We start from the raw sequence: 71,739 nt of genomic DNA, 5'->3' as shown, positions 1-71,739 counted from the left end.
TCTGTACAGTTCTTCTGTGTATTCTTGCCACCTCTTCTTAATATTTTCTGCTTCTGTTAGGTCCATACCATTTCTGTCCTTTTTGAGCCCATCATTGCATGAAGTGTTCCCTTGGTATCTCTAATTTTCTTGAAGAGATCTCTAGTCTTTCCCATTCTGTTGTTTTCCTCTATTTCTTTGCATTGATCGCTGAGGAAGGCTTTCTTATCTCTCCTTGCTATTCTTTGGAAATCTGTATTCAAATGAGTATATCTTTCCTTTTCTCCTTTGCCTTTAGCTTCTCTTCTTTTCACAGCTATTTGTAAGGCCTCCTCAGACAACCACTTTGCCTTTTTGCATTTCTCTTTCTGGGGATGGTCTTTATCCCTGTCTCCTGTACAATGGCATGAACCTCCATCCACAGTTCTTCAGGTACTCTGAAGTATGCACTTGTCCAACAGCAAAAGAATCTGCTCCACTGCAGGGGCCTCAGGAGACATAGGTTCGAACCCTGGGTCAGGAAGATCCCCCGGAGAAGGGCATGGCAACCTACTCCTGGAGAATCCACTGACAGAGGAGCCTGGTGGGCTACAGTCCTTAGGGTCACAAAGAGTCAGACACGACTGAAGCGACTTAGCAAGCACGCATGCATGTGCCTGTTAAAGGGCAGCTATTTATCTTTCCTTTGGCCTGTCATTCCCTTAATAAATTAAGACTTATACTTCACCTGACATTTCAAAAGGACAGTCAAGACCTGATCTTTGGGATATTCATAGATTCAGTTCACAATGATCCCATCCACACCTTTTCCAAGTGGAAATATTAACCTGCTTCCCCTCTTTTCTTCCTGACCCTGAAGCATTTACTTAAAAAGGGAGGAGGAAGTGGGAGGAGTCTGTCTTCCTGATCTCAGTTTAATTCTCTGTCAAATCAGTTTATTTCCCGGTTCAACCCTGGTTATTGCCCTTGCTGCGGCCCTTCTCCTGTGCAGACCTTGGGAGAGAGTAGTGTTCAAGCCTCAACATTGAGGACACCAGCAAGTGGGCACAGCAAAGCAGCGAGAGGCGTGGAAGACCACACTCTTGGGGCCAATAGGCCTGCATCTTCCTGGCTCTGCAAGCTCCAGGGAGTCTGTGCCTTCAACCCCTGCTCATTATGAGTGGATGGTGGTGCCTCCTCTGCGGGGTCCACCATGACTGAAAGTGAAGTGAAAGTGTTAGTCGCTCAGTTGTGTCCGACTCTTTGTGACCCTATGGACTGTCGCTTGCCAGGCTCCTCTGTCCATGGGATTCTCCAGGCAAGAATACTGGAGTGGGTTGCCATTCTCTTCTCTAGGATTCAGTTCAGTTCAGTTCAGTTGCTCAGTCGTGTCCGACTCTTTGCGACCCCATGAACCGGAGCACCCCAGGCCAGTCCATCACCAGATCCCAGAGTCCACCCAAACCCTTGTCCATTGTGTCGGTGATGCCATCCAACCATCTTGTCCTCTGTGGTCCCCTTCAAAAGCATTGATTCCTTGGTGTTCAGCCTTCTTTATGGTCCAACTCTTACATAACACATGACTAGTGGAAAAACTACAGCTTTGAGTATATGGACCTATGTCAGCAAAGTGATGTCTCTGCTTTTTAATATGCTTACTAGGTTTGTCTTAGCTTTCTTTCCAAGGAGCAAGCATCTTAAAATGGAATTTTAATGTTCCCAAGTGGATTGGCCTAAGCAGGAGATGCTGGTTTGATTCCTGGGTCAGGAAGATACCCTGGAGAAGGGATAGGCTACCCACTTCAGTACTCATTTGCTTCCGTGGTGGCTCGGATGGTAAAAAGTCTGCCTGCAATGCGGGAAAGCTGGGTTCAATCCCTGGGTTGGGAAGATCCCCTTGAGGAGGGCATGGCAACCCACTCCAGTATTCTTGCCTGGGGAATCACCAAGGACAGAGAGCCTGGTGGGCTAGAGTCCATAGGGTCACAAAGAGTTGGACATGACTGAGTGATTAAGCACACACAGAAGAAATAAATCCACCATGGCCAAATAGGCTCTCAGTGTTGCAGGAACAGGCATTCTCCACACAGTGGGGATGTTATAGTCTGCGAAGTGTGAAGATGCTTTCTAACAAGATTTGTCTAAATCAAACATGGAAGAAAACCCCAGCAACATCGGAGAATTGACACGCTGTCTTTGAAATCAGAAGTGACATAGTTTGAATCAAAAGATCGAGTCAGTTATTCTGCCCAGCAAAAAGATATTGCTCTCTCATGAATTTTGCTACCTGAAGGTTAGGTTCAGACAGTCTAGGTGGGGGGGGGGGGGGGGGGGCGCGGGTGGGAAACTAGATGGGTCAGCAGATGTTTGAGTTAAGAGACCAAGGCCTGCTTTTGCAATGACATGTGTGTTTCAGCTGTCCCTGCTATACCTGAGGTAGAGACAAGTAGAATAAATCAAGTTGGCACTGACCTTTAATTGTCTTCTTCTTTTTCTTTTTTTCATTTATTTTTATTAGTTGGAGGCTAATTACTTTACAATATTGTAGTGGTTTTTGCCATACATTGACATGAATCAGCCATGGATTTACATGTGTTCCCCATCCTGATCCCCCCTCCCACCTCCCTCCCCATCCCATCCCTCTGGGTCTTCGCAGTGCACCAGCCCTGAGCACTTGTCTCAAGCATCCAACCTGGACTGGTGGTCTGTTTCACCCTTGATAGTATACTTGTTTCAATGCTGTTCTCTCAGAACATCCCACCCTCGCCTTCTCCCACAGAGTCCCAAAGTCTGTTCTGTACATCTATGTCTCTTTTTCTGTTTTGCATATTGGGTTATCACTACCATCTTCTAAAATTCCATATATATGCATTAGTATACTGTATTGGTCTTTATCTTTCTGGCTTACTTTACTCTGTATAACGGGCTCCAGTTTCATCCATCTCATTAGAACTGATTCAAATGAATTCTTTTTAATGGCTGAGTAATATTCCATTGTGTATATGTACCATAGCTTCCTTATCTATTTGTCTGCTGATGGGCATCTAAGTTTCTTCCATGTCCTGGCTATTATAAACAGTGCTGTGAAGAACACTGGGGTGCACGTGTCTCTTTCAGATCTGGTTTCCTCGGTGTGTATGCCCAGGAGTGGAATTGCTGGGTCATATGGCAGTTCTATTTCCAGTTTTTTAAGGAATCTCCACACTGTTCTCCATAGTGGCTGTACTAGTTTGCATTCCCACCAACAGTGTAAGAGGGTTCCCTTTTCTCCACACCCTCTCCAGCATTTATTGCTTGTAGACTTTTGGATAGCAGCCATCCTGACTGGCGTGTAATGGTACCACGTTGTGGTTTTGATTTGCATTTCTCTGATAATGAGTGATGTTGAACATCTTTTCATGTTTGTTAGCCATCTGTATGTCTTCTTTGGAGAAATGTCTGTTTAGTTCTTTGGCCCATTTTTTGATTGGGTCATTTATTTTTCTGGAATTGAGCTGCAGGAGCTGCTTGTATATTTTTGAGATTAATCCTTTGTCTGTTGCTTCATTTGCTATTATTTTCTCCCAATCTGAGGGCTGTCTTTTCACCTTGTTTATAGTTTCCTTTGTTGTGCAAAAGCTTTTAAGTTTCATTAGGTCCCATTTGTTTATTTTTGCTTTTATTTCCAATATTCTGGGAGGTGGGTCATAGAGGATCCTGCTGTGATTTATGTCGGAGAGTGTTTTGCCTATGTTCTCCTCTAGGAGTTTTATAGTTTCTGGTCTTACATTTAGATCTTTAACCCATTTTGAGTTTATTTTTGTGTATGGTGTTAGAAGGTGTTCTAGTTTCATTCTTTTACAAGTTGTTGACGAGTTTTCCCAACACCACTTGTTAAAGAGGTTGTCTGTTTTTCATTGTATATCCTTGCCTCCTTTGTCGAAGATAAGGTGTCCATAGGTATGTGGGTTTATCTCTGGGCTTTCAATTCTGTTCCATTGATCTATATTTCTGTCTTTGTGCCAGTACCATACTGTCTTGATGACTGTGGCTCTGTAGTAGAGCCTGAAGTCAGGCAGGTTGATTCCTCCAGTTCCATTCTTCTTTCTCAAGATTGCTTTGGCTATCAGAGGTTTTTTGCATTTCCATACAAATTGTGAAATTATTTGTTCTAGTTCTGTGAAAAATACCATTGGTAGCTTGATAGGGATTGCATTGAATCTATAGATTGCTTTGGGTAGTATAGCCATTTTCACAATATTGAGTCTTCCAATCCATGAACACAGTATATTTCTCCATCTATTTGTGTCCTCTTTGATTTCTTTCATCAGTGTTTTATAGTTTTCTATATATAAGTCTTTCGTTTCTTTAGGTAGATATACTCCTAAGTATTTTATTCTTTTTGTTGCAATGGTGAATGGTATTGTTTCCTTAATTTCTCTTTCTGTTTTCTCATTGTTAGTGTATAGGAATGCAAGGGATTTCTGTGTGTTAATTTTATATCCTGCAACATTACTGTATTCATTGATTAGCTGTAGTAATTTTCTGGTAGAGTCTTTAGGGTTTTCTATGTAGGGGATCATGTCATCTGCAAACAGTGAGAGTTTTACTTCTTCTTTTCCTATCTGGATTCCTTTTATTTCTTTTTCTGCTCTGATTGCTGTGGCCAATACTTCCAAAACTATGTTGAATAGTAGTGGTGAGAGTGGACACCCTTGTCTTGTTCCTGACTTTAAAGGAAATGCTTTCAATTTTTCACCATTGAGGATAATGTTTGCTGTGGGTTTGTCATATATAGCTTTTGTTATGGTGAGGTATGTTCCTTCTATGCCTGCTTTCTGGAGAGTTTTTTTTATCATAAATGGATGTTGAATTTTGTCAAAGGCTTTTTCTGCATCTGTTGAGATAACCATATGGTTTTTATCTTTCAATTTGTTAATGTGGTGTATTACATTGATTGATTTGCAGATATTAAAGAATCCTTGCATTCCTGGGATAAAGCCCACTTGGTCATGATGCATGATCTTTTTAATATGTTGTTGGATTCTGTTTGCTAGAATTTTGTTAAGGATTTTTGCATCTATGTTCATCAGTGATATTGGCTTGTAGTTTTCTTTTTTTTGTGGCATCCTTGTCTGGTTTTGGTATTAGGGTGATGGTGGCCTCATAGAATGAGTTTGGAAGTTTGCCTTCTTTTGCAATTTTCTGGAAGAGTTTGAGTAAGATAGGTGTTAGCTCTTCTCTTAATTTTTGGTAGAATTCAGCTATGAAGCCATCTGGTCCTGGGCTTTTGTTTGCTGGAAGATTTCTGATTACAGTTTTGATTTCTGTGCTTATGATGGGTCTGTTAAGATCTTCTTTTTCTTCCTGGTTCAGTTTTGGAAAGTTATACTTTTCTAAGAATTTGTCCATTTTTTCCAAGTTGTCCATTTTATTGGCATAGAGCTGCTGGTAGTAGTCTCTTATGATCCTTTGTATTTCAGAGTTGTCTGTTGTGATCTCTCCATTTTCATTTCTAATTTTGTTGATTTGGTTCTTCTCCCTTTGTTTCTTGATGAGTCTGGCTAACAGCTTGTAAATTTTATTTACCTTTTCAAAAAACCAACTTTTAGCTTTGTTGATTTTTGCTGTGGTCTCTTTTGTTTCTTTTGCATTTATTTCTGTCCTAATTTTTAAGATTTCTTTCCTTCTACTAACCCTGGGGTTCTTCATTTCTTCCTTCTCTAGTTGCTTTAGGTGTTGAGTTAGGTTGTTTATTTGATTTTTTTCTTGTTTCTTGAGGTAAGCCTGTAATGCTATGAACCTTCCCCTTAGCACTGCTTTTACAGCGTCCCATAGGTTTTGGGTTGTAGTGTTTTCATTTTCATTCATTTCTATGCATATTTTGATTTCTTTTTTGATTTCTTCTATGATTTGGTTGTTATTCAGAAGCGTGTTATTTAGCCTCCATATGTTGGAATTTTTAATAGTTTTTTTCCTGTAATTGAGATCTAATCTTACTGCATTGTGGTCAGAAAAGATGACTGGAATGATTTCAATTTTTTTGAATTTACCAAAGCTAGATTTATGACCCAGGATGTGATCTATTCTGGAGAAGGTTCCATGTGCACTTGAGAAAAAGTTGAAATTGATTGTTTTGGGGTGAAATGTCCTATAGATATCAATTAGGTATAGCCGGACCATTGTGTCATTTAAAGTTTGTGTTTCCTTGTTAATTTTCTGTTTAGTTGATCTGCCCATAGGTGTGAGTGGGGTATTAAAGTCTCCCACTATTATTGTGTTATTGTTAATTTCCCCCTTCATTCTTGTTAGCATTTGCCTTACACATTGCAGTGCTCCTATGTTGGGTGCATATATATTTATAATTGTTATATCTTCTTCTTGGATTGATCCTTTGATCATTATGTAGTGTCCTTCTTTGTCTCTTTTCACAGCCTTTATTTTGAAGTCTATTTTATCTGATATAGGTATTGCGGCTCCTGCTTTCTTTTGGTCTCCGTTTGCATGGAGTATTTTTTTTCTAGCCCTTCACTTTCAGTCTGTATATGTCCCTTGCTTTGAGGTGGGTCTCTTGTAGACAGTATATATAGGGGTCTTGCTTTTGTATCCATTCAGCCAGTCTTTGTCTTTTGGTTGGGGCATTCAACCCATTTACATTTAAGGTAATTATTGATAAGAATGGTTCCGTTGCCATTTGCTTTGTTGTTTTGGGTTCATGTTCATACAACCTTTCTATGTTTCCTGTCTAGAGAAGATCCTTTAGCATTTGTTGAAGAGCTGGTTTGATGGTGCTGAATTATCTCAGCTTTTGCTTGTCTGTAAAGCTTTTAAATTCTCCTTCATATCTGAATGAACTCTTCGCTGGGTACAGTAATCTGGGTTGTAGGTTATTCTCTTTCATAACTTTAAGTATGTCCTGCCATTCCCTTCTGGCCTGAAGAGTTTCTATTGAAAGATCAGCTGTTATCCTTATGGGAATTTCCTTGTGTGTTATTTGTTGTTTCTCCCTTGCTGCTTTTAATATTTGTTCTTTGTGTTTGATCTTTGTTAATTTTACTAATATGTGTCTTGGGGTGTTTTGCCTTGGGTTTATCCTGTTTGGGACTCTCTGGGTTTCTTGGACTTGGGTGGCTATTTCCTTCCCCATTTGGGGGAAGCTTTCAGCTATTATCTCCTCGAGTATCTTCTCATGGCCTTTCTTTTTGTCTTCTTCTTCTGGGACTCCTATGATTCAAATGTCGGGGCATTTCACATTGTCCCAGAGGTCCCTGAGGTTGTCCTCATTTCTTTTGATTCTTTTTTCTTTTTTCCTCTCTGCTTCATTTATTTCCACCATTTTATCTTCTACCTCACTTATCCTTTCTTCTGCCTCTGTTATTCTACTGTTTGTTCCCTCCAGAGTGTTTTTGATCTCATTTATTGCATTATTCATTTTTAATTGACTCTTTTATTTCTCCTAGGTCCTTTTTAAACATTTCTTGCACCTTCTCAATCCTTGTCTCCAGGTTATTTATCTGTAACTCCATTTTATTTTCAAGATTTTGGATCATTTTTATTATCATTATTCTAAATTCTTTTTCAGGTAGATTCCCTATCTCCTCTTTTGTTTGGCCTGGTGGGCATTTTTCATGTTCCTTTACCTGCTGGGTATTTCTCTGCCTTTTCGTCTTATTTAGATTACTGTGTTTGGAGTGGCCTTTCTATATTCTGGTAGTCTGTGGTTCCTTTTTATTGTGGAGGTTCCTCCCAGTGGGTGGGGTTGGACAATTGGACAATTGGCTTGTCGAGGTTTGCTGGTTAGGGAAGCTTGCATTGGTGTTCTGGTGGTTGGAGCTGGATTTCTTCTCTCTGGAGTGCAATGGAGTGTCCAGTAGTGAGTTTTGAGATGGGTCTATGGGTTTGGTGTGACTTTGGGCAGCCTGTATATTGATGCTCAGGGCTATGTTCCTGCATTGCTGGAGAATTTGCCTGGTATGTCTTGCTCTGGAACTTATTGGCTCTTAGGTGGTGGTTGGTTTCAGTGTAGGTATAGAGGCTTTTGGATGATCTCTTATTAATTAATGTTCCCTGTAGTCAGGAGTTCTCTGGTGTTCTCAGGTTTTTGGGCTTAAGCCTCTTGCCTCTGGCTTTCAGTCTTACTCTTTCAGGAGCTTCTCCCTCTTACTCTTCTCCCTCCATACAGCACTGATAATAAAACTCTAGGTTCATGGTGAAAGGATTCTCCACAGTGAGGGACACCTAGAAAGGTTCACAGAGTTACATGAAGAAGAGGAGAGGAAGGAAGGAGATAGAGGTGAGCATGAGGAGAAAAAGGGGGATTCAAGAGAGGAGAGACAGATCTAGGTTGTAGTCTGTTCCCTAAGTGTTCTCCGCAGCTCAGAATACCCACAGAGATTCACAGAATTGGGTTGAGAAGAGAAGGGGGAGGGAAGAAATAGAGGTGATCTGGGGGAGAAAAAGGAGAATCAAAAGGGGGAGAGAGTGATCAAACCAGTAATCACACTCCTGGGTAAAAATGGGTACTGAAGGTTGGATTCTTAAATGTCCAAAATTGATATCAAATACTGAAAAACAAAGATTAAAAATCTAGAGTAGAGGTTAGACTCTTAAAAATACAATAGTAAAAAAACCACAAAAACACAAAAATATTTAAGAAATATATATGGAGTTCGCTTTAAAAATAGGCTCCTTTTTTTTTTTTTGGCCAGGTTATGGTGGGTTATAAAAATGAAAATTAAGAAGTAATAGAGGAGTAATAGAGGGCTTAAAAAAAAAGAAAAAGTGAAAAAAGAAAGAGAAAAAAATTTTTTTAATTAAAAATAAAAAATAGTAGTAAAAATATATCTAGGAATTTCTCTGGAGTTGTTGCAGGCAGTGTGGGTTCGGTTCAGTTTCAGATAGCTTCTTGTTCAAGCTTACACTTCTTGCTATCTATAGGCCCCTTCCAGTGTAGTCGGTGTTAACTACAGGGATTTTCATCTGTTGCACCTGTCACTTCTGAAGCGGTTCCCTTTGTTTCTTTGGCTTCTGTTTGCCGGTCTCTTCCGTGTCTAATTTCTGCCCTGACACACGCAGGTGGAGGTGGTCTCTTGTTTAGGTTGGCTTGTTCCATTGTGCTGTGGGGAGGGAGGGGCGCTGCAGACAAATGTCACAGGCCTGTGTGGGGAGCACTTGCGGTTTTCCGGCCACACTGGGTTTGCCCCGCTCGGGGCGGGTGTGTGTGCTTTCCCAGTCTACACTGCTCAGGCTCCAGGCTGCTCTCCAGGGAGCTGGCACTTCCCAGGCCTAAGCCGCTCAGATTCAGGTTTTTGGGTATTCCACAAAAGCGCAGACTCGGTTGGGCCTGAGTTTTGTGCCTTCCCCGGGCGGAGCAGCTCAGGCAGCCAGGAGCTTGATGGGCACACTCTCCCCTGGTGCAGGGCACCTTCTCCCCTCCGCGGTCCCAGCCTCAGTTTCCATGCGCGCCGGTCGGGTGCGCCTTGTGTCAGTTCTGGGGAGCTGGACTCTAGCTGCGACCCTCCCGGCGGATGTCGACCATCCAGAATCTCAAGGAAGTCTTTGGTTAGAAGCTGGAGGCCTGTTTGCAGTTTGGTAGGGGTGCCGTCTCTGGGGCCGAGTTTGCCCCTTTCCCCTCCCCCCTGCCTCCTGCCTCCAGTGGGCGATGGGCCAGTCCTCTGCCAGCTAGCTCTTCTCTGGTATTCGCTCAGTCCTTCGTTCTGGGAACCTGGGAAGCGGCGGGTGGTGCCTAAGTTTAGGGCTTTTCCCAACTTAAGTATCTCTCTCTTGATATCCCACAGTTTAAGTTGCTATCTCACGTTAGCTCCCTCCGATTGCCCTCAGGGCATTCAGGCCCGGTCCTTACCCTAAGCAATGCTGCCCACTCCTCTCTGTTCCGCCCCCACTTGCTGGTGGTGAATGCGAGCGTCTGGGGTACTTTTCTGCTGGGAGTTGCTTTTAGGCATGTAATCTGTGGGTTTTATTTATTTTTCCTCCCAGTTAGGTTGCCCTCCGAGATTCGAAAACTTCCCCCAGACCCGCCAGTGAGAGGGTTTCCTGGTGTTTGGAAACTTCTTCTATTAAGACTCCCTTCCCGGGATGGATCTCCATCCCTAACTCTATTGTCTCTCTTTTTATCTTTTATATTTTGTCCTACCTCCTTTCAAAGACAATGGGCTGCTTTTCTGGGTGTCTGATGTCCTCTGCTAGCGATCAGAAGTTGTTTTGTGGAGTTTGCTCAGCGTTCAAATGTTCTTTCAATGAATTTGTAGGGGAGAAAATGGTCTCCCCGTCCTATTCCTCTGCCATCTTAGTCCCCCACCCTCCACCCCAGATCTCTTCTTTTTCTTTTTTAAGACCCAGGGGAATTTCTCCACTGTTTCTTGGCTCCATGGCTCCCTGCTTGAGGACAGACCTGGCTGTAGATTTCCTAATGAGCCCTGTGAAACTGAGCCGGCTTTTGCAGGTCAGAGTGGCCGCCCGGAGAAGCGAGCAGAAAAGGATTCATTACAACAGGGCTCCTCAGTTGGCAACAGCACTTATGTTTAGGATGGGATAATCTCTGTGCATGAGGGGCTGTCCTGTTCCTCGTAGGAGGCCTACCAGCATCCCTGGCTTTCACGCACTAGATCCCAGAAGCGTCCTCTGGCTGTAACAACCCAAAATGTCTCCAGACATTGCCAAATATCCCCTGGGGAGGCAACGTCACCAGCCTCCCCTATCAAGAACCTCTGCCTTGAGAAAACTTGGCCCCTGAGATTTGAGTCTTGGGAATTCCATTTCTACAGAGATGGAGTCTGGAAAAGGGAGTGTTTCCTGGTGGTTAGGAGCCTAGGCCTGCAACGAGGTGGATCATAACTGAGAACAAGTGTAAAGAGAACACATAGTATATGTTGGGGGTGGTGATAGTGTTAGAAGTTTTGTCTACAAGGGAAGTTTCTATATAAGGAAGAGGTGAGTGCAGTTGCCGTGGGAATCAGCTGGGTGTGGGAAGACCATGCACTTGGGGTCCAATAGGATTCCCCGAGAAGACACATCTGAGTAGTCTTTGGGTGCTTTAACTTGGACCCGCGCCTGGGCAGCTGTTGAGCCTTCTGTTTGGCAGGGCTGGGCTGGGGCCCAGTGTGGTCACTTCTGCTCCTAGGCGGGCCTCGGCAATGCTATGTCTCTGCCCTTAAGGTGTGACTGCTGTGATCTTCACCCTAACCCTCCTGATTACCATCCTGGGAGCTGTCATCATAGGTCTTATTTTAACAATAAAGAGAGGAAAACTGCAGAGGCAAAAATAAAGATATTTGGTGGCAAATCATAATGACGACATCACCATTGTGCCCCAGAGCAAGGTGAGGCCACGCCTGGCCCAGACATCCACTTTCCTGCTCATTGCTGGTGCCCCATGGAAGGGTCCTGAGCTAGGAGCCTGTGAGGGCACAGGCTAACTCACTTATAAAGTGAATGCTTCATGGAGAGTCTTAGGCCCTGAGTTCGGGTTCTAGACCTACCACTTTCTTGCTGGGAACATCATTTCCGGGCCTTATCTTCTGAATACTTAAATATGATCAGATGGTGTCTAAAGTTCCCTTCAGCTCTGTTTTCTGGTGCATAGAAGAACCTGTATGCATGTATGCTAAGTCACTTTAGTCGTGTCCAACTCTGCGGCCCCACGGACCATAGCCCACCAGGCTCCCCTGTCCATGGCATTCTCCAGGCAAGAATACTGGAGCGGGTTGCCATGTCTTCCTGACCAGAGGTTGAACCCGTGTCTCCTGCACTGGCTGGCAGGTTCTTTACCACTAGTGCCACCTGGGTAGTAGAAGAACCCATATATCCTGCTCAAATATTAAAGCTGTCTCCTGGGGAGCATTTATTTTCAAAACCACATCAACTTCTTTAACTTACTGATAATTAAGACAATACAATTCATTTATTCAACACACATGTGTTGCCCATCCACTTCAGGCCGGCAGAGTGGAGGGAACACCAGGAACGGATGCCTTCCGAGGGAGGTGGGTGCTCTGGGATACGTCTGCAAGGTGAGGCAAAGACCCCCTTTGCCTCTGGGGGTCTCTGTGGATGTGGCTCAGGGATTGAATGTTGCAGCACCATGAAGGCTTCAGAGAAGAGGTGTCATTTGGGGAGGGTGTGTTTGCTAGTGGTGACCAGGAGAGAGGTAATGCCAGGGTACACTGAGGTGTGGGCTTCTCAGGGCTGCGAGGCTTGACATACATTTAACAAGCATGACCTTATTTGATACATATATAACATTTATGCAATTCCAGAAAATACAGCATTAACTGTCTTTTATGCATACTTTAAGCTTGAAGTTTTGAAGTGTCTCCCCCCCTCCACTTTTTTGTTTTGTTTTTGCTGTTGATATTAGACAGGGTAATTTTTGCCAGCATATATTGATTATTCTGAAGTACTTTTTGCCTTTCCAGAGGGATTAGTGAGAAATGTTCTTTAGAGTAGAAAGACAGAACCCAAGTTTCTACACTTTGATAAGAGCGCTTTGTTCCTGAGGGAAGGTGAAGGGAGGGTTTCAAGTTTACTTTCAAGTGATTCTCAAAGTGATTGAAAACCCACAACTGAAATAAACTTTATGTCAAAGATTAAAAATTTTAGAATTTCAGATAGTACTTGTTCAGGAATACATGCTACTGATGATATTCAGAGAATAACAAGATAGGCAGATCAACTATTGAATTTGAATCTATGCACTTCAACAAATATATGAATCTCAAATATCTCAAAGCAAAAGTGTTCCAGAATGTTGTTGCTTGTTAGAAAAGCGCTCAAGTTAGACCAAGGAAAACAGGTTTGTTCTGAAGACATTTAGCTTAATTGTAAAAATAAAGAAAGCATGATGAGTCAAAATCAAACATTCTTCTCATGTTATGTATATTTTATTCCTGTTGTATTGGCTTTATTTTCAAAATTGTAGTTTGCAAAATTAGTTTCCTTTTATTGGTATTCTTAAATATACTATTTATTGGATAGATGAATTATGACTTTAAATAAAAGGTGACTTGACAGGTACTAAGTAAAAGCGTGGAGAAGGGAATGGCAACCCACTCCAGTATTCTTGCCTGGAGAATTCCGTGGACAGAGGAGCCTGGCAGGCTACAGTCCATTGGGTCGCAAAGAGTCAAACACGACTGAGCGACTAACACTTTCACTTTCAAGTCAAAGAGCCTTGATCAGGAGATTGGGGTTCATTTGTAAATTATTTTTCAAGTGTCCCTGGGGATCCTGGGGCTCACTGGTCTGGCCTTGGGTGGATGATAGAATGAGGTAGAGGTGTGGTGGGGAGAAATTCTGAGCCCTCCTCTTCCTCTGCAGCTAAAACAGCTCTGCTTTGGTCTATTGTATTCTCCATCAGGGTCCTGAGTAAGACTCTTCTTGAAAAGCAGGGTTACTCTGTTTAAGATCTATTCTCTAGGGACTTTCCTGGTGGCCCAGTGATTAAGGCTTTGTGTTCTCAATGTAGGGGACCTGGGCTTGACCCCTCGTCAGGGAGCTAGATCCTGCATGTCACAATGAAAGATCCTGCATGCTGCAACTAAGACCTGGCCCAGCCAAATTAAAAAATATATATATAAATTAAAAAAAAAATCTTAAAATACATTCTCTAGGTGTTGGGGAGGCCCTGGGGGCAGGAGGCAGAGAGGTCACATCCTCACGTGCTCACTGAGGAATGACTTCAGCATCAGGTCACGCATCAGGTTATGTGCCAGAGCCAGAACTTGATTTGCGGTAGCCTGAGCCCAGAGTCTTAACCACGACACTGTCCATGTTGGCACAGACCCAGGAGAGGTGTGTGGAGCAGTTCAGCACTTGCACTCCAGGTCAGAGAGATCAGGGTTGGAGTCCTGACTCTCATTTGTTAACTGCTATTCACCTTGGCACAGATCGTCCTCATCTATAAAAGTCACGGTCTCACTAGTACGTGGTCATCTTATCGAGAGCAACAGAGTTGTGTCCTGTTTTGCAGCCACCCCTGAGGGCCACCCCTGTGTCCAGAGGGAACAACCATATCACGTCTAGTGTGACAATTTCGGGGGATGTCTGTTCCTTTGCCGACAGCCAGCAGGGGCAAGAGCTCTTTTATGCCCCAGTAGGGCTTTACCAGGCACTTCTGAGGGCAAAGTGGTTACGTGCAGATGTTCAAATTCTGACTCTACTACCTACCTACAGATGAACAAGTTCCTTGAACTTGTACTACCTACCTTGAACAAGTTCCCTAACCTCGGTGATCTCGTCTGTAAAAGGGCGAATCACACCTGCCTTGCAGGGCCTGCTGCCTGTTAAATGAGGTCTCCTGTGTTGAGCAGTTAGCTCAGATCCTGGACACAGCACCATGTTACCCCTCGGGCAGGTTTGGGCTGGGAGGTGCTCAGTGATCCCTTCCTAGGTGGATTTCTTGCCAGTCTTCCTTCCCTCCCCCCACCGCCCCCACCCTTTCCTAGCTCTTTCTGAGTGTAGCATTTTCTGGTTAACCCTGGGTTAAGAACATTCTGCTCTGTCTCCGGCTTCAGGGCAAACATGTGGCCATCTGCTCTGTTGGTGACCAAGCAGAAGCCTGAGTCAGGAAGCCGCCTGTGCTGCAGGAAATCCGACTGGTGAGGCCCCCACCCCTGGGAGGAGACAAAACTTTGCTGACCTCAGCCTCTCCTCTGCCAACTCCCCATTCCCACCTTGGGTGGGAGTGGCCCTCACCCCAAAGGGCAATGGTGGGAATCTGCTTCCTTAACTTGGTCCAAGACCACCACCCCAAGAGCCCAAACTGAGGTCTAAAGACCTCAGTCCCCTTATTCTTGACTCAGCGCCTGAATCCTGGGAGCTCTCCTAGCCTGTTCTCTGCCTTTAATCCTGGCCTTAATCCTGCCTCTTCGTTCTTTGTGTCTATCTCCCTTGAACCCAGTCCTTGCAGGGAGTCAGGTTTATAGCATTCACTTCTGGACACCCTGGTTTTATGTTGTGTTGTGTTAGTTGATCAGTTGTGTCTGACTCTTTGTGATCTCATGAACTTTAGCCCACCAGGCTCCTCTATCCATGGGATTCTCCAGGCAAGAGTACTGGAGTGGGTAGCCACTCCCTTCTCCAGGGGATCTGCCCAACCCAGGGATTGAACCCAGTTCTCCTGCACTGCAGGTAGATTCTTTACTGTCTGAGCGACCAGGGAAGCCCTGTGGTTTTAGTAAATCCCCATCACTGGGGAGACTTCAATCATCCCCCTGGTTTATTTGCTAGAGGCAGACTGCCTGGATTTACCTCCCAGATCTGCCACTAAGAAGTTGTATGGTCTTTAACATGTTACTTTATCTTTTGAGCATCAGTTTCCTAAGCTGTAAAATGGGAGTGGTCATAGTTCTTATCTCAAAGGGTCTTTGTGAAAACTAGCTGACAGTGTGTAAACACACAGCATCATCCCTAGGACAGGAAACATACTATAATCACAAGCTGTTATTCCATCATTATTTTCAGATGTATGAAATGAGGCATGAAAACATTGTCCCCTTCTTTGGTGTTTGCACAGAATCACCGAACATCTGCATTGTCACCTAATATTGCAAAAAAGGAAGTCTTAAGGCAAGCAAAAGAATCAATCTTACCTCACACTTGATTAGTGACACCCTTATGGCAGAAAGTGAAGAAGAACTAAAGAGCCTCTTGATGAAAGTGAAAGAGGAGAGTGAAAAAGTTGGCTTAGAACTCAACATTCAGAAAACTAAGATCATGGCATCCGGTCCCATCACTTCATGGCAAATGGATGGGAAAACAGTGGAAACAGTGGCTGACTATTTTTTTGGGCTTTAAAATCACCGCAGATGGTGATTGCAGCAATGAAATTAAAAGACACTTACTCCTTGAAAGGAAAGTTATGACCAACCTAGATAGCCTATTAAAAAGCAGAGACATTACTTTGCCAACAAAGGTCAAGGCTATGGTTTTTCCAGTGGTCATGTATGGATGTGAGAGTTGGACCACAAAGAAGGCTGAGCACCGAAGAACTGATGCTTTTGAACTGTGGTGTTGGAGAAGACTTTTGAGAGTCCCTTGGACTGCAAGGAGATCCAACCAATCCATCCTAAAGGAGATCAGTCCTGGGTATTCATTTAAAGGACTGATGTTGAAGCTGAAGCTCCAATGCTTTGGCCACCTGATGCGAAGAGCTGACTCATTTGAAAAGACCCTGATGCTGGGAGGGATTGGGGGCAGGAGGAGACGGGGATGACCGAAGATGAGATGGGTGGATGGCATCACCGACTCAATGGACATGGGTTTGGGTAGACTCCGGGAGTTGGTGATGGACAGGGAGGCCTGGCGTGCTGCGGTTCATGGGGTCGCAAAGAGTCAGACACGACTGGGTGGCAACTGAACTGAACTGAATAAAGAAGCTTATCAGTGCTTTTGCCCCTTCATCCAAGAGCAGTTCTTCTCTGGTCTAAAATCAAGATCTGAATTATCTTGCTGGGCTGCCTGCAGAGGATTAAATTAGCAGCACAGTTGCCAAGTGTCTGGTTTCTCTGTTCTGGGTGGAAATTGTCTGAGCTTGGTTTTGTCTCCTATGGTGTCATAACTACTTCTAGACTGTGTTCCTGGGCCCACTCTCCCCATGGTATGTGACCACCAGCTTTATGTCAGGAACAAGGAAATATTTGTAAAACTCAAGACTGCGTAAATTTCTCAATATTTAATTGGGTTATGGTATTTCCCAGGAAGAGTTCTGGTTACTAGATTTAGAGTTCTCTGCCTCAGGTGTTATCATTTCTGCTTAACATCATCCAATGCATTAGGATCAAATCTACAGGAACTGTGAAGCTCCCTGTGCTTCCAGGTGAGTTACTTGTGATGTTTGGAATAATTGTGTTTTTTAGGATGTTTTGGGAGAAGACAATGGCACCCCACTCCAGTACTCTTGCCTGGAAAATCCCACGGACGGAGGAACCTGGTAGGCTGTAGTCCATGGGGTCGCTAAGAGTCGGACACAACTGAGCGTCTTCACTTTCACTTTTCACTTTCATGCATTGGAGAAGGAAATGGCAACCCACTCCAGTGTTCTTGCCTGGAGAATCCTAGGGACGGGGGAGCCTGGTAGGCTGCCGTCTATGGGGCCGCGCAGAGTCGGACATGACTGAAGTGACTTAGCAGCAGCAGCAGCAGCAGGATGTTTTGAGAAACTCAGGCAATGAAATGGATTGGATATTCAAGCTCTCATTTGAATATGACATAGTCAGTGTGAGTATCACGTAAACCTATGTAAAGAACAAATAGTGTTCGTGAGTTGTTCTGTGTCTTGCATTAACTGTAGTCTTTCTTGAAAATTCTGGTCCTCCTCAAATCTCTTCAAACAAAGTAATTCCACTCCTAAAATCCACCTCTTCCATCAGATTTTCCATCCTTTTCACCCTCCCTGATCTCAAGTACATGTCAACAGAGTAGTAAAATATTTTACACTCAAGTTGGAAGGGATAGCTAAATATGAACGAAGTATTTACATTTTAGCATAGAATTTTTTTACCACAAAGAAAATCTAATTACTGGATCATAAAGTGAGTTGGAGAGGGAGATCCTAATAGCCCTTCCTTATCCCTAACTTTTGATTCTTTTCTCCAGAAAATGGGAATAACTGCCACAGTCACCATAGAGCTGTTGATCTAAGAGGTGGCCTTAGGATGCATATTTGAGAAAGTAAACTAGCAGGTGAATCTTTATTTTGGGCAAAGAGGGTTGCAATGGATGTAAAGAAGAGGAGGAGGAATAATAGTAAAAATAGCTAAAATATATTTAGTGCTTACTTTGTTCTCACAACAAAATATAAGGAAGCTCTAAAAAAAAGGTAGATTTATTATCATCCCTATTTCACAGGTGGAAAATGACTTGTGGGACCCATTCTGAGGGTGCTGTCTTCACCCTGGTCTAAAATCCAGCTGGTCTTTCTAAGCTCACTGCATCTGCTTTTTCCATTAGAGGGGACCAAGCCAATGACCTGGAAATGGGTCCTGGTGAGGGAGTCACTCACCCTGACACATGGCTGCAGGACAAGGCTGTCTGTCCATGAATCAACATTCCCATCCATCAGCTGATAGATTCCTATAGGCAAGACCCTGCCTGAGTGTTGTGGGGGATACATGGGTGAAATATAAACTCTGCTCTCCTGGGTTTTTAGGCCAGTGACTCACTCAGTGACTGTGGCAAGTTACTGCCCCTCTAATGGTAGGAGCGGATCAGTGAGCTTAGAAGGAGAAACTGGATTTTAGCCCAGGGTGAAGAGAGCATTTTCAGAATGCTGGTCCACAGTGTCATGGCCCACCTGACTCATTTTCCATCTGAAATAGGGATAAAAATAGATTTGCCTCATATTCTGTTGCAAGGATAAAGTAAATTAATGAACACAAAGTGCGAGAAAGTATCTGAGCCAGAGGAAGTATCAGATATATTTTAGCTATTATTATTATTATTGTTACTCAGCCTCCATGGAGGTTTCATGGATGAGGTTGACCTGATTGACCTCGAAGGACATTTGTTCCTCAAGAATTTGATTGCTCTTTGTGTCTAAGGAGCTAAGTCTTAATGACCCTGTTAAACTTTGACCTCTCAGGCCTTAGTAGGAAGCCAATATATTGTTACCAAGCAAGGCAGACAAAGAGAAACCTCCCTGTGATTGGTTTCTGTGGACATCTCTGGGCTACCACTCATATTATTTTAGTAAAACTTCACTGAGTGTCTCTTAAGGATTTGATCTAATCTGTGCATGTTCTTAGGAAGACAAGGACTTGTTTTCATCTTTGAATGGCTTAAAATTAAGCTAGAGAAAAAAAGAAGAGGTCAGGATTTGTACATAGGAAATTATTTAGATGGTGCTGTAACAGTTTTAAAATAGGAAGCTCTGACGTGGTATCCTCTCCTCTGGTATCTTCTCTTATTCCCCTCCCCTACTTTCCATTCAATTCGGTTCAGTTCAGTCATTCTGTCATGTCCGACTCTTTGCGGCCCCATGAATCGCAGCACGCCAGGCCTCCCTGTCCATCACCAACTCCCGGAGTTCACTCAAACTCATGTCCATTGAGTTGGTGATGCCATCCAGCCATCTCATCCTCTGTTGTCCCCTTCTCCTCCTGCCCCCAATCCCTCCCAACATCAGGGTCTTTTCCAACGAGTCAATTCTTCCCATGAGGTGGCCAAAGTATTGGAATTTCAGCTTCAACATCAGTTCTTCCAATGAACACCCAGGACTGATCTTTAGGATGGACTGGTTGGATCTCCTTGCAGTCCAAGGGACTCTCAAGAATCTTCTCCAACACCATAGTTCAAAAGCATCAATTCTTCAGTGCTCAGCTTTCTTCACAGTCCAACTCTCACATCCATACATGACTACTTTCCATTACCTTCCCACTAAGCCCAGGGAAGTAGTCTCATCTCATCTCCAGTGATCTGCCTCCCATCCCAATCAAAGCAGTTGGCATCATTTATATTGGATGTAAAGAGAAAGCTAGTAAGTTCTCACCATGATGTGAGTGACTAGCCTTTTTGGTGTGGGTGTTTGGTTTTTGAGAACTAACTCAAAGGATGGTCTGGAGAAATGCTGGGGTGCGTGTGAATGACACTTTGAAGGGGACAGTCTCCCTGGTGGTCATCAGCTATTTTAGGATCACTGAGTCTGTCCTCCAATCCACGCCAGAAGAACAAAGGACAGCTCGACTCTTTGCTTTGGAAGGCTTGCTGTCTCCTGAAATGAAGTGTGCTCATTGCACTATGTCAAGGCTCATGTAGGGCCTCTGAGGCCAATTACTCTGCAAACATTCCTTGAAAGGGGGTTAAGAATAACAGAAAATTCCCTATAGCATGTTGGAGCCCTGGCATGGGTGACTTAGACGCGAACCCAGGTGCTGGACCGAGCTCTGAGGATCAGGTTGCACTTCTGGCCATCACATACCAGTCATAAGAACAATTCCTCTCACAATATCCATTTGACCAGAACCTCCTCTATACCAGATATCAGCGAGACTCTGAGATGCCACCGACTTTTCAAGATAGCAAATGCATATTGATCAAGCGCCTAATTGGGTTAACACAACTGGGAGGGTGCAGAGGAATGCATCTTATTGTCCTGTGCTCAGAGAGTTCAACCCAGTGGAGCCAGCTTGGGAAGGATCTTTGGAGAGTATAATACTCATCTTGAGTTAGGGATGGGCCTTTGTTTCTCAGTGAGAGATATCTTGATTAAGAGGATGAAGGACAGTTTGGCATAGAAGTCGTCTTGGGGATTTAAACCCTGGCTCTGCCATGTAGGGATCAGATGACCTTAGCTAGTGTCCCTGTGTATGAAATAAAGATGACAGTACCTGCCTCATAGCGTTGTTATGAGCACTAAGATATGCATGTTGCTTAGCATCATGCCTGCTCTAAAACAGTTATCTGATAAATGTTAATTGTTAGTATTAGCAGGAGTATGGTTTACTCTGGAGGAGGAAATGGCAACCCACTCCAGTATTCTTACCTGGGAAATCCCATGAACAGAGGAGCCTGGCCGGCTACAGTGTTTGGAGTCAGAGTCGGGCACGACTTGGCAACTGAGCATGCATGGTGTTACTGTTACCCCTGATAACCCAATTGCTAATACTGAAAACCATACACTTTCTTATTTAATTGAACAATAGGACAAACCTGCATTATTTAAATATGGTACCACCAGCTACATGTGACTACTGAACATTAGCAGTGTGGCTAGTTCAAATGGAGATGTGCTAAAAGATAAAATGCATGCCAGTTTTGAAGATTTAGTTTTTTAAAAAAAGGAATGTGAAATATCTCAATAATATTTTCATGTTGATGACATGTTGAAATGATAAGTTTTTTTAATACATTGGGTTATATAAAATATTAAAAGTAATTTTACCTGCTTAACTAAAAAGTTAAACATGATACATGTGCTTACATTATATTTTTATTGGACAGTGCTCTTAATAACTAGCAATTAACCTTGTGGTTAATTTCTCCTTAGCTCCATTATTTGCAATATTCATATTTACTTCATTTTCAAAAGGAAAAATAAAGAGGCTTAGTGAGGTAAAGTAACCGGCCCAACTGGCAAGAGGCAGATCGGGCTCTGCAACCAGTCTGTCTCCAAAAGCTGAATTCTTTCTTCCCTGCCAAGTGCTAAAGAACACAGGTGTGCGGATTCAGAGGGAGGAGCCATGTGGGCCAGCCTCAGCCTTCCGATTGGAAAATAAATGTGGCCTCAGACACGTAGGTAATAGAACTGCCAAAAGTGTATGAAACCTGGCACTTTAATTGTGAGACTCTCATGGTTCTATTTGTTCTCAGACAACAGAATACATTCCAGTCCGTTATTGGACATTTCCATCAAGATAGAAAAGTAAAAACAAAACAGACAGATGCATGCCATCTCTTGGAGAGAACTACCTTCCTAGGATTTCGGGCATCCCTAAACATGTCAGTTTTGTCCTCATGGAAGGAGCTCTGCTAATATCCCTGGGTGTCAGGGGTGGTCAGCAGCAACCAGAATGTAGAAGGTCTCATGTCTGGGGTGTGCCTGGCACTAGCAAGGACAGGGACAGTCGTGTGTGTCCAGGAGGTGTCCTGCGGAATGGAGAGGTCTCCGTGAGGTCTGAGAGGACTCTGGATGGGACTCAGGTCTCCCCAGATTTCAAGCCCAGACCTCTGTTTGTTGGAGCCTCGCTGGAAATATTCCTGAGGCAACCCCACCCAGGCCCCTCTGGGACTGGTTCAGCGAGTCGCATTTCTGAAATATGATTCAACTTTGTCATCTCAAGAAACAACGAAGCAGAGTGGTAAAGGAACACAGCTTCCTGGTTTTTTAGGGGTGAGGTGGGGGTAGTGTACCCACGGTCTTGAATGTTTCCTTATTGCTTTCTGTATTAGCCTGGATTCTATGCAATACTGGCTCAGGACTCTTGCTAAAGCCGGCAGTTATTCAGCCTGACATTACGGCTGGAGGAAGAGGGGAGTCCTGGAGCTGGTGCCCAGGAGGCCCAAGGACCCTGTCTCAGCGTGCAATAATCCATTCAGGGACACGCCTCGAATTCCTCCTTGCTGGACACCGGTGCCACCTTGTGACCACACCACGTGACTCAAGGCTAGACTTGTGATTCATTTAAACCCGACAGGGGTCTCAGAAGAAGAGGTATGCTTTCACCTACCCGCTTCCTCCTCCACCCTCCTCTACAAACACCAGGGCTCCAGAAACAGTAAAACGAGGGGTTGAGAAGTGACTGGGCTTCAAAGGTGACCCAGCCTGGGTTTATCTTCCAGCTTCATCCCTGCTCCCTGGGAGCAGTTTATTTTTTAAATATTTTAACATATCTTAAAAAAAATTTTTTTTAACTTGGGGTATAATTACTTTAGAACGTTGTATTAGTTTCTGTTGTACAACAATGTGAACCAGCCATATGTGTCCATATGTCCCTTCCCTCTTGAGCCTCCCTCCCACCCCCACAGGGAGCAGTTTAAAACCCCGAATTTCTTCATTGTGAGATCCTCCCTCAACGCCCTCGCCCTCATCTCCTTGGCAAATAAGAGTCATCACTCCCCTGGGGACTGACCTCTTTCAGCCCGCCGTCAGATTAAGTCCTCTTCCGCCATTCTGATCAGTCTCCTCTGCATTCAGGCTTGCTTTGTGTGATATGTAATCTGCAGTAATACAGGTTCTTGTGTCTGGGCCCAAGCATTCCTTTATTCTTTTAAGCTCCCTAGGTGATTTTAATGTGCAGCCAAGGCTGAGAACAATTGACAAGGACAAGTCTTCTCAGCTTAACAGGTACATGCATCTCCTGGGGACTGGGTTTAAATGCATAGTCTGATCCAGTAGGTCTGGGCAGAGCCTGAGATTCTGCATTTCTGCTGATCTCCCAGGTGATGCTGATGCTGCTGGTCCCTGGGACATCTTTCAAGTAGCAGGGATCTAAGGCAGACCCATCTCACAAATGCTAAAATCGAGGCCCAGTTAGATGATTTGTTTGAAGAAACTTAGTGGTAAAGTTTAGGTTTGAACATGTCTTCTGACTCTAGGCTTTTTTTCTGTCCTCTTTATAAATAAATAATTCTATAAATAATAGTGCTTTCCTATTGCATACAAATAATTGATGTAACGTGTTGTGGTGCATGGGCTTAGTTGCTGCATGACATGTGGGATCCCAGCCCCCTGACCTGGGGTCAAATCCATGTCCTCTGCGTTGGCAGGCAGACTCCCAAACACTGGGCCACCGGGAAGTCCCCTGTCGTTTCTGTTTTGACAAGAAGAGTGAGGCTCATGGGGTAAAGTTACTTGCCCTCTACCATGTGGTAGAGCTGGGGTTTGAACCCAAGAGTCTGATCACAAGGCTACTTTTTTTTAAGCTGGCCTTGCCTTTGTGGCTCCACGTTAAGGGGCTGGAAACAGTTTTCTCCTTTTTGGATGTCCCTGCCCAGGGTGACCCCCTGGGTAAGGGGCTCTTGAACAAATGAATGTGGAAATGGACATGTCTCCCACCATGGGCCTGTCTGTTTCTGTCCGTTGGTCTCTGTCTTCCAGCAGTGTCCATCAGTACCTTCTCTAATCCATTGACTCATTTTCAGTCTTCAGGGCCTGCTGTTCCTCCATAGGAGCCCCCTGGGGTCCCATGGCAACCTGAAGCTTTCCAACTGCCTGGTGGAAGGCCGGATGCAGGTGAAGCTGTCGGGATTCGGACTGTGGGAACTCCAGCATGGCTGGACATATAGAACATACGATGAGGAAACGACGGACCTGTTGGGTAACCACTGCAAACCCTGCACCCACTAGCTGTCAGAAGAGGGGTACAGGGCTCCTCACCCCCACCCTGCGCTTTCTGATGCTTACTCGCTCAGGTCCCTGCAGGTGGGCTATCCTCTGGGGTAGATGGATGCGGTTATTCCGGTCACCCAATGAGAAGAAAACAAACAAACAAACACAACCCACTGGTGGCCTGAGTCCATGGTGGGGTGTCTGAGTGAGGAGCCTAGTCCTTGCCCTAACTTAGCTGGGTGAGCTGAAGGGAGTCACTGCCCTTGTCTTCAGCCTTCTTGTCCCTTCATGTCTTCATCCTGTGTTCTCAGCAGAGAAGGCGCCACCCGCCAGGCCCCTTACAGTTGATGAGCTTGGTAGTTCTCCACCCTCTCTGCACTTCAGTATCACTTGAGATGCTTCAAAAGACATGAAAGGGGCTGGGTCCCATCCTGTGCCAACTGAATCAGAACTTATGAAGACGGGGTCTGGGCATCTGTGTTGTTTTCTGAAAGCCTCTCAAGTGATTCTGATGTACACTTGAGACAAGACACCACCTGGAGTCCAGCCCTCCTCCACCTGTGTGCAAACCGAGACTCCACGCCTTTTCCTGCGTGTCCAGGCTTACTGAGCACCCTTGAGTCTTGCCTTGCACTGTCCTGGGCCCTAGTGAGCCCAGCGTGCTCTGCTTTGACCGCCTCTCTCTAAAGCAGCACGCTGCCAGCAGCTTCACTGTGTGCACCTGGGGAGGTGTCTGTAAAATGGTATCTTGCAGAAGAGACAAAGGGGGAAACGGTGAAAACCTGTTAGTAGCCATTTCTTCCTCCCCATCCTCCACTGTATTTTCTTTCTATGATTGTAGTTTATAATGATATAAAAATCTATAAACATAACCACAAAGGAAAGGTAAGTTTATAAAATATCCAGCACAGATACATCTGTAGAGACAGAATGTGGATTGGTGGTTGGCAGGAGTTGGGAGGTGGGGGAAACGGGCAGAAACTGGTTCATGGATTCAAGGTTTTATTTTGGGGTGTCAGAAATGTTCTGGAACTAGATGTAACAGCTGTATGGAATTGCCAGGGTACTCAGTGCCACGGAGTTGTTCGCTTTCAAGTAGTTTTATGTTCTATGAATTGTTAGATGATTTTTTTTTTTAATGTAGGCAGTACAGAAAGGAAAAAAGGAAAAGAAAAGCCGCCTGTAATTGCACAGTCATGAGTTAACTGCTGTTAACGCATGAGGGCAGGATCATCCTCACTAGTTCCTTCATATTCACACATGGGCCCCCAAGTGTGTGAATATGGAGATGTCTCCAAACATCAGGGCCAACTTCTCAGGGGCTTGATACTTTCAGGGCTCCTGTGCTTCCTGGAAAAAGAAGGGGTGACTTTTCCTGTTCCACCCAGCAGCTCTGACCTTTGACAGTCTTGGCTTTGCAGAGTTCTACTGGATGGCCCCACAACTACTGTGGCTCCCCCAGGTGCCCTGGTCTGGCAGCCCCAAGGGAGATGCTTACAGCTTTGCTGTCCTGATGAGAGAGCTGATCCACCACCAGGACCTTGGACCTTTCGATGATCAAAACCTGACGCCAGCGGGTAATGCTGGGAGAGACTCCTTGGCCGGCTTGGTCATTCAGTCCAGCCTTTTTTTCTTTTCCTGTGTAGTCAGTTTTTTATTTTAAAAATCTTACATCTTTAGACCCTTTTTGTTTTGAACAGTTCCATCCTTCCACCCTTTTTTGGTCTTTTAAGATACTGACATTTTCAGAGTCCAGATCTCTTGTCTTGTAGAATGCGCTACTATCTGAATTTGTCAGTTTCCCAATGGTTGCATGTAGGTTATTTTTAGCAAGAATACTTCTTCACATCAGGAAGCACAGGATATTGTTGATGTCAGTTACTTCCCTGGTTGCTCAGCTGGTAAAGAATCCAACTGCCATGCAGGAGACCCTGGTTCAATTCCTGGGTTAGGAAGATCCCCTGGAGGAGGGCATGGCAACCCACTTCAGTATCCTTGCCCGGAGAATCCTCATGGACAGAGGAGCCTGGGGGGGCTACAGTCCATGGGGTTGCAAAGAGTCGGAATCAACTGAGAAGCTACACACAGCAATGAGAACTACCTTTTAAATGCTTGCTTTTATTCTTTGCTTTGTGAGATGTTTATTAATTTAGAATCTATTCCAGTCTTATTTTTTATTTTTTAAATAAAATTCTAATTCTTCCTTAAAGAATTAGATGACAAATTACAGTTTGGTTACAAAAAATTAAGGAACGCGGAACTACACACTTTATTCAATAACAGCAGCCAGAGCAATTCTGTAAGGAAATGAGTCAGATTGTGTCACTTCTCTACCCAGAACTCCCCCTGACTTCCCATTTGGGGAGTGAAAGATAAGCCCTTACAATAAATAGCCTGCAAGATCACTGAAGCCTCTGATGGAGCCTCTGTGACTCATATTAGTGTTTGGTGGCTCGGTGGTAAGGATTCTACCTGCCAAGCAGGAGATGCAGGTTTAATCCCTGGTCTGGGAAGTTCCCCTGGAGAAGGAAGTGGCAACCCACCCCAGTATTGTATTCTTGCCTGAAAAATACCATGGTCAGAGGAGCCTGGCGGGCTATAGTCTAAGGGGTTGCAAACAGTTGGACATGACTTAGAGATTAAAACAACGAGGGCTGTGACCACGAGCCGGCTAGCTTGTAACAATATTCTCGCACAGTTCTAGAGGCTAGAAGTCCAAAATCAAGGTTCAGCTGGGCTGAGCGCCTTCTAGATACTCTGGGGGAGGCCCAGTCTTTGCCTCTTTCAAGGTAGCTGCCCCAGCCTTCCTGGGTTTGCGGCCACACAGCTCCAATCTCTGCTTCCATCTTCACATTGCCACGTCTTCTGTGTACATTTCTTCTGTACATCTCTCATGAGGATACTTGTCCTTGGATCAGGGCCCACTCAGATAATCCAAGATGATCGCCTCAACCCCAGATAACTATATTTGCAAAGACAGTTTTTCTTCAAATAAGGTCACATTCACAGGTCCTGTGGATCAGGACACAGACATATCTCTCTGGGGACCACCATGCAGCCTCCTCCATCTTCCTCATTCCGCCTCCTGTGCTTTGCTCCTTTTAATCGCACTGGCCACCTTTCAGTTCAGTCGCGCAGTCGTGTCCGACTCTTTGTGACCCCATGAATCGCAGCACGCCAGGCCTCCCTGTCCATCACCAAGTCCCAGAGTCCACCCAAACCCATGTCCATCGAGTCAGTGATGCCATCCAACCATCTCATCCTCTGTCGTCCCCTTCTCCTCCTGCCCCCAATCCCTCCCAGCATCAGGGTCTTTTCCAATAAGTCAACTCTTCTCATGAGGTGGCCAAAGTATTAGAGTTTCAGCTTCAACATCAGTCCTTCCAATGAATACCCAGGACTGATCTGCTTTAGGATGGACTGGCTGGATCTCCTTGCAGCCCAAGGGACTCTCAAGAATCTTCTCCAACACCACAGTTCAAAAGCATCAGTTCTTTGGCTCTCAGCTTTCTTCACAGTCCATCTCTCACATCCAGACATGACCACTGGAAAAACCATATCCTTGACTAGATGGACCTTGGTTGGCAAAGTAATGTCTCTGCTTTTTAATATGCTGTCTAGGTTGGTCATAACTTTCCTTCCAAGGAGTAAACGTCTTTCAATTTCATGGCTGCAATCACCATCTGCAGTGATTTGGGAGCCCAGAAATATAAAGTCAGTCACTTTTTCCACTGTTTCCCCATCTATTTCCCATGAAGTGATGGGACCGGATGCTATGATCTTAGTTTTCTGAATGTTGAGCTTTAAGCCAACTTTTTCACTCTCCTCTTTCACTTTCATCAAGAGGCTTTTTAGTTCCTCTTCACTTTCTGCCATAAAGGTGGTGTCATCTGCATATCTGAGGTTATTGAGATTTCTCCCGGCAATCTTGATTCCACCTTGTGCTTCCTCCAACCCAGCGTTTCTCATGATGTACTCTGCATATAAGTTAAATAAGCAGGGTGACAATATACAGCCTTGATGTACTCCTTTTCCTATTTGGAATCAGTCTGTTGTTCCATGTCCAGTTCTAACTGTTGCTTCCTGACCTGCATACAGGTTTTTCAAGAGGCAGGTCAGGTGGTCTGGTATTCCCATCTCTTTCAGAATTTTCCACAGTTTATTGTGATCCACACAGTCAAAGGCTTTGGCATAGTCAATAAAGCAGAAATAGATGTTTTTCTGGAACTCTCTTGCTTTTTTGAGAATCCAGTGGATGTTGGCATTTCATCTCTGGTTCCTCTGCCTTTTCTAAAACCAACTTGAACATCTGGAAGTTCATGGTTCACATATTGCTGAAGCCTGGCTTGGAGAATTTTGAGCATTACTTTACTAGCGTGTGAGATGAGTGCAATCGTGCGGTAGTTTGAGCATTCTCTGGCCACCTATATGTGCCTCCAAAGTGACGCACTTTCACTCCAGAGTCTTTGCACATGCTGTGCCCTCTGTCTGGGCATCTCTTACTCTGTATTTGTAAATACAAATTTGTTTTGTTTTTTCTTAAGGACTACAGAAGTTTTCACTGTAAGGCCATGTTATATATTGGGCTGGCCAAAAAGTTCATTTGGGTAAGACGGTACAAACAAGCCCGAATGAACTTTTTGACCAACCCAGTTTTATTGATTGGTAGACATTTTGATTGCTTCCCATTTTTTTTTTTCTGTTCCAAGTTACTGCAGTGAGTAGTCATGAATCTTTTTGGACATGTGTGAATATTTCTTCAGGGTAGATTTCTGTTCATGATATTGAAAAGGTAAACCTATTTTAAACATATTTAAATTTTTTGATAAATGGTGTCCAATTTTCTACTTACTTAGGATATATTCAGGTTTGAGAGGTTTGGGGAGCCAGATTGTCTCTGAACACATTTCATGAGGGAATTAAAGGCAAAAGTAATGGGAGGTGAAGCAAAACCTGATCAAAATTGATTAGAAAATGTATAGTAGGTGTAACCCCCAGCACTGTTATTTTTCACTTTGGCTGCACATTGGAATTTCCTGGGGAACTTTTAAAAATTTCTGAGGTTTGGATCTCAGCCTCAGAGAGTCTGATGTCACTGGTTTGGGGTATGACCTTTGCATCTGGGTTTCTAAAGTTTCCCAAGTGATTCTAACATGTAGTTCAGGTTGAGAACCACTGTCTTGGAGAGAGGATATGTGTGTGTGTGTGTGAGTTTGTATGTAAACCAGCCCGCCTTTCTCTCATGATTTCTTTCCCCTGGCTGCGCTGTGTTCAGTTGTGTCTGACTCTTTGCAACCCCATGGACTATACCCCACCAGGCTCCTCTGTCCATGAGATTCTCCAGGCAAGAATACTGGAGGGAGTAGCCATTTCCTTTTCCAGGAGATCTTCCTGAGCCTGGGATTGAACCGGTGTCTCTTGTATCTCCTGCGTGGACAGGTGGATTCTTTACCACTAGCGCCACCTGGAGGGCCCTTATCATTCTCCCCTTTTGTTTACTGCCTTCCCTACTATTTCTAGTCCATCCCCGATGGCCCATGTCAAAACGCTTCTTTAAATCATCGTGCATTTCCTGGAGACTTTTTCAAGTCAGGAGCCTTTCTGAGTGTACTAGTCACTTTGAAAGCAAAGTTACTAGTACAAAGGTTTCTAATTTGTGGCAAAATGAAGGAGAGGTGAGACTCCTCCTAAAAGGCTAGTCTCAAATCCAGGGGCATCTGAATTTGTAACCAAGCAGCTAACAGATCTTCCCTCACTGAATCCAGGCAGAAGCCCACCCACCCTTGTTAAGCTCAGCTGCCACATGATTGTGCCAACTGGGTGGGGTGGGTGGGGTGGAAAGACTATGGACAATGGGTATATTTCCCCCTCATTGTGGTCCTCTGCTTACCAAGCTGAATGAGAGCCAGTCACAGGGGACAATGGAGACACAGGACCACAACCAGGAAGAGTACAATAAGCACATAGTTTATGGGCAAACACACCCTTCCATTAACTTCTCCCACATCCCTGCAAACAAATCCTGGTCCTGGAAACAATATCAATTCTCTGCACACATTAGAGCAACGGTTCTCAAACATTTTACTGTGTCCCAGGTGGCTCAGTGGTAAAGAATCTGCCTGCCAATGAAGGAGACACAGGAGACAGTGGTTTGATCCCTGGGTCAGGAAGATCTCCTGGAGAAAGGCACAGCATGCAACCCACTCCAGTATTTTTGCCTGGAGATTTCCACGGACAGAGGAGCATGGTGGGCAACACTCCATGGGGTCGATAAGAGTCGAAATCAACTTAGCGACTGAGCACGCACCTTCTCAAACATTTTAATGGGCATCAGAATCACCTGGAGGATTATTTGAATTGAAAAGTAGAGGGATGCACCCAGTACCTGTGTTTTAATTAGCTCCGCAGTTGATTCTGAGGCCCACCAACACTAATGTTTGAGACTTGATTTCCTCTCTCCCTATACTGTCTTCTTAAGAAAGAAGTCCCTGTGTGAAGGTTTCTCCTAAGGACAGGGGCGTGTGCTCCACCACCTTGAATGGAGAACAATCTGCATAAATTATTTGGAATTTATTTCTACAGGTTTGTCTATTCTCTCCCATTTATTCATTCAATTACCTATTATATTTCATTTGTAATGTGTTCAAGCTGGTTTTAGAAAAGGTAGAGGAACCAGAGATCAAATTGCCAACGTCTGCTGGATCATCGACACAGCAAGAGAGTTCCAGAAAAACATCTATTTCTGCTTTATTGACTATGCCAAAGCCTTTGACTGTGTGGATCACAATAAACTGTGGAAAATTCTGAAAGAGATGGGAATACCAGACCACCTGACCTGCCTCTTGAAAAACCTGTATGCAGGTCAGGAAGCAACAGTTAGAACTGGACATGGAACAACAGACTGATTCCAAATAGGAAAAGGAGTACATCAAGGCTGTATATTGTCACCCTGCTTATTTAACTTATATGCAGAGTACATCATGAGAAATGCTGGGTTGGAGGAAGCACAAGGTGGAATCAAGATTGCCGGGAGAAATCTCAATAACCTCAGATATGCAGATGACACCACCTTTATGGCAGAAAGTGAAGAGGAACTAAAAAGCCTCTTGATGAAAGTGAAAGAGGAGAGTGAAAAAGTTGGCTTAAAGCTCAACATTCAGAAATCTAAGATCATAGCATCCGGTCCCATCACTTCATGGGAAATAGATGGGGAAACAGTGGAAAAAGTGACTGACTTTATATTTCTGGGCTCCCAAACCACTGCAGATGGTGATTGCAGCCATGAAATTAAAAGATGCTTACTCCTTGGAAGGAAAGTTATGACCAACCTAGACAGCGTATTAAAAAGCAGAGACATTACTTTGCCAACCAAGGTCCATCTAGTCAAGGATATGGTTTTTCCAGTGGTCATGTATGGATGTGAGAGTTTGACTACAAAGAAAGCTGAGCACTGAAGAATTGATGGTTTTGAACTGTGGTGTTGGAGAAGACTCTTGAGAGTCCCTTGGACTGCAGGGAGATCCAGCCAGTCCATCCTAAAGCAGATCAGTCCTGGATGTTCATTGGAAGGACTGATGTTGAAGCTGAAACTCCAATACTTTGGCCACTTGATTCGAAGAGCTGACTCATTGGAAAAGACCCTGATGCTGGGGAAGATTGAGGGCAGGAGGAGAAGGGGACGACAGAGGATGAGATGGTTGGATGGCATCACCGACTCGATGGACATGGGTTTGGGTGGACTCTGGGAGTTGGTGATGGACAGGGAGGCCTGGCGTGCTGCAGTTCATGGGGTCGCAAAGAGTCGGACACAACTGAGTGACTGAACTGAACTGAACTGAACAATGATGTGTATATACAATTTTTTATATGATATAGTTATTTTATATTTTCAGTTATCTAATACTACTTTATTTTGTTGCTCATATTGTTTTATCTTTGACCATTTCATTTCAATTGCCTTCTGTGTACACTTGAAATATACTTGTTGCAGGGATTTATTTTGTGCTTCCTTAGTTCCTGGTAGTATAAGATGCTTTAGCCTCATCTTGGATTTTCCCTGCTTCAATACTAGAGTCAACTGCTTTTTTAAGGAGCCCTGACTCCTTTATTGGAGAATGAACACCTGGGTGCTAGATGTGATTGTTGCTACGGGCATGCTGTTGTTTCTAGCCCCTCTCAGTAGACAGAGTAAGATAATATATGTGTATATACTAGCTCATATGTATAAACACATTCATATCATTTTCTCCCCATCTGTATCTGTATTAAGCTAAACATGAGTTCATGTTGACATCTCCAGTGTCATTGTCACATGGTTCGTTTATTTTAGCCCCTCTCCATCACTTATGCATAACCTCCTTTTCCAATAGCGAGCATCCTGGCTCCTGCCGTCTGCACCCATTTACTTATTTGTTCAGTCCCAGTATATGTTTACAGTAGTATCCAAGTTGTTCACCTGAACCCCCAGGAAAAGCAGTTCTACCAGCTAGAGGATAGTGATTATGAATATTTCCTTTTGGCTTTAGTCTTATTATCCCTACTCATTTTATTTTTAAATATTTGTCTTAGTTGCCGTGTGCAGAATCTTCATTGAGTCATGCAGGATCTTTGGTTGCAGCGTGTGTGTTCAGTTGCCCTGTGGTATGTAAGATCTTAGTTTTTCGACCCAGTTCGAACCAACATCCCCTACATTGCAAGGCAGATTCTTAACCATTGGACTGCCAAGGAAGTGAACCACCAAGGACGACCTTAAGAGAACTCTTTTTTAAAAAAAAACGTATCTAGTGTGAAACTAGGGCATGTGGAACTAGGGCATGTGGAACTTCCCCAACCAGGGATTGAACCCGCGTCCCCTACAGCAGAAGCCCAGAATCTTAACCACTGGACTTGCCAGGAAAGTCCCTATCTACTCATTTTAGAAGCTGCTTACGTCAGTGCTTTACCCGCTCCCCCTTCAATGAGGTTATGTCACACATTTGTAAAACAGATTCTTTGGTCTCTGTATTCTGTCTTGCAGTTGTCCAGTCTCCCAGCTGATATATTTTTTAATTTGCATTCTTTAAGGTTCATTCTTCGTGCTGTAAAGTCCTGTGGGTTTTGGCAAATACACAGTGTCATGACCCACCAACGCAATTTTGTGCAGAATAATTCATGACCATAAAAAAATCCCCAGTGCTTCCCCTATTTAACTTTTTCTCCTCCCCAAATTCCTGGCAGCTTCTGATCTATTTTCTCTCTATAATTTTGCCTTTTCTGGGATACCATATACACAGAATTATACAGAATGTAGCCTTGTCAGATTGGCTTCTTACACTTAGTAAAAAATTTAAGATTCATTTTTGTCACAACTACAGTGTTTTTATAACAAAAAACATGTACATTGTTGTCAAATATTATTTCTTCTACAAACCAGAATGTTTAGTAAAAGTCTGTAGAAGCCAATGAGGAAGTGAAAGAAAGTAGGTTTACATAGTTGGTCACAGAGGTAGAACATACTAGTTACAATTTATTGTTTGTTAAAATAACTTTTATGAAAAATGTTACCGGTAATGCAAATTTCATAAAGCACACTTTAGGTGTTTCTAGTATCAAATGCATATATACTCCTGAAATCACAGGGAGATATCCTTCATTTCAAGAAAAGTTTTGTTAGAAAAAAGTCAGATTAATAAGGGTGTACATTAGGAGTCCTCATTTTCCAGGAGAACTCTAACATTTCTTGTAAAATATTCAGATTTCTCTGAAATTTTAACCTGTTTGATTTGCTTAACAACTGAGTTTTTAAATTTGAAAACACCTCTGTTTAAAGCAAAGTGTACTCAATGGCCCAAAGCTCAGGCATTGGGCTACCTAAACTCCAAATGGATTTCAGAAATCATTTGCCGAATCCAGGACCCCACGGTCTCCGGGCCACTTTGACCTTCCCTGTTGGAGGAGAAGGGAAATGAAAAGATGGTGGTCATGGTGAAGGCATACTGGGATGAATCTCCAGAGAAAAGGCCCACTTTCTGTTCCATCAAGAAGATTTTACAGGAAGCTAGTCCCAGAGTGTGAGTTAGATGTGTAGCAGAGGCTTTCTCCTAATTATTTAACCATTAGAATTTAAAGCTCTGGGACTATGATTGATTCTGTGTGCCTCCCTCCCTCCCTCCCTCCTCCTATTTATTTCCTCCCTCCTCCCTTCTCCCTCCTCCCTCCCTCCCTTCCTTTTCTTCCTTCATCATATACTCATTCAGGGCCCATCATATACCAAGCACTGTGCCACGTGCCAGCTGCAGTCTAGTGGTAAATTCTCCCTTTATTTCATAAATGATGTAAACATGGATCAGACTTTTATTGCCCTCCTTTTTGCACTCCAGATACTGTCTATCAATCAAGACTCTCATTCCCAAGGAGTTCTGATATGACCTCAGAATCTTTTTCAAGCCAGCATTCCAGGGGTTATGACTCATTCATTGGGACTGGATGGTAAGATAAAAAAATTATCCACCAAACTTAAAGTAGGTTATTGACTTTAATTATTCATGCCTCTTGAATAATTTTCTCAGTAGTGGCTTCACATGAGGGTCACTGTGTGATCTTTTGAATGTCAGAAGGCACAGCTTTTGAGAAGCAGCTTGAGTTGATAGACGCCTGGGTGGGAGTTGGGCATCTACTCCTAATTTGGCCATTCCACTATATGTTCTTAACAGAACAGCCCCATGTTCTGCATTTTCCACATCAAAATAGTTTTAAATAGTAGGTCTCAAGTCAGTGAATACTTTTTACTGAGAAAATAGGGTCAATGTTAAGGCAAGTGTATTTCCTATAAAAGCCTCAGTCTCCTTACGTGAAAGATGGAAAATTTATTTGATTTCTTTGAAGATGCCTCTAAAACAAGAGCCTATGGGATCTAGAAATGCCCTTGATATCTGTCACCAGAAAAGCAAACATCTGGTGTTGCCATCCTAAGAGAAAAGAACAACTCCTCCTGAAACCTACATTTCCGCATGACCATGACAATGACATGAAACACGTAGGGAAGAGGGGCGTGGGGAGGGCAGCGAAGGCTACTGTTTGTTCAGTGCCCGCTGGGTAGCAGACACAGCCCTGGTACTCACTGCCTCTCTGAATTTTCCGAAGGACCCTGTGAAGTATGTATTATTATCCTCATTTCTCAGATGAAGAAACTGAGGCTCCAAAGACTGATGGGGGCAGTTCAAGATCACAGGGCTGGTAAAGGACGGACTGTCCTGCCAGATGCCTATGGCCATTGTCCTTGCACTGCTCCCCATTGGCAACGCTTGAGTATGAAAGCGTAAGGGCACGACATGTTGTCTTGGAATGTATACTTGGATGTTGTGTTCCACTGTGGCCCTAAAGTTCTTGGACAAAGATGTAAATCTCTGAGTTCTTTTAAAGCCGCGTGAGTGTACTAGACAGTGTGATGAGCAAGCTGGAAGCGTACGCCAATCACATGGAGGAGGTGGTGGAAGAGAGGACCAACCAGCTGATGGCCGAGAAGAGGAAAGTGGATCAGCTTTTGTCCACAATGCTGCCCAGGTAATCCAAAGTTCCTGGGGCCTTGACAAAAGAACCAGGAAGCAACACCATTGCTAGTTAAGGAGGCCCCGCATGGAGAGAAAATTTCCTTTGTTCTTTTCCTAAGAGGATGTTAGGCTCTTCTAAAATGGGTCAAGCATTCTGTGTGTAATTTGGTACATCTTGTAAAGCGAGACAGAGGCAAATGCCCTCCAATCCACAGGAATCGCAGAATACAGATCTGTAAAGGATGGAATATAGTGAATGCAGTGATAGGAGGCGACCACTGGAGGGTGCCCTAGCTTCATGAGCCCAATAGTCTCGGTCTGTTCAGATTATTGTTCAGTCGCTGAGTTGTGTCCCACTCTTAGGGATCCCGGGGACTACAGCATGCCAGGCTTCCCTGTCCTTCACTATCAGATTATTTATGTTATACGTCTGTCCAAATACTTTGCACAGTATGCACTACTAACTTCAGATTCAAAACTTACTTCATTTTTGGCTCTGTTATCACCTGGGCACACCCTGAACGCTTGACAAAGCATCTGCTCTTAAAATTCCTGTCCTTCTGTGTGTCTTGACAAAGAAAGGGGGTTGGCGATTTGAATGTGTTAATGTGAGATTGGTTGATAGAAGCAAAAATGTTAATTTATGAATTGATGAGTGCTTACAGTTGTTTCCACATCTGCAGGCTGAGTCTTTCTAATCAACTCTATAACCAGTAGGAGAAAATGCAGTTCCCTCAGGGAGAAAATATTTTTGAAAAGGCATTTATGTGACCTGCTCCTCACTCCTCCCCAAATTTATACCTACCAATTAAAATATCTCTTTAGAGAAAATGCAGGCTGAGAGATGGGTGTCAGAAAATTCCCTCTAGATGATGGATTCTTGTTAACCAAAAATCTAATGCACTGAACCAAAAAAGATCTACCAGGGAGACTTTGTAGGGATTTATAGGAGATAATATGAATAAGATATTATTCAAAAATGTCCTTATTCTCTGTTTTCAGCTTCACTGGAGAACAGCTTGTAGCAGGAATGTCCGTGGAACCAGAGCATTTTGAGTCGGTGACAATCTTTTTCTCTGACATTGTTGGATTCACAAAACTCTGCTCTCTCAGCTCCCCCCTGCAAGTTGTGAAGCTCCTTACTGACCAGTACAGTGTATTTGATCACATCATTAAAACTTATGATGTGTATAAGGTGAGACACCTGGTTCCCGGGTCGTGGGGGCACACATGATCTTTGTAGCTGTCCCCCCCTGGGCATGAATAAAGATGAATCCAGCCCAAGACATCAGTCAGGAGGAAGGCTCTATTTTAGGCTGGCAGTCTATCTCCATTCATGGCAGAACCTCAATATTTGACTCCTGTTTGTTTTCTTGGAAAAGGGCTTGATTCATCACAGATGTAGGTGCTTGTCAAGAATCATCAGCTGTTCCCTCTGTTCCTTTCCATTATTTTATCTCACAGTAAACACATTTCTAAAACAGGCATTGACCTTCTACTGGCTAATTCCTCCAGTTCCCTCCTGAATTTTTTTTTTTTTTTCATATTCAGAAAGGCTCACATTTACTTTCCTTTAAAGATTGTCTTTGAATCTGGTGTGTCTCACTTCTTTTACTGTGATCTTTAGCAGTTCAAGCTTAGATTATCAGACTCGTGCCTAAAGGTCAGATAACAGCTACCTGACTAATACTACTACTCTGGAGATGTATGAACAAGGTCACCTAGAATGAAAGAGGAGTTTGTAGGGGAAGAGAACAAAAACTGACAATTTGGCTTCATTCATTAATGACAAGGCCACCTTATATGTTTTCTGGTGGGGCCAGATGATGACTCCAGGACGCCCATGTTCACACACACCAGGTGGGCAGCCACAAGCTCATCAGCTCTGACCTCTGATTCCAGGGCTCTCTGCCTGTGGTCCTGGATCAGGAAGACTTGGGGCAATGTAATCATGTCCTCTGGCAACACATCCTCAGTGGTGTCCCCCCAAAGTTCCCCAAGGATGTAGCCCCAACTCAAGAGTGGATGGAAGGATAGTACGGACAATCACAAAGAGCAGATCACATACACCCAACAAAAACAGAAGCTGCTCTGCTTCGAAGATCCTCCTCTGGGATCGTCTCTTCGTGTTTTCTTCTCAGCTACGTTTTGACTGAACTAATGCTCGAATCAGTTTGTGTTTCTAAAGGATGTGCCCACGGTGGGGTGAGGTAGCCTAGAAGCAGTTCGACTTGTGTGCTTGTTGATTTGGGTAATTTCAGTGTCACCAGGAGGCAGACGTGTTCTTACTGCCTGGCTAAGGCCTGAAAGTTCACCTTTACCATCATCGTTGGAATCTGCTGAAATGCAGATGGATCTGAAAGGAGCTGTAACTTTATACTTACACTTGTCATTTACTCTCTCTTGTGAATGAAGGATCTGAAAGATGATTTTATTAGGAGGATTAGGGGGAAAGAAGACGGATGCCTACATTTATATATTTTGTGTAGTATAAACATGTGCATAGTGGTACCTAAGAGCCCTTACGTGGAGTGAAGATTTTCTAGGTTGGATAAGATAACTGCCCTTGATAGGTCCTGGTGATCTTTCAAGTCTCAAGTCTGATGAGGTGATCTTTGCCTCATCAATGTATTGCTGTCTGCCTAACTAGTTTTCAACCTGGGTTGGGGGAATATGGTCACCGGCAGCGTCAGATTTCAGAAGGGAAAGCCGTGACTGTGGGGAAGAGGGCCAGGGAAGGAGGAGGAGGAGACAGGAGGAGACAGGAGGAGGAGGAGACAGGACAAGGGCAGGACCTTGAGGAAATGCGAGGACTTGGATGGGGTGGAGGTCATGGAGTGAGACCCCTCCAAGGATAGGGCCCAAAGCAGGATCAGGAACGAGGGGCCTTGCCTCACACTCATCCCCTCACTCCCATCCTCCCTTGGGAAGAAAACAAAGCTGCTTTCTTCCTTTGTTTTCAGGCTGAAACCATTGGAGATGCATACATGGTGGCTAGCGGACTTCCCATCCGCAGTGGAATCCGACACGTGGACGAGATTGCCATGATGTCCTTGCACTTCCTCAGTGCCACCATCCACTTTCAGATGGGGCACATGCCCGAGGAGAAGCTGCAGCTCTGACTGGCCTCCACACAGGTAGACAGCGCTAAGGGCAGGTGGCCTCATGGCCCAGATACAGCAGCTGACGGTTCTAAATTCACACCCTAGGCCCGAGGCTTTCAGAAGCCCAGAAACCAAATGGTGATATCCTCAGGGGCAAAGAAAAGGTTGAATCATCTTTGCTTGCATATTTCTACTTAGCCAGATTGCTTGGTAACAACAAAGACACACAAAGATTCCAAGGTGCTTAGCCCAAAAAAAGGAGGAGCCTCCAAACCAGAACAGTTATTTTGGGCTGCTTTTCCTCCATGCCTCACCATCAAATGCCCTTTGATCTGTTTTTATCAAACTTATGGGCCTGTGACTTGGGAATAGATGACCTGCACTTGATTAAATGCTATTCTGTCACTGTCTTGAAATTCTTGATAATTTTTGATTGGAAGATCCCTTATTGTCATTTGAGACTGGACCCTGCAAATTATGGTAGCCAGACCTTCTCCTTCCTCTCCTTCACAACTTAACTAGAATAGACCCTGACTGCTCACCAGAATTAATCACTCCTATGTTTGTGCTACTGATGCTTTGTGTACATCCCCAGTGCATGAATATCATCATTAATTTATGTCTTAGTCAGCCTGGTTGTTAAAATACCATATGTAGACTGGGTGGCTTAAACTACACACATTTCTGACAGTTCTGGGGGCTGCAAAGTCTAAGCTCAAGGATTCTACCACGGTGGGTTCTACCTGTTCAAGCTTGCAGAGTGCCTTCCAGCTGTATCCTCACGTGGAAAAAGAGAGAGAACTCTGGTGTCTCTTCCTGTTCATTTGAGGGCTAAGTAATTTCAGCCATGTTTGACTTTGCGACCCCATGGACTGTAGCCCACCAGGCTCCTCTGTCCCTGGGATTTTCCAGGCAAGAATACTGGAGTGGGTTGCCATGCCCTCCTCCAAGGGATCTTCCAGACCCAGGGATTGAACCTACATCTCATGTCTCCTCCATTGGCAGTCAGGTTCTTCACCACTAGTGCCACCTGGGAAGCCCCCTTCCTCTTCTTACAAGGGCACTAATCCCATCAAAAGAGCCCTACACTCATAACCTCCTCTAATTACCACCTAAAGGCCCCACTTCCTAATACCACTGTATTGAGTTTAGAGATTCAACATGTGAACATGAGGTGGGGCACACAAACATTCAACCCATAACAATTGATTATGTTGCTTTCCACTCAGAGTCTGTGAATTCCGTAGTTTGCCTCATTGTAAACCTTGAAATCTGTTGCCAAACTTTGCCCCAAAGAATACTTGACAAACATTTGTTGACTGGATGTTCATTGTGGAGCTGACACTGGGGAAATTTCCAACTGGCCGTGCCCCTCTGTCCTTGGCTTTGCAGGTCCCGTGGTGGCTGGCGTGGTGGGAATCACCATGCCCAGATACTGCCTGTCTGGAGACACCGTGAACGTGGTGTCCAGAAGGGAAAGCAGCAGTTTGCGTGGGTATTGTTTACAGCACTTTGCAAACACGAGCTCGCTGTCCCTCTGGTCCCCTATCTTTAACCAGAGAGTATTTTTAGAAGACCATTTGCATTTTGTCTACTCTTTCCCATCTGAAGGATAAGATCATTATCCATTTTAGACAACACTGGTTGCAAGCTTTGTAGGTAAGGCTTTGCACTGAGCTCTTGATGGAGCCCTGTAAACACACATGACAGCTCCTTCTAAGACTTTCCATCCTCAACAGTCAGGTACACACAGGGTAAGATCATTTAAATAAGGAGTAGGAGTTGTCAAACTTTCTGAGCAGGACCAGAGAGTAAGTATTTTAGGCTTTGCAGGCCATAATTTCTGTTGCAACTACGTAACTGCTGTTGTCATGCAGAAGCAGCAGTTTTCAACCTATAAATGTTGGGTGTCTTTATATTCCAATAAAACTATTTGCAAACACAGGTGGTGGGCAGAATTTGGCCTGTCAGTAGCAATGTGCCAAACTTGATGTATAGTTTTGGTGATACCAAAGAAATCTATGGCCAGGAACTCCGGTGAGTTTCAAATTCTTTTGCTTTAGAATAGTTTTATTGCACTGATTATTGCTGGACATATATATGCCATTTATTGACTGAGACATTAATCAACTGGAAAAACTAATTATTCAGTGATTTAAATATTAAAAAATTTAGATTAACATAATTTGTAAATCTTTCACAGCACATAAGATACACACACAAAGTCTTTTCCCCTCTGATTACTTTGTTGTCTTAGTTAATCAAGTGAGTTCCCCAATCCAGATTTAAACCACTGTCTTATCTTGTAAGTTAAGAGTTCAAGGATAAAATATGAAATTGGAAGTGCTTATGTAGGCTCCAAGCCTGACTTTTGTTGCAGTTCAAGTTACAAAGGACCTTTTCAGTGGTACATCTCAGTTCTGGTACCATCCCCGGGAGCCCGAGGAGCCCAGCTGACCTCCATCCATCAGGAACACCAAATTGCATAGAGAGTCAGTTCTGTCTTATTTCTAAACTGAACCTATTAAAGCTTGGGCAACACCTAGCAGCGTGTAAACAATGCCTGTACTTTTGGGGGTCCCAGCCCATGTGTCCCAGATGTGAGGATGTTGTCTGTGATTCACTTAATGAGAGGTGCTGGCGGTCCCAGAATTTGAGCCAAGTGTGAGATGTTCCCTCAGCCTTTGCTCTGCCTTTGACATCCATAGGAAATTCACAACCATGGTGATGACTAGACTGTATCTGTATCTGTTTCCGGAGAGCTGCCAGAAACTGTATCTGGTTTCTGGCAGCTCTCCGGATCCAGGTCTCTCAGAGCACTGCAGGCATCCTGCTGGCGTTGGGAGGGTACGATTTGCAAAAGAGAGGCACCATTCCAGTCAAGGTAAGACCAAGGCCACTGTGAACACCCGTCCCCACTTGGGTCCCGGAAGGAGATGTCAAGGAACTTGATGGAATGAGTGCGTCTCCATGCCGTGGTTCATGGAGATCACTGAGGTTCACATAGAGCTCTTGTGACTGCCAGTTGTCTTCCTCCAGAGAGGGCTGTATAGTTGCCTCGATGGTCAAACATGGAATCTGTGACCTTGTCTCCTACCTAGACTAACCTCTCGTGCAAGGCCTCCTTCCTCTTTGCTGCACTGGCCTCCTGGCTTCTGCTTGAACACCCCAGAATGAAGTAGTCTCCCACATGAAGCAACAGCAAATACCACCTGGGAATAATCATGCCCACATTCTTCTGTTTCCCTTCTCCTGAGTCTAAAGTGCCCAGGTGGAGGGGATGGAAGCCCACTGGTCTGGGGGCACTTTGACCTCATCGCATCTCTACACATTTCAGTATCTCTTCCCTTTCCCTCTGCTTTTCTCCCAGTCCATCACTGAAATGTACCGTGAAACCTCCTCATCTTTTTGATAAACCTTGCCTTTCTGGGTGCGGTGGTACTTCTCACATCTTGGAGATGTTCACAGTGGGGGTGGTGAGTGGTTACTAGGACTTTGGGAGCTTGAGTGAGTGTCAGGGTCCAGGGAAGGAAGTGAAGTGGAGGGGGTAGGTTACCTTCAACTCCTCAGTTTACTAAGCCTGACTCTGGCATCATCTAACGTCAGGTAAGAGGAAGCTTTTTTTAGATGGCAGCAGTGTAGACCTAGCTATGAATCCTATCCCCGCTAGTTCCTAGCTGTCTGATTTGGGGGCTTGGTTTTATTATCTGTAAAATGGGAACAGTGATAAGACTGCCCTCTCAGGGTGGTTGTGAGTGTTAATTGTGAACCTGTAAATGAGGTGTTTCACCTGGTGCCCTACTCACGGTAAGAGCTCAACAGATTTTATTATTACTTTAAAAGATTTTCTTTGCAGCAGACTTAGACTCCACTGGCCCTCACCCCCTAGGCCATTTGCTGAGTGTCCACTTGGGCTTATCAGCCTAGTCCAAGGACATGATCACGATTTCATCGGTGATGAAGCATCTCCCTTACCGAGGCAGCTCCCGCCTGGTTGCAGTTTGGGCTATAGACATGATTCTCAGGAAGCCAGCAAGGGTGACCTGAGATGTCTGCTGAGAGACCACACTTGACAGGCAGCCTCTCCTGCTCTGAGATTCACCAGCTCTCCTTGACTTCCCACAGGGCAAAGGAGAACAAACCAAGTTCTGGTTGAAGGGCAAAGAAGACTTCACTATTCCACTCCCCGAATTTGCTGAGGAAGAAGCTGAAGTCCCAGAGATCTTCTGAGGTGAGGATTTTCTTCAGAGGTGTTTGTGGGGCCCCAGGAAAGTCTGTGGGGTTGCCTTAAATATCCCGTGTAGGGGTTGTGGTTAAGGTGGCTCAGTAGTTAAGAACCCACCTACCGATGCAGGAGATGAGGGCTCGATCCCTGGGTCGGGAAGATCTCCTGGAGAAAGATAAGGCAACCCACTCCAGTATTCTGCCTGGAGAATCCCACGATCAGAGGAACCTGGTGGGCTACAGCCCATCAGGTCGCAGAGTCAGACATGACTGAGCCGCTGAGCACACACCTATGGTTCCAGGGTGTTGAGTCAGTCTCCCACTAGGGGGTGCCATCTAGGTGGCCTCAGCACACCCTGGAGTCCTGCTCAGTTCAGTTCAGTTCTGTCGCTCAGCCGGAGTTCAACTCTGCGACCCCATGGACTGCAGCATGCCAGGCCTCCCTGTCCATCACCAACTCCTGGAGCCTACTCAAACCCATGTTCATTGAGTCAGTGATGCCATCCAACCATCTCATCCTCTGTCGTCCCCTTCTCCTCCTGCCTTCACTCTTTCCCATCATCAGGGTCTTTTCCAATGAGTCAGTTCTTCACTTTAGGTGGCCAAAGTATTGGAGTTTCAGCTTCAACATCAGTCCTTCCAATGAATTTTCAGGACTGATTTCCTTTAGGATGGACTGGTGGGATTTCCTTGCAGTCCAAGGGACTCTCAAGAGTCTTCTCCAACACCCCAGTTCAAAAGCATTGATTCTTCGGCCCTCAGCCTTCTTTATAGTCCAACTCTCACATCCATACATGACTATTGGAAAAACCATAGCTATGACTAGATGGACCTTTGTTGGCAAAGTAATGTCTCTACTTTTTAATACGGAGTCCTGTGGAGCAAACCTGGAGTTTGATGAACTGGATACAGTGAACTCATTTCCTGGGGGACCAGGGCTGCTGCTCCCAGACCTGCCAGTGAGCCTGCCTCCCTGCCAGAAGTTTCCAGCCCATTAACTTGCGAATTGGCAGTGAATCCAACTTCATTCTGGGGAAGGAGAAAGCTGGAGAATGAAGCCTGGGGCCAGGAACCTGCCTCCCTTTGCAAAGTGCCTATTCCCTAACCTCTAGTGTTTATTATCCTTATCGGCTAATCAGACTGCAGGGACGTAGAAGCCCACAGCTGAAGGCATCTCGGGAATGTTTTCTAGGCTGAAGCTCTATCTGAGGTGTGAATCACTGAAATTCAGCAGAATTAGGCCACCCCGGGCAGGCAGAACTCCCGCACTCTGGCTGGAAGGCCTGGCTTCACTTCCTGTGAGCACTACGCCTTCCAAATGCATAATATCCTGTTCTCAATTTATTGTTTAATTTCTTTCCTATCCACTGAGCAAAGGATAGAATTGAGGCTTGAATTTTAAGTAGGATTTTTAAAATTCATTTATGAAGTATTTAATTTTTTAATCCCCAGAAGAAAAGGTGAACCCATCGATTCTGCCATGAGTAATTCCCCCTTTACAAAAAGAATGGGGTCCCATGTTGTTTTTGTGGGTTTTGCAATAGATCTACTGAACGACTGATGCATTTACAATATTTTTTTTTTAATTCCGGATTTTTTAAATCCGCATCCAGATTATCTTCCACGTGGCTGCTGCTGAAAATGGCAGAGCAACTTGAATGCTATGTCCTCTTTGAGCCTTTTTCTATTGAATTTCCAGGACTGAAGATGTGAAACCAAAAAGGAATGTTTTCTTTTTCACTTGACCTCAGAGTGGCTGTTGTGGAGATATTTCTGAGCTCTGTATAGGGCTTTTTGATGGGATGGGAGCATTTAATACCAAACTTGACAAAAGGTTTGGTGGAATTCCTGCCTTTCTGCAGGAAGAGGGACACTATCTAGGCACCGAGGGAAGAGCTTTACAAACAGTAACCCAGCTCCACTGAGTGCTTGAGCGTTCCCATCAGCAGGACTCTTCTGCCCAGAGGTGAGCAGTTGACTTCTAGGACCTTCACAGATGCCACAATTCCATTTTCATTGTGGTGGGCTCTGCTTCTCTCCAAAGCCCTTCAGCATCAAGGATTGAAAGCTCTTGACTGATGCTTAGAAGGAGAGAGAAAGAGGCATTTATATGCAGGAAACATAGAGCTACCTCGGCATGGAGACCGTGGGCCAAAAGTCGTCTCCTCACGCCTTATATCTTCTTCCCTTGCTTGGGATCAGGGCTTCTGAGTGCTTGTACTTTGTTCCATCAGGAAATCAAACAAGGCAGCTTCTGCTATGGGGTCTGTCAGAGAGATCGGCCAGTTCTCATCCACCCACCCACCCATCCATCCATCCATCCATCCATGTATCCATCTATTCATCTACCTATGTATCTATCCATCCTTATGCACATTTCATTAATTCAAAGAACATTTATTGAGTACTTACTCTGTGCCAGATACCACACTGGGAGACGCAAGGAAAAATGAAATGTTCCATAATCTTTAGCTCTCAGTTTACTGGGGAAGAGGAAGCATACCAGTGATGCAATGTATTAAGGACTAATAGAGGTATGTGCCAAAGAGTGGAAGTAACTGAGAAACCCAATATTGGTACACTGAAAGAGAATCAGAAAATGATACACAGATGTAAGGATGGGGTGGGAAGTGATCATCGACTATTATTGTCCAGTCTTTGTATTTGTGTCAAATGTGGGTGTTTGTTCCCTTCCAGCCCTAGCCAACAAGCTTACACAGTTATGCTCATATAGTAAAGACTTTGTTACTTCTGCCTTTTTCATCAAACATTATGACATGTACATTTAGCATCCAATCACACATGCCCATAGAACATATATATATATACACACATGTGCCTACATATACATATTCATACACATTCACATATATACATACACATGCACACATGTAGACTCATATACACACATATGTTGAATATATACATACATCTCTCTCTCTATATCTCTCTATAGCTATAGGTATAGCTGTATCTATCAGTTGACAAATAGGTAGAGATTTCTGTGCATGTATACACTCAGTATATATATATGTATGTGTATATGTCCATGTCTCTATATATATCCTTTGAATTACTCAAGTTAAGAGAGAGATGTCTTTAGGACACATAACCAGGAATTTCGATAAGAGCAATTTCCTAAAATCTGTATCCAGGTTGTTTCTATATCAACCAAGGATGCCTAAAGGGGAAATTATTATTTCCTCCTTCTCTCAATGTCTATTTTTCGCTCAGCACTAATGGGAATTTGCAAGAGAGAATGTTTTGAGAGTAGCTTTCTCTTAGTGATAGAGAAGTTGAGAGACATGAAACATATAACCAATATCATAGACCTGTTAACTTCAAGTCTAAACATATGCAGTTGCTACTGAGACATGATGGCCTTAGAGACATCAATGGCCACAAAAACTTATCCCCCAAACACTCATCATGTGAAATGGCTCCACCTCCTTGCACAAAAACCCAATATTGGAATTTTTGAAATGCAAATGTAGGATAAAATGATTGAACACCAGTGGAACATATGTGAATCTAAGTTCTAGTTGTAGAAACCCCTGAATGGATTGAAGAATTGGCTATCAACATGATATATTAACACTGTAAGCTATAGTCATTGCTTATTTACTTTAAGACATTTTATTTATTCTGTAGCACCACAAAGAGATACAAGATCATTAAACATTATGATAAAACAAAGCTAAACTACCACAACATTGTTTTACTCTGACAGCCAAGGATTTGTGATTATGGCTGTGAGTATGCTATTAAAGAGTTTTTGACTAAAACCGATAAAATATATCTTCTGTCCTTTTGAAGTAAAGCCTAGCTACAAAAATTCTGAATTTATAGGAAGAAGAGATCCCAAATGGTTGGAGTACCAGCTTTGAGACCAGTTTCGACTACATCAACTTATTTTAATGTAACCTATTGCTAAACACACACTCCATGTCTCCAGAGATTTTAGAATTAGCTTAATTTCTGAGTTCATTAACACCATTTAAAAGAACCAGCAAACTATAGATCTTAAAACTTCTCAAATACATTAAATGCAGAGATACAAGCTGACATGTTTTCCAATGATAAGCCCAAATCTATACAAGACGAAGAACAGAATTTAAAGCTCAGGCTTTTCCAGTGACATCACAGCTGCTAGCCTCAAATTGGGGTCCTCAATATATTTTCTGGGATCTGCCGATTCTCTACCATGACAACTTCTTTGAGTTTTTCTTTGTTTGACCGTATAAATCATTCCTCTCAATGTTTTCTGGGTCACTGGAGTGGCAGTGCTCTCAGCATCAGACACCATGTGGTTTCACTGGCCATTTGTTTTCATTTTATTTGCATTTATGTTTCCGATGTTTTGTTGCTTCTATTTGAACGATCACAGGTTAGTGAGATTAAAACAGATATGGGCTTGAATGTCACAGTCAAGGCTAAATGAGGTCAGACCATTCTCTGAATCAAGATTTCTTGATTCAGCAGAGTGAATAAAAATAGTGAGAGTCTTGGGCATCACAAGGCATAGTAGGATGGGATTGCCAAGCTACAGAGAACCTGTCACAGTAGTCCCTCTGAGGCATGTTGCAAGCAGCAGTTTTGTTCAGGCAACGCTGTATTATCACGTGAAATTAATGCTAACGTTTTATTCTTTTTGCAGCTTGAGTCCTATTCAATTTGTCATTTTCTTCTCATCTTAGAATCTATATCAGCTACAAACATAGTGAGTGTCTACTTACATAATGTTTATACATATTTTAAAACTTTACAGTAAAAAAAAATTAGGTTAGCACTCATGGGGATTTCTCAAGAATCATTTTCTTTCATACTGTTCAGTTTGGAGCAAAATAAACATTTCTGCTCTGATTTCCACCTCATCACTTGAAAGATTAGAACCCCTGCCTCGTGGCTCAACCCTGGTCCTCAGATAGGAATGGCACGGCCTCGATGACAAAGGCCCCTTCGGCAGAGTTGGCTGTTCCTGTGTGTTCTGTCCCCAGTGCTGACTTTGTGCTTATTCTCTACTGTCTCCTCAAAATGTTCAGCTGTGCTTGGTTGCTACTCTCTTAAAATTAGAATAACTTTCAAAGGAGTCCACTGCAGCCCCGACTTGAATCTGGGGAAAGGAGACTCCCCCGCCAGCTGCAGGGGAGAGACGGCAGAACTTAAGAGCCACAGGAAGTCATAGGAGGAAGTGGGGCACCAAAGAAAAAACAATCAGTAAAATTCACAAAGATCACCGGAACACATATTTGGCAAAGCGCTATTCTCTGCTCCCCAACGATATGGTCTTCTGTTTGTTCTTTTTGGCAGTGCAATAAATGTGGGTTTGTCCTTGACAGAGGAGATGGTCTTCGTGGAGGAGCTGCAGCTGCCTGCCCAGCTCTCCTTATAATGCAGCGCAAACCCCCAGCATCACGATGAGGTGATAGAGCACATCTGTGGACCAGACAGGAAAGGAGACAGAAACAATTCGACAAGGAGAACTCAGCAAAAGCGTCAACATCAAAGAGTCCACTCAAGGGCGTTGAGTGGGTTTTCACAAAGCTCTGCAAGTTTTGTGCGTAGTCAGATTGTTTCATCCTCCAGGCTTTCCACAGCTCACCTTCATCAGTGCAAGAACCCAACAGAGGAAGCTCAGGATATGGAACTCTGACAAATGGGAACCTGAACTTAAATAATATAGTGATGCTGCTTTTCACTGTATGGCGTTAGCTGTAGAACTTCCTTTAAGAATGAGAATCTGAGTATCATAAGGAATTGGTTTGCATGATTTCCTGTAACTGTGAGAGCAAAGCCTATCTGTGAGTTTACGAATAAATAGAACTGTCCTGCCCATCTTCTCTCATAGCTACCTCCTCCTCCTCATTTGATGAGATCTTCTCCCAAGAGGCTTCTCAGGCTGCAATCTAAATCACTATTCAGCTCCCACCCACCCCACTTCACACATCTTAGGAAGGGCAGGAGCCCTGCTTTTGCTTTGTTCACTGTGATAGTCACACCACCTAGAAGAGTGCCTGGCACAGAGTCAGTAATTATGGTTGATATTTACTGGATGTTTGCTGCATGCTGAGCATTGGTTAGGGCTCTTAGCTGTAATCGTTAATCCACACAACAACTTCTGTGTATGAGATGGGTAATTATTAACCCAGCTTCAGAGAGGAAACTGGGGGATGCACGGGTGAGGTCATGGCTCAAGGTCACTCAGTTCATGACAGCAGGGTCACAGAAGGGACTAGAAATATTTGTTGAATGAACAGATTATTGAAAACTCAAGCTCTCCAAATGCAGAAACCCCAAAGAAACCACCTGGTGATATCTTTGCTCAGACTTGGTGGGGCTGGGGGTAGGGATCCCATTCTGCTTCATCCAACTTGCCCCCAGCTCCTCCCTCCCTTCCGAGCTCAGGGGCTGGTTGGAGAGAGACCTCGACCTCCAGCCCCCCTCCACCTCATTCAGATGCGCTTTAAAGTACACCTTAAGGGACCAAAGGTAAGCTTCTTTTAAAACACATGGGAATTTGCTGTATGGCTCAGGAAATTCAAACAGGGTCTCTATCAACCTGGAGGGGTGGGATGGGGAGGGAGATGGGAGGGAGGTTCAAAAGGGAGGGGATATATGTATACCTATGGCTGATTCATTTTGAGGTTTGACAGAAAACAGCAAAATTCTGTAAAGCAATTATCCTTCAATAAAAAATAAGTTAATTAAAAAATTACACATGCATGCTAAATCGCTTTGGTCATATCTGACTCTTGGCAACTCTACAGTCTATTGCCTGCCAGGCTTCTCTGCCCAGGCAAGATTACTGGAATGGATTGCCATGCCCTCCTCCAGGGGATCTTTCTGACCCAGGGATCGAACCCTGCATTGGCAGGTGGGTTCTCTACCACTAGCGCCACTTGGGAAGCCCCTTTGAAACACACTTCTGCCTGTTAAAAACATTGCATGGAGCTCTTTTCCTTACCTGAGAAGCTATAGAGACCAGAGGATCCCCTGCCTGTAGTGAGTAAAGAGAAAATGCAGAAGCTTTAAGATAATATCGCAGAGGGAGCAGCTGTGTTCCTAAAACACAAACCTGACTGATTTCCCCTGATTAAACCAACCGACTCCCCATTGCCTTTAGGACAAAATTTCTAGCAGGCTTGACAAGGCTTCATCTCACCATTCTCTTCTCAGCTCTCTATAGCAGGGGTTGGTAAACTTTCTGGAAAGGGCAGGTGATAGTAAATATTTTCAGCTTCACAGACCACATGGTCTTTATTGCAACCACTTGAGGTGATTGAAAGCAGGGGGAGACAACCCTTAAATGAACCAGTGTGGCCATGTTCTAATAAAACTTTCTGTAGAAACACTGAAATTTGAATTTCATATAATTTTCGAGTGTTATGAAATACTGTTTTGATTTTTCTCAACCACATAAAAAGGAAAAACCATTCTTAGCTTGCAGATCATACAAAATCAGGTAGTGACTGGGTTTGGGTTCCTGGCCAGAGTTTGGTGATTCCAGCCTGGCCAGAGGCTTGCCCACCCTTGATGTCACAGTCCCCTTGAGGGCCAGACTTCAAGATAACCCACAGAGGTCTTCCCTAAGCCTGACTAGGTTGAATTGCCCACCTGTCCATTCCCATAGACCCTGCCTCCCCCACCATGACAAACAGTCATCTCCCTTTCCCTTAGCATTTAGCATCTCTCTCTTTGCTGGATGGTACATTCTAGAAGACAAGACCCATATGGGGCTCCTTTATTTCTGAAACCCCAGCACCAACCCTGGCCAAGCTCACTCCTTTACTGGTTTGTTGACTTGCCCTGGATGCCCCAGTAGCTTCGTTTTCTATTATTATTGCCTGCACACCGTGTCTGGAAGTTCAGCATTTCGTAGTCCCTGGGGGGCATTGGAATTTCAGCCACAGGCCCAACTTTTTAGGGTAATTAACAAACCTCCCCACTGCCCCCAGGTGGGGAGACTCGTTGCAGGTAAAGGTTGTGTCTACAGGCACAACTGGTTTGGCAATTCAGTGAAAATGCTCAAACTGGCCGTGCCTGTGGACATAGCCCGACATGAAGGCAACCGTTTGGAAAACAGAGAAGCTTACTACGGAGGGAGAGCTCCACCACCAGCACGCCTCCGGTCTGGTCCCGGAGGAGGCGTTTCCGCTTGTCACAAGTCTGGAGACCCAGCAGAAGCCAAGGGGAGGGGAGGGTGGAGGTGGGATGAGAAACACAGGAGAGAAAAGAGATTTTTTTTTTCTAAAAGTCACAAACTTGATGGAGTCAAAATTCCCCAGACCTCAGATACTAGTTCCCTTATTCTTTTATAACCAAGAGAGACGTGTATTTCATCCCTTCTCTGACTTGAAAAAAAGGAAGAAATCTTTTCATCCTGAGCTCTTCAAACTGAAACAAATCCACATAGCATGTGGTGGAAACTGACACTGTTTCTTTTGATGAGAAGCAAGACTTTTGCCCATAGTTACTACCCTCAGAGTGGTTTGAGATGTGGACACCTGCAAAATGTGTTCTGGTTCTTTTTCATTTTTTAAGGGTAATACCAATGATTATCCTTCCAGGAACAGTTAAATGTTTCTTTACTGCCTTCCCTTTATCTATTTGTGCACATAAGTGGGTACTGTTTGGCCAAATAGGAATCAATAGAAATAATCATCTTATTTCTGTTGGTTACTACAGGTAAGCAGGTACCCTCTTCAGAAACACTGTGTCCCTCCTTACTGAGGACTCTGGTCCAAACACACTGAAGGAGGTGACAGTTTGGAATTAATTGCTTTGAGATCTTTAAGGCAGTGGTTTTCAAACTGGAGCATGCCTCAGAATTACCCGAAGAGCTTGCTAAAGCACAGATGGCTGGGCTCACCCAGAGTGTCTGAATCAGGTAGATCTGGGGTAGGGGGATGAGAATTTGCATCCTCACCTAACAAGTTCCCAAGTGATGTTGAAGCTGCGTGTACCGCACTTTGGGACCACTGCTCTAAGGACCAGATTCCACCAGGTCCCAACGGAAAACTATCTCCCACCTGAATTCACTCTGCATGGTGATTGATCTTGCAGCAACTTCTTGGGGGAGAAGCAGAAGGGAAACTGACCACCCTGCATGAGCTACACTAAGTGTGTCTGGGAAGCTGGGTCCTTTCTCTCGGGCCCAGAACAACTATGCTCTCATGTGGGAATTCCTATAGCATTTCACCGGTCCATCACAAGTCCCAGAGATGGACCCTCAGGCTGGTAAGTCAAGAGCTGAAAGTACCTTTGCCTTCCATCCAGAGCTTACTGCTATCACCTGGATTTTGAATTTCCCTTATCCTTTTAACTTTTCCAAAGCATTTCCACGTCTGTTATTGCTTTCATTTTCCCTAACCCCGCTCTCTGAAGAGAAGGGCCCCTATTACTCATCACCACTCTTTCTTTAAAGATGGGAAAACCAGGCTCAGGTGTTAAGTGACATGGGCCAGACCATGGAGTTTGTTGGTGGTGGGCCAGAACCGCCTGGGACATCTGCTCCCACCCTCAGCATCCTTTCCTCCAGAATGTCCTCAGCACACACCTACAGGGTCTAGTGATAATTTCCCAGCTTAAAAAAAAAAAAAAATACAGCTTCTCAAACACTGCTCTCCCCCACCCCCAGGCTCAGGTACCACTCTCGTTCCGGGAGGGGTGGCTTACCACTGGGCAGGAGAGCTTCTCACTATCACAGATGAACGTCTCACAGTGTAACCACACCTTGGACAGTTTGGGGATGTTCTGGAACCGGAAGGCGTTGAATTGGAAGGTTGCCCTGTGGTCTTTCCCGTTCTCATGCACGAGGACGGTTTCATCCGTGGGGCAGCTGGAGCACATGGGGTGGGGGGAGGGATGTGGGGGAGACAGGTCACCTCATGAACTCCAGCAAGGGCGTCTGAGGCAAAGTCACGCATAGCCTCTTCTGGGCCGTTACACAGCACGCTATCCTTCTGAAGCACTTTGACTGGTGGCACCTCACTTATCTTCATTTCTCTGGGGTCTCTTTGAGATGGCTGCGGTCATCCCTATTCTCCAGAGTACAGCCAGGGTGAAACAACTTTTGAGAAGCCACACATCTGGTAAGCCATCACATCTCTGTCCTAAAGAAATGAAACCCCCAAGATAGTGTCCTTGGAGGACTGGAATATGTCCAGACTCTCAGCATGTGTCCAAAATGGAGATGGTAGTGCTAGGAGCAGCATTTCCCAGCCTGCTGCCACAGCCACCTCTGTCCAGGTCACACCCAACACATTGCTGTGTGTGTATTATGAGGTTTTGCCACTGGGAATTTGAATTTACATTATATTAAGTTTTATGTCCATTCTATTATATGTAACTACTTTGGTAAAAAAGTGACATTTTTAATACGCACACAGAAAAATGGCTCAAAGGATACCACCTAAATGTTAATCCTGGCTATTATGGACAGTTTTTGCTTTTTTTCTTTCACATTTTTGGCTTTTTTTTTTCTCCTAAATTCTCTGTAAGGAGAATTTGGGAAGTTTCAAGTTCCAAAAGTACAATTGCAGTAAAAGAAAAAAATTATAACATAGAATGGCATGGGTTGAAACCCATTGTTCTCACCTGGGGGCCATTTGGCATGTGGCTGTCATGACTCGGGGGGCAGGGGAATGCTCCTGGCATCTAAAGGGTAGAGCTCAGGGATGCTACAGAATGTCTTGGAGTGCACAGGAGAGACCCCACAACAAAGACTGATCCAGCCCTAAGAGTCCATGGTGTCGAGATTGGGAAACCCTGGTTTAAGCACGATAATTTTTCATTTGCCCAGCACATATGGATTCTCTACGTAAGTGCCAGACATTCAACCAGGTGTTTGGAAGAGACAGAGTGTTTCTTGGGAATATACAGGGAGGCCCACAGAGTGTGGGGTCTTGCATACAGGTGATGGTGAGCATCAGGATCTGTCCTCTATGGAACAAAGGTCTATGGGTTCAAGAGCTCAAGACCAGTGAACAGCCGCACTTGGACCCCAAAGTTCATGTCTCTCCTGGCGTGTCCCTCTGACTCTACTGTTGTTCCAACTTAAGACATACAACAGAGAGCAGAGCAACCACCCCAGGGAAACTTCATGGTGGACCCTCCCCTGTCCCCTCTATCAGAATCAGACATTAGGGGCCAAATTAGAGGGAGGACAGATGGGATGTTAACTCTGAGAGTCATTAATTGAAATGAGGCATGAACACTGCATCTTTTATCTGACCAAGGCCGGAAGCGGGGTTCTGTCGGTGGAGGCCTCTGAGCAGTGACAGAGCTGGGGGCATTTTCCGAGCTGTGAAACAAGACTCTTGAAGGATCATTCGGTCAATAAACCTGAGATCCTCGTACGAATTCAAGACTAAGCTTAAAATAGAAGCTTGCTGTTGGAGTGTCCAAGGCCTGGTGTCAGCCAGTGGAAAACAGCGCGAGCAGAGCTTTGTTGGCGGCAGGAGGTAAGGCACAGGCAGGCCCAGATGCCTTGGCACTGCTGTCTCGGAGCTGGCCGTGGCCTTTGCCTGTCCGTGACAGGTAGCTCAGGATTGCAGAATGCCCAGAGGGAGGCTTTTACGCTGACATCACAGGAGTCTCCTTTCCCCACCTCAGGTCAAAATTCCTGACAACCTATTTATTCCAATCTCTCCAGGCATCTTGAAAACTGAGCTTTCCTCCCAAAGGGCCTGATGTGAACCAAAAGCATGTGGGAGGTTATGGAGTGGACTTTCTAATTCTCCCCTTTGGCACTGGATTTTGTGCATATATCTCCAACCTCAAGGGGCCATTTCAGCTAGGCAGAGTTTGCAACTATATCAGGGCTTCTTTGATTTAGCAGCACTTAAATGCAGATTCCCAGGGTTCACCCTGGGATCTTCTGAAGTTGTAGGTTTGCGATGGGTCTGCATGAGGAGCAGGAACCCGAAGGAAATCCTGTGAGCACTAGAGTTTGAGGACCACTTGTAGAGACTACTCCAAAGTCACAAGCATTCCCTTTTCTGTCATATCACACGTCTGCTAGGTGAGCAAGAGGACCAGAACTATCTAAGGAGACAATTCCATGATGTGTCAGAAGACTTTGCCCTTGTGTGGCCTTTGTTTTACAGAGGTTCCCAATGCCTGTTGGTAATTTCAAAGTCCCTATAGGTCAATAATTTATTTTAGAATCTCTCTGAAGTCACTGGATTTGTACCATCCACAACAAAACCTTAATGGCTCATTCAATAACATATGAAATAAGGAACCAAACTGAGCTCTCATCCCTGCAGGAAGATAGGTGGCTTGCATGTGGCCCTTACTGACCTGTCCTACCCCGTGGTATTAGGTGATGTGTGTGTGCGTGTGCACACGTGCATTCAGTGATGTTCTATTCTTTGCGACCCCATGGACTGTAGCCTGCCAGGCTCCTCTGTCCATAATGCTGCTCAGACCATCCATCCCTTTACTAGCTTAGACTTTTGGCATTTCAATCTGTCTGTTCCTCAGTTTTCTCATCTATAAAATAGTGATTACTATACTACCTACTTTATAAGAATTTTAATGAAATTGAAGAAAGTATTTGTAAAATACCTATCTAGAGCAGTGATTGGTATGTTGTAAGAGCTATAAAGTGAAAGTCACTCAGTCGTGTCCAACTCTTTGCAACCCCGTGGACTATACAGTCCATGGAATTCTCCAGGCCAGAATACTGGAGTGGGTAGCCTTTCCCTTCTCCAGCAGGTCTTCCCAACCCAGGGATCAAACCCAGGTCTCCAGCATTGCAGGTGGATTCTTTACCAGCTGAGCCTCAAGGGAAGCCCAAGGGCTGTATGAGTGCTTCTTAAATAAAGATCCAAAGTGGCTTTATCTTTGTTATCTCATCATCTTTGTCCCTGGCCCCTGTGTTTTTGCTTAGCCCTGGTGGGTTCCAGTGTAATTGTCTGCTTTGGTTTGGGGAATGGCCTCTTCTGAGTTTACTGTGCATTGTGTGGACAATGCCTGCATCTCTAATCTAACTCATCCTCTCTTTTGTTTTCCAAAGTTACAATTCTAAGTGTTTCTAGACAATTGTCATCTCAGGGTCAGCATGTCATCATGAACTCAAGGAGAATCCAGACTCCCTTACCCAGAACCTCTGTTCCCTGGGAGCTTACAAACTATTCCTCATCTTCACAATCCACAGTCAACAGTAGAAAGCATTCTTTGTCACATGTTCTTCAGATGCCCTGTCCTTCCCTCTACTATATCCGATCGGTTGCTAAATTTTTATTGCTTCTCCCTGCTTGGATGGCATTGGATGACCTTCTTTTCATTCACTTAGCTACAATGTTGATTCAGGTCTTATCACCTTGGGCTCTAGAGCTGCCACAGCCTCTAAGCTGGTCTTTATACCTCCCGTGTACTGTTTCTAAGCCATCTATGTGTGATTTCTAGAATCACTTTTCTATGCTATAACTCCAATACTTTAGTCCTCTACTCCAAATTTTAAGAATTACCCATGGAATTATTAGTAAATAAAAACAATGATATTAAAATCGATTGGATACCAACCAGGTACTATGTGCTAAACTTTTTACATGGACATCTAATTTAGTCCTCATCTGGGTTCTGATGTCAGATGGACTGGATTTGAATCCAGCGTGCCCATTTCCCCATAAAAACAGCACATACACGAATTATGTGACATTACTTAACTCCTCCTATGCCTCAGTTTCCTCATCTGGAAAGAGGAAATGATAGTAATCATACTCACCTTGTCAGGGAAGTGAGTTGTCAGGGAAGTGAGTTAATACAAGATAAAGCTCTCAGGGTAGTAGCTGGTACCTAGAAAGTACTATGTAGGCTTTTCCTGGTATAATTACTCAGTCTGGAAACACAGAGGAAGTCACTAAGTGGCCCCAACAGGCTTCATCTCTTCCTCCCAGGCCGCCCCAAGCCAGAGTTACCCCGGATCACCTGGTCTCACCTCTCAGCCTTGTGGTCCAGAGAACCATACCTACCCCTTGTTGATCAGCTGCCACTGCAAAGGATACATGAAATCAGCCGAGGGTGTGGCCCAACAGCTGTTCAAAACCACTTTAAACCTGGAAATGAAACAAAATGCATCTCACTTTAAGCCTGAGAATTATATGCCTAGAAACGCTGGGTGATTAAAAAGCCTCTGGTCTGGTTCTTTTTTCTCATCTTTGTATTTGCAAATACAGACAATAAGAACACATACTTACCTAATGCTTAAGCCTTTGGCTTCTACTCCTGCAAACAGATCTGAACCGATTTCGGATGTCTCCAGGATAAAAGGCGCTTCTTTCTTAGTGGAGAACTTGGCGTTCTTTGGAAGGAAATTGACACTGGGCATTATGATCTGTCAGGCTGAGTAGTTTGGTCTGACAGGAGCAGATACATCAGGACGAGATGGGGGGTGGGGATCAACCCAAAGACACAGGCTGTGAGACCACAGTGAGACCCTCTTGGGCCAGAGAAATGGTACCTCCTAGGATCCTGGTGCCATCTTAGCAGGGATGAGGACATCATATAACTGGGTTTGCTGGTTACAGTGAGACATGTACTGGATGTTGCATCTCTGCTGATGAGGAGTGAGACTTGCTTGATGGAAAAAGAGTGGAATCCAGCAGTGCTGAAGGTTTGTGGTTTACTGAATCACCAAAAGACATGGGACCAAATGCATACAACCCTGCACTGCCCTTGTTCCTCTACTATTTCCTTGAGCAGATTCCAGTTTAGATTGGAAAGTTTTTACTCTGATTTCAAGTTCAGTTAACATTAACAACAGAACCAACTTTCTGATCACCTACTATGTATCAGGAACTGCTCTCTATGTTGAGAGAGTCTGTAAGTCAGGCTGTCCTGTCTGTTGAGATTTATCAGTGAACAAGTAGAGATCGCTGTCTCCAGCCACCTGACGTTCTAGCAAGGGAGTTGGACAACCGACAGTAGGTTAAACGAATTATATGGCTAGGATAGACTCTAGTATTCTATATAGAAAAACTATGTTAAAAATGTAGAGCAGGGTAAGGTGGATTGGGAGTGCAAGGAGGGGACAGGTTTTAATTTGAAATGCAGTGGTTGGGAGGCTTCCTTGAGGAAGTGACATTTGAATCAAAACTGGAGGGAGGAGATGCCATGCAGGCATCAGGCCATGCAGGAAAAGGCCGTAGGGGGTGAGAGAGGCAAGCAGGACAGCAGGGTGGCCAGTCTGCTGGAACGTGAGTGAGTAAAGGGGAGGTGGGGAGAGGCAGGGAGTGAGGAGGGCAGGAGAGGAAGTTAGCCTGTAGGGGTGGATCCAGGAGACTATGGCTTCAATTCAGGGACAATTGGGACTCATTGCCATGATTCAAGTACAGGGGAATCAAGACAAGGATCCTGGATTAACCCTAGTTCCCACCACTAACTTGGGACACACTACAGGCAAGGCAGCCTTTTGATCCTTAGTATTCCCATCTGCAAAATGGGAATACCTTTTGCCTTCGTCTGCCTTGCAGAACTGTTTCTATGATGGTGGCTGTATGCAATAGGAGCATAAAGCTTAGACCAGGATACTAATGAAAAAATTGAGTTTCATGAACCTAGAGATTTACAGAACTGCAATGGGTAAACAATGACAGCAAGGACATCTAGATGATATAGACCTTAACTCCCTAAGCGTCAAATTTAGGGAATTGACAAGAGGGTTCAGGATCATCTTCTAGGGTCTCTTACATTATCTTATCAATTGCGGGTCCAGCCAGGGCCTCCTGACTTGGTCACCCAGAAGTCAATATTTTTTCTTCCCTTCTCTCAGCCCTCTGCACCATTTAAATGGTTGTAATGATTAAATAATAACATTCTTGAATATAAGTGATCAGCTTAATGTGCAAGTTGAAGTGGCAGAGGATAGTGGCTTCTAATGTTCCTTGTTATTTTCTGAGATTTATTTTATTTCAAGGGACTGTTTCCAAATGTAGGATCTACCCGAGGATGATAATACCATCACCAATGTAGCTAGAGGTATTTCTCCTGGCCCCCATCTCCTAGGAACCAGGAATTGGAATATTAGGATGCCTCCACTTGCAGAGGAACCCTCCTGATTGTTACAAAGTGTCAAACACAATCTTCACCCTTAGTTCAATTTCTGAGAAGAAACACCTTTGATGGTCAGTTTCTCTACTTCTCACCTGACAGAAGGCAATCCTCAGTGTGTCTCCCCTACTTTCTTAATAACATGAAAATTAGGAACCTATGTCCAGAGAACATCACCCTTTAAGATCCAGGCAATTTGTTTTGGCAAGTTCTGGGCTCCACCTTTTAGTAGGAGCATTAACCCAGGAGATCATACTCAGAGAAGAGTGAATAAGATGATGAATGGACCACCAAGTGTGGGATGATATTTAGTTTGGGAAAGATGGGCTCAAACCAGTTGAAGGACCTTTAGCAGTATCATTTCAGAGGAGAGAATTGGGACCAATGGGCCAGAGTTCAGGACGTCAGATTTCACATGTTGACCTAAAATGGGAAGGCCCAATTTGTCATCGTCCTTGGAAGAGATAGGGAGTTCATCCCTCAGCAGTCTTGCAGAGGGTTTGGGGCATTAGATGGAAGGTCTACATTAATCACCTCTGAGGTTTGTTCTGACTCTGGAAGTCTATGATTTTGGTCTCTATTTCTTACATTTGTTCCATCCCAGCTTTGTCATTTGTTTCTGTCTAACTAAAAGCAACAGCCTATACCATTTTTGATTGAATAAAAGTCAGCCTAATCCCACTCTGATATTGACATTCAACCCTATAAAAGTAACAGTGCTAGAGCTAGGAGCTCTCAGTTTCCAGTTTAAATGAGGTCTGGAGACCTCTCTGGTGCTCCAGTGGCTGGGACTCTGGTTATCCAATGCAGGGAGCCTGGGTTCAATCCCTGGTCAGGGAACTACATGCTGCAACTAAGACTAGACATAGCCAAATAGATATTTTAAAAATGAGGTCAAAATTTACAATTATGAGAATGACTACTTCCTTGGACATTTATTTGTGCCAGGAACTGTGCAAAGTGTTTTATAAAGATTATTTCATTTAACCCTTATAACAAACCTCTAAGGTAAGTGCTGTTATTATCCCCATTGAACAAATTCGTAGGTGGAGACTCAGAGGAGTTAACTAACTTGCCCAAGGTCATACTACAGTAAATAGGGGACCAAGCTTCCAACCTGTGGTCTGATGTCAAGGCCTATTTTCTTAACCTCAATGTTAGGCTACTTCTGCAAGTTGACTACCTTCCTTTATTTGGGATTGAAAGTCAAAAAAATTTTCACCAGGAATACCAACTACAGAACCACTGGCAGTAACAAGTAGAAGAGGATGGAGAGAGAGGAGAGAAAGCAGGCTGAGCAGAACTGGTGGTTTTGGAGCCCAGCATTTGGAGCTCTTGGAATCCTGGGCAATTAGCAGTGTGCTGATTCCACTGGCCCAGGAAGGGTACTACTCCGTCTCTGCTAATTTGATGGAAATTTATGCAGGGATCAGCTGTTGCTTCAGAAGCACACAAGAATGCTCTGAAAGTGGAAGAAGGGAGAAGAAAAATACCAACTACATGGGTAAAGCACAGGAAACCGAGCCCATTGTGGGAATGTTAATGAGTACCAAAGTCTCAGTTGTAACCTCAGAGCCCCCTCTTTGCCAAGGTTCCTTTGTCCTGTAAGGGTTGTGGTGGGCCCCAGGGAAGGCCTTAGCAAGAACTCATTTCTAGCAGTTCAAGGAAGCAGTCTGTCTAGCCCAGTGGATGGCCTGGTAATGCTGAGAACATGCTTCCTGATTTTTGTTTTTTCTTTAAAAAGATCTAAGGTTTGATATTCATGTCTGAAACTTCACTCCACATAACTGATGGTGAATTTTTTGACAATCATGGTGCCTCTCCATTTCCACCTGTTGTAAAACCTTCATGGGGTCATATCTACAGTTTTATCTGGTTAAAGCAACAATCCTGTACTTCCGGACAGGGACTCAGTAGTAAAGATAACCCATCATCAACATGTCCCCTGGATCTATTGTCATGTGTGAAGCTTATTTTCCTTCCTGGAGAACCTTCCTCAGTTACTTCAGTGGTTTTGCCATTCTTTCATCACCCTGGTGATCCACATTGCTTCAAGCCCCTGCCAATATAGGTCAAGGGGTTGTATGGGATTCCTTTTTCTCAGGACTTTATCACTAGTGGTGTGTAGCCTGGGGAAGATCTAGGTTTTGTGGGACTTTGAAGCCTATTTAGAGAGCCCTCTTGAAAGAAAAGAATTAAAACTTTGAATACAAAATTAGACACAGGGCCTTGAAAAGGGCCTTTGCATGTCAGATTGGAGGAGAAGGGGATGACAGAGCATGAGATGGTTGGATGGCATCACCAACTCAATGGACATGAGTTTGAGCAAACTCCTGGAGATGGTGAAGGACAGGGATTCCTGGGTGTTGCAGTCCACGGGATCACAAAGAGTCGGACATGACTGCGCAACAGCAATGTAATGTTAGGGGTCATGACACTTAGGCTTCATTCCCTGCATAGTAAGTTTGCCCTGGAGACCAGTGTTAGAAGACTTTGTTCCAGACTGGGAACTGCTCTAGACCACAAGTGGGGTCTTGGGCAGATCATTTTCTCATTGGGTTTTAGATCCTTTTCTGTAAAATGAACTAGGTTATTCTAGGATCCCTTCTACATCTCACCTTCTAAGTTCAGCAGATTAATAGCTTCCAGAGAACTGGGAACTGGGCTCCCCTTGTGGCTCAGTTGGTAAAGAATTCACCTGCAATGCATGAGACCTGGGTTCGATCCCTGGGTTGGGAAGATCCCCTGGAGAAGGGAAAGGCTACCCACTCCAGTATTCTGGCCTGAAGAATTCCATGAACTACAGTCCATGGGGTTGCAAAGAGTTGGACATGACTGACTTTTCACTTTCAGGGAACTGGTTAAGTGAGTTCCAAGAGTTCAAAGTCAGTGGAGTTCCAGGTAAGATAATTGTTTTCCTTTATGAAATGAATAGGTTGCACTTGATGGCCTTTAAGGCTTTCTTCCAGTTCTAGTCTTTTACAAAAAGGTTTCTATTTCTGATTTCTGCCTGTGTTTTCCTCTAGCCAGCTGGGCTATTGTCTCTTTATGCATGCCTCCTCACTGGAAGCTGCAGGTCTAAAAGACAAAGCACCCCTGTAAAAGGAGGGCAGCTGGGCTAGTGACCATTGCATACTTGGTTTCTCTGGAGTGCTTTATTCTGAGTGCCTTTAGTTTCAATGTCAACATAGGCAGCATGCCAAAATTAGACATAGAGGAGACCCACTAAGCAAAAGGCTTTGGAGACCAAAAAACCAGGCATCTGCAGCCACCCTAGCCTTTCCCCTTAACCCTGTCCCAGGTAGGAAGCTCACTGCATTGTGACTGATGTTTGAACAAGAGTTGGATCCTAAATTTAAATCTCTGGAGTGTGTTGTAGTGGGAACTAATCTTGATTATTAGACTGTGGCTGTCTTTACCACCTACTGACATTTGGTAACTCACAAGACTTCTCATCTCAATTTTCTCATCTGTGAAATGGGAAAATTAACCTTATTTTTCTGTGACAGCTTTCCTTTCTTCCATCCAGTCTATGAACCTGAATGTCTGTTGTATCCAGTCTTCAAAGAGGCTTAACACTACACCAAAGCTTATGATTCAACTCCAGTTCAAGAATGGGCTTCCATATACAGCTTTGAGGAGAACAAATGCTGTGGAAACATCCCATCATTTTCTGTAAAGGCCACAGGCAGCAGTGGGGACCTTGAGACCACTTACAGTATAGAAGTTGAGAGACAATTGGCTTTCAAATGTGCCCATGCTCCCGTTCTTCACATGAACAGTGGCCACTCTGAAAAGGGGAGAGAATTTTGCATAAGGACTGAAACATGCCTGGTTGACAGGGACTGCAGAACAGATGCAAGGCAGCCAGCCCTCCTCTCTTAGAGCAGCTTACCTCTGGTCAAAGGCCGCCTGGTTCACCAGGTAGGTGGAGTGGTAGGTGCAGGAAAAGGAGTAGTTCACGGGCTGGTTCTTGACGATCACGGTGCTGTCATTGGAAACGATGTGACTGTAGAAGTGGTAGATGGGGGGCTTGTACTGGAGAAAGGAAGAAGGCAGTTAGGGTAGCCCTTTACGCCCATGATGTGAATGAAAGTTCTTGGAAAAATATTGGACGATGGCTCAGAAAAAAGTCCATGGGGAGACATAGATGTTTGCCATTGATATAACACCCATTCTTGTTTGTAGGTGAGCTGATAATTTTTGTAAAGAGTTCTTAAGTCTGTTCGAGACTGTTTAAAATAATCTAAGTTGAATGTGGTATACTTAAAAAAAAATCCATATACCTATCAGGCTTCTGACCAAACTGAACTAGTTCAGGAATCTCTTATCTCCCAACATCAGCTTTTTATTTCTTTCCCCTGCCCAAGTAATCTTATGTGACACCTTCACCTAGCTCCCAGCTCTAGAACATTACTGCCTAGTTCTTGGTCTTTCCTTCTTCCAATCATAAGCACTAATTCTGAGATTCTTTCCTCTGACTTCCTAGACTTTAAAATCATTGAATAGTAGAGTTAAAGGGGCTCTCCAATATTCACTTGAGAAGTGCTCTGCCTGAGACCACACAGGTGATTTGTAGCTCATTTTACCAGGATATAGAAAAACAAGATGTTTTTGTTACTCATACCCATGATTCTTGCCACTAAATCACTGAATCACTGTGGGGCCTTTAGGAAGCGAATGTGTCCCCAGGATCTGAGACCTAGTAGATGTACTGTCTCCTACAGTCAAGGCAGTAGGAATACTAGACCTAGCCTTTCTTCATGATTGTATCGCTACTGGTTGTGGCCTTGAACTGTGACTGGGAAGTCTCCAATTTCTCCTCCATCCCATAAGGACACTTGACAAGAGGATATCTGTGCTTCCTTTTCATTCTGATGACCTATCCTAGGTACTTTACAAGACCCAATTATGGGCTGTGTTATACTTTGGTCTCTCCTTTAAGATGCCTTCCAATTGTACTTTGTCACCACTTCAAAATCTTGAGTAGAAGGTGGCCCACCTATCCAGCCCAGGAAGAGTGGCAGCAATGAGCACATACTCTGAGCTCCAGGTGACACGGAGGTGGGAAATGCATCAAGTTGGCTGTAAGATGTTACAGAAAACCCTGAATGAACTTTTTGGCCAACCCAGTGGTTTGTTCTACTCACAGAAGGTGGTCTAGCCACTCGGGCAATGAATTGGAAGAAGAAAATTTAAATCCTAACTAGGCAGAAGAGAAGAATTTAAATAACATTCACATCTCAGGAAATCTGGGGGTCGGGACTGACTCTTAATCAGAAAGTGGTGAATTTTGAATCCTTTTAAGGATGGACAGCAGATGGGCCCACTTGCCTCCTTTTAGCAGCTCTTCCCTATATAGTTCGGACTTACCTCAGACTGGGTTCCACAATAGGACTTGTTTTTAGGTGACAAGTCTGGGATTACAAATTGGTAGTAACCTGCTTCATGGACCCCGTTGTAACACAGCCCACCGAGCGCCAGCTGGTGCACTTCCCATCCATAGGGGCACTCGGGGATTTTGGTGATGATTGTTTTGGGATAGCAAAACACGAGAATGACATCTGGAAAGATGAGAGACAAGGTTTGAAATCAGATCTGGTAATCATATTAATCTACATATGGTGAGCTCCTATTACAGCTGAGCATGCAAAGCAGTTAGTTGATTAAGAATATTTTCCCACTATTCTTCATGAGATCTGATGAAAGTTCTCCTGACATCAGTCACTGAATTTCCTCACTTATTGATTTTGCAACCTCTGTGTAAAATCTGCACTATTCTTTTTTTTTTTTAAAGTTCTACCAGTTTATTGCTACCAACCCATCTCCCTCCACCCTCATGCATGTATGCTCAGTCATGTAACCCCATGGACTGCAGCCCTCCAGGCTCCTCTGTCCATGGACTTTTCCAGGCAAGAATACTGGAGTGGATTGCCACTTCCTTCTCCAGGTCTGTTCTTAACATGTATTCAAAACTGGTCCACATTTAAACTTGAACATATTTTAAGGAACATATTTTTGAAACCAGATTGAATGAATTGGAAATACGTGTATATTTCAATCTGGTTTCATATATATGTATGAAACCAGATTTTATATATATATATATATATATTTACATAATGTATATACATATTTTTTAATCCCACGAAATGAGCACATTAAAGTTAAAATGTCAGTTTATGCATAATGCTATGAAATAGTAATTTATGGCATAGTACAGAAAATCAACAATCAAGTGGAAAATAGAGGAAAAAGGTGAAGATTTTATCTCTATTTATTTATCTATCTAGCCTCCTCAATGTGAGAGACATGGGTTCGATCTCTGGGTTGGAAAGATCCCCTGGAGAAGGGAATGGTTACTCACTAGAGTTTTATTGCCTGGAGAATTCCATGGAAAGAGGAGCCTACAGTCCATGGGGTCTCAAAGAGTTGGACACGACTAAGCAACTAACACTTTCAAATTTTAAAAAGTGTAAGTTTATCCAATATGTTTGTACTTTCTGCAGGAAAAATCAACTGGTCATTGGGGTGCTGAGTGCTTCTGTGTGTATGTTAGTTGCTCAGTCATGTCTGAGTCTTTGCCACCCCATGGACTGTAGCCCATCAGGCTCCTCCATCCATGGGATTCTCCAGGCAAGAATCCTGGAGTGGGTTGCCATTCCATTCTCCAGGGGATCTTCCTGACCCAAAGATCGAACCCAGGGCTCCCACATTGCAGGCAGACTCTTTACCATCTCAGTCACTAGAGAAGACTATTTGGCTACATAGCAGCATTTTCCTAATAATATAAGTACAGAGCTTTGAGCTCTGGGAAGATACCTGTCAGGAAATGTTCCTTTCCAGGAAAATGGGGTAGTACCAGAGCATACCTGCTTTATTTGGAGTGCAAGATCTTGCAGAGGCTTCTGCGAAGACAGCCAACAGGACAAAGGCCCTCATCACCATTGCTTTTGCCAGGTGGCCGAATCAAGCTGGCCAAACGTTCACGGTCCTGCCAGGGCCTGAGTCTTGATCATTCTAGGTCAGAGATTTGTGCAAGAAATTAAAATCAAGGGGGAGAACAAAAGCAGCACAATCAGAGGATATTGATCCTGTCTCCCGTTTCTAATGGCTCCTCATCTGGGCTGGGAGGCAAACATGGGGCTCATACCGCAGAGAGCGTCAATTTCACATGCGGCTGCTCATGTTCCCAACTGTTTCATTCTCCCAGACTGGAGGCTGCCTCTCAGGTGCTCCTCAAGCCTCTGTTCCCAGTCCTACCTGGACTTTATATAGTCCGAGTGTGTAAAAGAAACCTACTCCAGATAAATCACAATGAACACGCATTATCCACTGTGGGGGGAAATAAAAGGCAATCTTGCACAATAATCCGATGGGAAGCTCAGTTACAGCCACTTGAGGCTAATTTCTTTTGCTTCACAGAGTTGGAGAAACTTTTTTAATAGCTAGTTTTTAAACTAGGAGTGGAATAAAAAGTTGATTTTTCCTCCTCATACAAAAAATAACTCTGATCAGAAGCAAACTATTTTCTGCATGGTTCCAGGTTGCAGTTTTCATTTTTTACGTCTTGTTTTCTTAGGTTTATTTCTTGCTTTCTTTTTTTTTTTTTTATGTGTAGGCGATCTGAACTGCGAATGTAGAAAGACTTAAGTCCCACAGTGTTACACCTGATACTAAAGAAAAAAACAGGCTGCTTGTGTTCATGCAAACATGTTAAAGATTTTTTTCTCTAATATTTTGTAATAAGCCCTGAATTTCTAGAGTTTCATCTAGAAGTTCATCTAGAACTTCATTCTAAAATACAACTTTGATTGTAGGCACCTGAGTTTTCTAAAGTCTTGTTAGTCTCCCAGAGTGATGATACTGGAAGAAGGAACTTAGACAACTTTTAAAAATTCTTAATTTTTTTATGGAAGTATAGCTGATCTACAGTGTTGTGTTAATGTCTGGTGTATATCAAAGTGATTCATATATATATATTCTTTTTCATACTCTTTTCCATTATGATTAATTATTTAATATAGTTCCTTGTGCTATACAGTAGGACCTTGTTGTTTATCAATTTTATATATAGTAGTGTGTATATGTTAATCCCAAACTCCTAGTTTATCTCCCCCCACCTCCATTTGTTTTTGTGTCTGTAGCTCTGTTTTGTAAATAAGTTCATTTGTATCATACTTCAGTTTCCACATATAAGTGATATCATGACATTTGTCTTTCTCAGACAGGCAATGTTATGACTCAGTTCTTAGTCACCAAACAAGATCTCCCAAGAAACAACAGATAAAATGCTGCTCCTGAAAATTTCCAAATATATTCTCTGGGAATTTTTAGCACCATGAAATTTAAGAATGAAAAATAAGGGTTTCTTTTAGCTTTTGTTTTTAGAGGAAACAGACTCTTTTATCAACCAACTGAGAGCTTACTGTACAGAAGCCACTATATTAAGCGTTTTGAGAAGACAGATGTAAAAAGTGTATAAAAATGCCCTGCAAGCAGGAGTTTACAATGTAGCTGAGAAGGTAAATTGTACACAGTGCCTCAGAGTTAGAATGCTTGTTAAGTCTTTGTTCCGTTAACCTTATCACATTTCCTTAGTTTTAAGAACCGTGTCTCTCCCTCTGAATGCATGTAATTTAAAGTCTTAGAAACATTGGGGTGTGTCTTATAAGCAATATGTATTTACAATATGATAGAGATCTTTATATTGTCAAAACCTATTGTTGAATCAATGGTGTCGCTTATAGTGATGATACCTAAGAACTGAGGAAAGATCCATATGGCCAGCCATGATAGATTTTTGTGACTCAGTTTCCTTCTCTATAAATGGAAGTCTCAGCCCCAACCTCAACTCACAGGGTGGGAGAGGAATGATGTAAAGGCTATTATAAACTGTAAAATGCTAGGTAAAGAAACAGATGACACAAAATGATAAGTAACAATTTCCGGCAACCAGCTTGCATCCCTGAGTTGTTTTTCTTTTCCAAGGAAGTACCATGAAGTGCCCATGGTAGAGTCATGCAACATGAGGCATGTCTATATTGTATAACACACACGCAATGAGTGTATTTTTTTACATAAAGACTGAATGGGCTGAAGAGGGGAAAAGGAGGGAACACATTAGTGCTTCTAACACTGGGATCCAGTTCAGTGCCACCTGGAAGTATCAGCATGTTTATACTGGTCCCCACAACTCATTACAGGCATTACTTCCTGAGCAACAAATGGCACCTGAATCTCACAGGCATGCGTGGATTCTGAGTTTCTCTTTCCTAGGATTTAGCACTATCTCTGAGCTTCTTCTTCCATCTACTTTTTAAAACATATGTTGAGTACCTATAGTATACCAGGGATGAGGCTCTGGGAAGACAAAGGCAAGTCAGCAGAACAAGGAACTGGGTGGGTGGATGGGGTGGGTGGGTGGGTGGGTGGGAGGCACAGAGTGATGGAAATCTGTACAGGGAACATGCGATGGGAGGAGGGAAAAGGGAGGGTCGGCATGCTCGACAGAGTAAGTAACAAGTAAGCCTAACTTCATAAGGACAGCCCTTCTGATTGGGTATCAACGATTATCGGTCACTGATAATTCAGTGTTGATCTTCCATGTACGTTAGGATACTTGTTTCCATTTCAAGAGAATTCTTTTTTTTTTAATAGTTCTTTTAATTGGAGGCTAATTACTTTAAAATATTGCAGTGGTTTTTGCCATACACTGACATGAGTTCTTTTCACCGATCTTCAATACATCCTTATTTTCAGCCAACCTTGGCCCAGTCCAATCAATAGGATCATCTGAACTCATGAGGAAGGGCAGAATTCACTCATGAAAAGGGTTTCAGGGGAACTACAGGCCTCTCCCGTATCCCAGTGGAAATATCTGATGGATGCCTACAAGATGCCTAGGATCCAAAGCCCACCTCTGCCACTTACTAGCTGTGTGTCCTTGGGCAAGTTACTTAGCTTCTGGGAGCCTTAATTTCCTCCTCTCCTGAATGGCTCTGATCATATCTACGATAACAGTTACTCAGAGTATTAAAAGAAATATAAATCAGTTTACACAGAGTGACTACTTTTTTTAGAGTAAGGTTGACTTTTCATTTTACAAGTTTATTTTCTTGTTGTTTGCTGTGCTGGGCTGTTGCTGTGTGCGGGCTTCCTCTAGTTGTGGTGAGTGGGGGTTACTCTCTAGGTGCAGCGTGTGAGCTGCTCACTGTGGTGGCCTCACTTGTTGCAGAGCCTGGGTTTTCCATGGTTTTGGCCTGTGAGCTCAGTAGTTGCTGCATGAGGGCTCTAGAGTACGGGCTCTGTAGTCGTGGCATGTGGGCTTAGCTTCCCTGAGGCGTGTGGAGTCTTCCTGGACCAGGGCTCAAACCCATGTCCCCTGCATTGGCAGGTGGACTCTTAACCACTGGACCACGAGTGGGAAGGACCAGCGGGAAGTCCTAGAATGGTTTATTGCCCTCTACAGGGGCAGAACATCAGGGAAAACTGGTTTTATGCGCAGTTCTACTTGGAAAATCTGAAGAGGGAAGCCTCTTAGGAGTGGATTGTCACTGGACGGTACATGTTGATGTCATTAGTGCTGAATTATGTCATAGGTAACTAAGAGCACAGGTTCTGGAATTAGGGGTTGTGGCTCTGTCCATTTCCAATTGTGTGATATTGGGCAAGGGACTTGACCTTTCCAAGCCTTCAGTTTCCAAATCTGTATACTCAGGCTCCCCATCTCCTGTGTCTGTTGCCAGGGCCTGATGAAATCATGCCTCTGAATTGCTGAACACAGTCCCTGGCACACAGTAAGTGCTCCATCCACGTTCGTTAGTTTATTCCTCTGAGGTTGGTACCTTCAGGCCGGGAAGACGTGTCAATCATGTTCCCGTATGAACTCCGGGCATTTTTCTAATGGAATGCTTCTCTCTTTAGAAGCCCACCTTCACAAAGGACAGGTGCTTTAGATTTCTAAAGAAGCCCGATAATGATAAGATCTTGCCTACAATTTCTCGGAGGGGGGAATCCAGCTAACAATCAGGTACATGATACTCCTTTCGAGGGCAAGTTGAATGAAGTCAGGGAAGCAGAGTTAACTTTTGTGGCAGGCTGGTCTCTAGATGTTTAATTTGCATAAGAAATAGAATGGGGCAAAATGTACTTGGCCCAAACAGTATTTGATACTTGCTCTGACAAAAGGTAGGAGGCTCCTATTTTTTTTTCTTGGTAATTACCCACTGTTCCATGGCCCTACCCCATCCTCTTTGCTTTTCACCACTCCTCTCCTTTCCTGAGATGATGGAATGAATGGCGTACCACTGGGAGATGATCCCAAAGCAACATAGATCCCACTGAGGTCCATGGCTATGTCTCCATAAAACACGAAATGGGTGGGAAGATTTTTAAAATATCAGCATCTTAAAAGCGCCCCCCCCAACCAAGTGGATTTATGGCAGGCTCATCTGAAAGATGTTTTGTCTCTCCTTGTGTCTTTCTGTTGTGAATTGCCAGGCGATGGAAGGTACCAGTTCTAGTCAAAGGTCTTGCATGATTGGTACAAGCTGGCCCAGATGCAAAAGTGTTGCCATTTGCAGAATTCCAATCAACGCTGTCATTCATAGCTCAGGAATCTTATAGGTGATGAATCATGATGATAAACAAACCAGTAAACTCTTACTGCGGTAACAGATGGAAGTTTGAAAATAAAACCAATAAGCGTGCAGTAAAATTTAAAAGGCTGCTTTGTTAACTCAGTTTTTAAAGCACACTGTTTCGGGTTCGTTAAATGTTGGCTTTGTTGAACAGACTGCATTGTTTCCTTTAAGTCCTGAATCAAGCCTTCTTCTACTTTGTGGGAGACTCTCCGCCAATTTGCAAATGAGTGGGTGTTCCCTTGCAGGCCTCCATGGCCTAGGCCTCTCACAATTCTCCAAAGAAAGTGGTGTTTCTCTCTTAGCAAATGCACTTCATAAAGGAGAGTTGAGAAATGAGAAAGACCCTCTTCTGACAGTACCTCCGAAAATCAGAACAAGAAGCTCCACCACCCCCATCGCTCCCCAGACCCCATAGCCACCAGTTCTTACATATGAATTGGCCTCTCCAGGCTTATCTGGCTCGTCTCTAAGCAGGAGATAAAGCTTTGCCTTCTTTCTCTCAGGACTAGGACCCTCCTCCAATTTTAGGACTGAAGAATTAAAATGGCTCCTCCTCAGATCAGGATTAGGGATCTCATTGCTGGTCTAAAACATTCAAGGCAAGTAATTTGTTCTGTTCTTAAAACTTCTCAGAGTATCATCTATTTATTCTTTCATTCATTTACTCACTCATTCATTCACCAGATATGTAATAAGTGTCTGTAATGTACCAGGTAGTAATTAAATACATATATATGAATATCTACCTATCTATCTCCTACTTGGGGTAAATGTAAGGATATTGACAAAAGACACAAGAAGGCTTTAAAAATAAAGAATAATGAGACAGAGAAGGGGCAACTAATTTAGATGATAGAGGAAATCTCTTTAAGATGGGACCTGAAGGATGAGGGGCTGGGGTAGATGCTGATAGGATGTGTGCATGTACGCTTGTATGCATGTGTGTGTGTGTGTGTGTGTGTGTAGGGACAGAATATTCCAGGCAGGGGGTAGGGGTATGGCACTTAAGGAGGCTCTGATGTAGGATGGAGATAATACATTCACCAACCATCATATACTTTTTATTTTAGAGCTCTTTTCCCAGATACCCAAGCAAGCTTTCCTTTTTGACTTGAAGCACATTTCCTCTTGCTTGGACTTTCATACTTCAGCATTTCCATCCTTGGTAGATACTGCCAGTCTGGGTTTTCTTTCTCCGGCAAATTATAGTCATTCTGGTTATGAACTCATTCATGTCTGACTCTGCTACCCCATGGACTGTCACCCATCAGGTTCCTCTGTCCATGGAATTCTCCAGGCAAGAACACTGCAGTGGGTTGCCATGCCATCCTCCAGGGGATCTTCCCAACGCAGGGATTGAACCTGCATATCTGGCATTGGCAGGTGGACTCTTTACCACCGGCAGCACTGGGGAAGCCCCCATTCTGGTTATAGATTTATAATTAAAATTAGAGTAAGTGTCC

At 44.0% G+C, this 71,739-nt stretch overlaps 1 protein-coding gene across 2 annotated transcripts; it reads right to left on the bottom strand.

Annotated features, from left to right (window-relative positions):
* Nucleotides 1-46,192: 46,192 nt before the first annotated feature.
* On the bottom strand, nucleotides 46,193-65,851 carry TECTB (tectorin beta). 2 transcript variants are annotated; one of them, XM_043925703.1, is made up of 10 exons: nucleotides 65,504-65,643; nucleotides 64,005-64,195; nucleotides 62,527-62,669; nucleotides 62,349-62,421; nucleotides 56,780-56,883; nucleotides 56,555-56,638; nucleotides 52,251-52,413; nucleotides 50,669-50,741; nucleotides 49,540-49,572; nucleotides 47,890-48,011 (listed from the first exon to the last, which is right to left on the bottom strand). In XM_043925703.1, exons 1-10 carry the CDS (start codon nucleotides 65,577-65,579, stop codon nucleotides 47,962-47,964), a joined length of 990 nt encoding a protein of 329 aa, XP_043781638.1. In that variant the 5' UTR covers nucleotides 65,580-65,643; the 3' UTR covers nucleotides 47,890-47,961. The 2 variants fall into 2 exon arrangements, with proteins under 2 accessions (XP_043781639.1, XP_043781638.1); XM_043925704.1 differs by lacking the exons at nucleotides 49,540-49,572; nucleotides 50,669-50,741; nucleotides 52,251-52,413 and adding an exon at nucleotides 65,785-65,851 and having other exon boundaries at nucleotides 46,193-48,011; nucleotides 65,504-65,651.
* Between the last annotated feature and the right edge of the window lie 5,888 nt (nucleotides 65,852-71,739).

Source organism: Cervus elaphus, chromosome 15 (assembly GCF_910594005.1).
Source record: "Cervus elaphus chromosome 15, mCerEla1.1, whole genome shotgun sequence".
NCBI lineage: Eukaryota > Metazoa > Chordata > Mammalia > Artiodactyla > Cervidae > Cervus > Cervus elaphus.
The sequence above is the reverse complement of the archived record's forward strand: the minus strand, read 5'-3'. Positions and strand labels throughout refer to the sequence as shown.

Excerpts from the sequence above, each read along its gene's own strand:
- TECTB (XM_043925703.1), bottom strand. The coding sequence starts at position 65,579 with ATGGTGATGAGGGCCTTTGTCCTGTTGGCTGTCTTCGCAGAAGCCTCT. Across the intron at positions 64,196-65,503 it reads TTGCACTCCAAATAAAGCAG|ATGTCATTCTCGTGTTTTGC; the intron begins GTATGCTCTGGT and ends TCATCTTTCCAG. Across the intron at positions 52,414-56,554 it reads TGGCAGCTGATCAACAAGGG|CTGCCCCACGGATGAAACCG; the intron begins GTAGGTATGGTT and ends CATGTGCTCCAG.